General features: G+C 39.1%; 4 protein-coding genes and 1 pseudogene across 4 annotated transcripts; 2 read left to right on the top strand and 3 right to left on the bottom strand.

Moving 5' to 3' along the window:
• Positions 1-11,538: 11,538 nt before the first annotated feature.
• Positions 11,539-14,850, top strand: LOC105045452 (G2/mitotic-specific cyclin S13-7). The gene is made up of 10 exons (XM_010923729.3): positions 11,539-11,801; positions 12,482-12,590; positions 12,677-12,712; positions 12,800-12,860; positions 12,967-13,179; positions 13,275-13,400; positions 13,513-13,761; positions 13,852-14,010; positions 14,106-14,284; positions 14,370-14,850. Exons 1-10 carry the CDS (start codon positions 11,759-11,761, stop codon positions 14,524-14,526), a joined length of 1,332 nt encoding a protein of 443 aa, XP_010922031.1. The 5' UTR covers positions 11,539-11,758; the 3' UTR covers positions 14,527-14,850.
• Positions 14,851-18,642: 3,792 nt separating this feature from the next.
• Positions 18,643-48,401, bottom strand: LOC105045451 (UDP-glycosyltransferase 87A1). Its single transcript, XM_010923727.4, has 2 exons — positions 47,879-48,401; positions 18,643-19,761 (listed from the first exon to the last, which is right to left on the bottom strand). Exons 1-2 carry the CDS (start codon positions 48,399-48,401, stop codon positions 18,878-18,880), a joined length of 1,407 nt encoding a protein of 468 aa, XP_010922029.1. The 3' UTR covers positions 18,643-18,877.
• Positions 48,402-48,412: 11 nt separating this feature from the next.
• On the top strand, positions 48,413-51,981 carry LOC105045450 (cyclin-B1-1-like; annotated as a pseudogene).
• A 1,237-nt stretch (positions 51,982-53,218) lies between these two features.
• Positions 53,219-60,116, bottom strand: LOC105045449 (UDP-glycosyltransferase 87A2). Its single transcript, XM_010923726.4, has 2 exons — positions 59,412-60,116; positions 53,219-54,274 (listed from the first exon to the last, which is right to left on the bottom strand). The coding sequence occupies exons 1-2, from the start codon at positions 59,911-59,913 to the stop codon at positions 53,385-53,387; spliced, it is 1,392 nt and encodes a 463-aa protein (XP_010922028.1). The 5' UTR covers positions 59,914-60,116; the 3' UTR covers positions 53,219-53,384.
• A 2,234-nt stretch (positions 60,117-62,350) lies between these two features.
• LOC105045448 (tryptamine hydroxycinnamoyltransferase 1-like) lies at positions 62,351-63,811 on the bottom strand. The gene has a single exon (XM_010923725.3). The coding sequence runs from the start codon at positions 63,809-63,811 to the stop codon at positions 62,516-62,518; it is 1,296 nt and encodes a 431-aa protein (XP_010922027.1). The 3' UTR covers positions 62,351-62,515.
• Positions 63,812-72,089: the final 8,278 nt, after the last annotated feature.

The raw sequence follows: 72,089 nt of genomic DNA, 5'->3' as shown, positions 1-72,089 counted from the left end.
GGACAACCAACCCATATGGCACACAACGACCCATACTCGATAAACGTTGTCGTCCTTGGTAACAACGTATCATTTGATCACAAACAGGTTTAAGGACTAAGCGACAAATCCTCCTTTGTCGAGTCTAAATAGTCCTAAGGACTTCACCACAACACAGGAGTTCATTAGAAGATGAAACATTTGTGATGAAAAAAATATCCAAATAATTTTTATTTATTTATAATTCATGTACTAATACAAAAGGAGCACAACCGTCAACAGACTGACGATTGGCTTTGGGACACTATTCCCAACAAGTAGATCTCCTGAATCTCCAATCTTCTGAATAACTCAAGCTCATTTATCATCGTCAATGGTTGCCCAAGCAAATGGTTCTCCAACAAAAGAGAGATCAAGCAAGAAAATCCCATCTCTGTTATGCTATTTATATTGGTGGTTGATTCTTTGGATCACATCCTAAACAAACCAGTATCAGAAGGTTTAATTATTGGAATCAAACATCACAAAATAAGTGGGGCAAACGAGATGCATCCAGTTTGCTGATGATATCTAATTATCTATAAGCATTCTAAATCGCATATTCAAACACTAAAACTTTTCTTATACTCTTTTGAATTATTTATAGGTCTAAAGATAAACTTCTTCAAAACCAAAGTCCTGAGTTTAGGCTTGTCCAAGAAGGAGACTTTGGACTCAACTGAATTGCTAGGGTGTTAAACATATGATTTTTCAATAATATATTAGGGGATACCATTGCACTACAACACTCTTAAATTTCAAGAATGGAACTTCTTACTTGAAAAGGTTGAGAAAAGACTTACAGGCTAGAAGAAGAGAACTCTCTTGATTGTGGGGTGACTTGTGCTAATTAATTCTATTCTCAGATCTTTGCCAATACACTGGATAGCAGTATTGCATATCCTAGTGAAAATCATACAGAAAATAGAAAGGATGTGGATAGATTTCTTATGGAACAATATGAACACTAAAATTAAGGTTAAGTATTTAGTTAATTGGTCATAGGTGTGTAGACCAAGGATCTTTGGAGGTTTGGGCATAATAAACCTCTTCTACATCAATCAAGCGTTACTACTCAAATAGTGGTTTAAGTACTTCAATGATGGTGGCAGACCTTGGTGCAATTTTACTCGAAATATCTATTACTCCAAGAGCAAACCTAGAGACCCTCCCTCCAACCTGATCAAATTAGCCTCATCATTCTAGATAAGCATTGCCAAGTACTATGCCAACAATTTTCAACTCTTATAATGCATGATAGGAAACAGGCTTCATTTTGGCATAAGACTTGGATTGGTGAATTATCTCTCTCCTCAAGACTACCTAATTTATATTTTTTTTTGCAATCAGGAAGATGGGATTAATAGTCAACTTGAATAGAAAAAGAGAGCGGACTGACTACTTCAGACAACCCTTATGTACTATAGCCACTACCGAACTCAATATATTAAGGTCCATGACGAGCAGCATATAGCTTAGGCTAGAAAATGATAAAAGGATTTGAAAATGGCACTTAATCCATTCATTCAAGACCAAACATGCTATTTGTTTATAATGCATGGAGAAATCATATCATACTATGGCAAAATCATTTGGCAACTCCCAATTCAGAAAAGTTCAAGATTTTCAATTGGTTGTGTTATCATAATAGAATTCTTACTAAAAACAATATTGTCAAAAGAGGGATAAATAGCCCTAATACACATCGTTATATTCAATTCAACTAGAAGATTTAAATTATCTCGTGATGAAGTGTGAGTACTCCCAGTAAATCTGGATGACACTGCTCCAAAGCATAACAACTTAGCAACTTCTAGGAAGCATCCATGAATTATGGCATCAATAGAGAATAAATAAGCATCACAATACATCAAACACAGTGGTAGATACTCTCCTTGCAACTGACCTCTGCTACATCTGAAAGGAGAGAAATAACCAAATTTCTAGGTTTGAAGGGCATGTAAGTTGAGAGGTAGCAAAACGAATAATCTTTTTATTTATAGATTGGATTGTGAGCTTTGTCCAATAAGACCTATTTTAACTAGGCTCAAAACTTCAGAATATACAGTTGTCAGAAGCTATGGATTCATAAAAATTCAGTGACTATTAACTCCTATTTAAAACTCTCTATAAAAGAATATACTTTGAAAGGGTCGACCACAACAAATAGGTTAAAGTTTTCTCCACTCAAATGTGGCCTGTGTGATAAGAAGATATCTTTACATCACATCGCCTTTAGAAGGATTTGAGCAGGATCTTTATGACTGAAGCGACATCTTTATGCATGTCAAAAATGACGTTCATCTTGAGTCTAATGGTGGGCTAGCATCACTATGTTCTAAAGTTCTGTGTAGAACTTTATTATCAAAAGGCCACAGCTCTATGCTGCTTATTATGCACACTAATCTATTAATATATAATATAATATTCACAAGTATTTTACTTTCTTTGACTCCCCCCCTCCCAAAAAAAAGTTGGGAGGAAAGAGCCTATTTATATTGAGATCTGCATACTTATGCAAGCCAAGCACATTACTTCGCAAGCTATCTACTCTATTGGAAGCAAGAAAAAAAAGGATTCATGCTACTTATATTTTATATTCAAGAAAATACCAGTCACTTTGTCCAAAATTTTGTTGAAAATTTGGCCATGTTTTCATACAGGATTGTATCCAACCAAATATAGTAATCTTTTTTTAGTATCATTTTTTGAAGTAATTTTTCTACCAACAAAATGAAGTAAAAGTTAGTTTCCTCAATCATTTCTTTCGATAAATGATTTCTAAGAATCATTAAATTATCTTGTAATATAACATAACCAAATGAGCCCTTAAAGTGAGAGATCGTCTAGCCTCACCTCCAGGGAAGCAAGATCTTTGGGTTGGGTTAATTCAGATTTGACCTAACCCACTATCAATTGTTTATGTCACTAGGTAGGCCAATTTTTATGAGAATAGATTAGACCTACTCAATAGGTGGACCGAAAAGCCCTTGAAGTTGGTGGTGGCAAGGGTGGGGTGTTGTAAGAGCTCATGGCTAAGTAGGAAGAGGGTGGAGAGGAGGGTGAGGAGGAGGGATCATTGTATTGTGAGAGGGAGGCGATCAGTGCTCATAGCCACTGGATCGGGCTTGCCTTCGCTCAGTGGGCATGGGCGAAGCCAATGAGATGGAGAAAAAGTTAAGTAAAAATATATTTTATATTTTATAGTATATAATATATTATATGATAAATATTATATAAATATTGTGCTTGGGTCGGGTTGATATAAATCCGAGCCAGCCCATTTAATGGGTGGGTTTAAATTTCAAGCCTAGGCCCATCTAAAATGATCCGATCTCAGATGGGCCACTTGGTATTTGAGTTGGTCTAGTATTGAGCACCATGCATAAATGATGATCATAGAGTATACATATGATACGTTCCTATATGTATTGTACATAGATCTATATGGGGGTGGTAGCATACCACACATGCGAGCCCTCCAATCACCATCTATTTATGATTGCACTTGCTCCTAATGATGGGGCAAATTATTTTTATTTCTTCTTTAACTTTTCTAATCTTGATGAAAAGTGGGATCTGAAATCGAGTTTGAAGAAGTATGCAAATTAAATTTCTCATATTTTGTCAGCTCTTTCTAATTAAATGCATTCTTTTTTTTTTGGTAAGAACTGAATGCATTCTTTGAAATAAAAATTTGTGAACATAATTTTAAATGAGATCAAATTTAGGTTGAAAGCTTGACAATCCTTTCTAATTTGATTAATTTGGCACACTTTATATTCAACTTGAACCAATAAAGTTGACCTGGCCTATGCCAAACCATAAAGCCCAAATCATGTCAGGTTACAAGATTTTGATGTGGGGATATTGTACTCTTACTAGTTAGTAGACTATTGTTGCTCTCGAAGTTTTTAGGTTAGGACTTGTTGTATCAGACTTAATGATTTTGCTAATATGGCTTCAATTGCTTCACCTCTAATCCAATATAAATCATCAAATGTATGATATAAGATGCAAGAGAAAGAAAGGAAGATTTTTTTTGAAGAATAACAATAGTGGTCACACCTTGCCACTGTTGTATTGTATTATATTTATAGACATGATTATATAAGAATACAAATAAAAAGTTTGATCCAAATAATTTGGGTTTAGATTATAAAATTTTAAATTCAAATTCAAATTTAAATTACAGTAGAAATGATAATCATATTGATATATCTTATAATTGCATGAATCAAGTCTGCTATTAATAGATAATATTTAAAATTTAAATTTAAATTTAAAATACATCAAAAATAGCAAACATGTTAATATATCTTATGATTTACGCAGATATGAATCAAGTCTTCTATCATGCCCCCTCAAGCTAAATAGATGGGCCTGGACATTGAGCTTGACCTATAAATAACATAGACAATTAGGATGTAGGCCTTTAATGAAGTTGTCAGCCACTTGATCAATGGTCGAAATAAATCGGACATCCAGTTCTTTATGGGCCACCATTTTACGGACAAAGTGATAGTCTAGCTCAATATGCTTGGTGCGAGCATGAAAAATTAGATTGAAAGTAATGGAGATGACAAAAATATTATCACATCAAATAAGAGAAGTGGTCTACAGTGAATTCGAAGTTCACTAAAAGTAGATGGTAAATCCATATGATTTCAGCACCAGTATGAGCCAAGCTTCTATATTCAACCTCTATAGATGATCAAGCAATAGTAGATTGCTTCTAAGCAAATCAAGATATTGGATTAAATTCAAGATAAATACAATATTCACTTATTGAGTAATGATTAATAGGACAACCAGCTCAATCAGTATCATTATAAGTTTCAAGTTTAATGGGATGAGGTCGTAAGAACCACCCATAAGTGAGAGTTGCTTTTAGGTAATGCAGGATGCATTTGACAACAATCCAATGGTCTTCAGTTGGGGATTATATATGTTGAGCAACTTGATTTACTACAAACGAGAGATCTAGTTTGATAAGGATAAGATATTGTGAAGCACTGACAACACTACGATAGTGAGTTGGATCAGATAATAGGAGACTTATGGTGGGCCTAATTTGACTGAAGTAGCTAGAGAGCTAATAAGTTTGCATCAAAGCATATTAGTCCATTCAAAGATGTTAAGAGCATATTTAGTTTGAGATAGATAAAAGCCATGAGGAAGGCGATGGACCTCAATGCTAAGAAAATAAGCTAAGGATCCAAGATCTTTTATTTTAAAATAAAATTTTAACTTGATGATGAGCATGGAGATATGAGAGGGACTATTACTAGTGATAATGATATCATCAACATAAAAGAGAAGGAAAATAGAGTGGGAGCCCTCATGATGAATGAAGAGTGATGGATCATATGAAGAAATCTAACTCAAAGAGTTTTGAAGCAGATTTTCCATACCACACTTTAGGGGCTTGTTTCATATCATAGATAGACGTGTGCATGCAACAGACATGTGTAGGCCATTTTGGATCAACATAATGAGGTAGTTGTGCCATGTACACCTCTTCGTGAAGATCTCTATGAAGAAAGACACTTCAACATCGAGTTAGCGAAGAGGCCAATTGAAAATCGAGGGCTAAAGTCAACATGATACGAACGGTGTTATGCTTCACCATAGGATTGAAAATTTCAATGAAATCTACTCTTGATTGTTGATGAAAGTCTTTTTCAATAAGATGCACCTTGTAATTGTTGATGGAACCATTAGAATTTTACTTGAAATAATACACCCACTTATAATTTATAATATTTATGTTAGACTAAAATAGGACAAGAGACCACATACCAGCATATTGGAGAGTAATAAATTCAATGTCCATAGCAGCACCCCACTCAAAAATTTTAGATGCTTGTATATAGCATGATGGCTCTAATGGATAAGTAGCGGATGATGTAGTGAGAACAAGATATTTGATATTGAAGAAGGTTTTCTTTTTAACAATTCTATTTTGGAATTTTGTCACCATTAGATGAGTGCGGCCTGGATTTGAGGTTGGTCGGAATGGATCAAATTGGGACTGTTCTAGGTGGGTGGAATGGAGTGTTGGGAAGGTTGGTCAATAATTGTTGGTTGGATATAAAGAGCAATATGGGTTGGTAGCTGAGTGTGTTACTATTGTAGTATAGGCAGACTTGGACAGAGGTCCAACAAGATAAGAGATAGACTCTTTACTATTGGTAACACGTTCAAAATAGACTGGAGATTTGAAGTGAAGCTTAGGGGTTGAATAGTATTCTGGTGTGGCATTGCTAGCTAAGGTAATTGAAAATTGAATGTCACCCACCATATTTACAAGTCTGAAGATGATGAGGATAAGGTGGAGGAAAGAGGAGCTGCATTACGATATGGAAAGAATGACTCATCAAAGATGGTATGTCTGGATACAAAAATATGATCCAATTTAATATCAAGATACCGATATCCCTTTTGATTGGTACTGTAGTCAAAAAATATATAAGAGGATTAAAATTTCAGCTTATGAGATCGATAAAGACGAAGATAGGGATAGCATACACATCCAAAGTCTTTAAGATAGGTGTAGTTTGATGATTTTTGAAATAAAATTTTATAAGATGATATACAAGATATAGGAGAAATAGGTAGCTTATTAATAAGATATGTACTAGTTAAAAAGCTTCAAGCTAATACTTTGAGGATAAATTGATGTGGGCCAATAAGCTGGCGGTGGTTTTAGTAATATAATGATGTTTTTATTCGAAAATATTATTTTATTTAGATGTGTATAGATAGGTCAACTGAGAGATAATATCATAAGATTTAAGAAAATTAGTGAATGCATGTCTCATGTATTTGCCCCACCATTCGAATGTAGAATTTTGATTTTTATTTCAAAGAGATTTTTAACTTATTGTTTGAAGTGAATAAATATGGTGAACACATCAGGCTTGTATTTTAATAGAAATAACCATATATAACAACTATAATCATCAACAAAAATAAGATAGTATTTAAAATTTGAAATGAAGCAATAGTAGCAGGGTCTCATACATCACAATGTGTTAGTTCCAAAGGTTTAGAAGATAGGAAACTTGAAAGAGAAAAGAGAATTTTATGACTTTTTCTCAATTGACAAGATGCACAAATATTCTTGAAAGACTTTATTAGAGGAGAAACTTTGGATAAGACTAACTATTGTAGAGAAGAAGATGGACGCCCTAGCCAATGGCACCATACCTCATCTGAGATTGGATGCCCGATGAAGGATATTGGAGAGATCACCTTATTTGATGGTTGGATTAAGCGAAAGGTATAAAGTCTATTCTCAAGTGACCCACGATGAAGCATCCTCTCCATATCTTTGTCCTATACTACAAAGCCTTAGCATCAAATTTGAAGGAGCAATTATTATCATGAGCAAATTTTTGCACTGAAAGTAGATTGGCTGATGCATTTGGATAATAAAGGATATTATTTGATGTAAATGAGTGGAATGGAGTGGTGACATGAGAAGATCCCATGTGTTTAATAACCAAACCTTCATTATGTCTGACTTGCACACTATCCGAGTCTTGATATGGAGAGTTAACGGTTAAATTTTTGAGATCACCAGTGATGTGGTGAGTAGCTCCGATATTCATGTACTATGTAGAGTCATTTGTTGGATGTGGTGTAGCCATCATTACAACTAGACGGTGAGAAGGAAGTCGATCGTGAAAGGCAAGATCAAGATGATAATAGCACTCCAAAGCTATATATCCAGCTTTGTTACATATTTGACAAGTAGGCCATATAGTGCTTTGCTAAACTGGTGCTTCATGATTGTTGGCCTGATTGTTAGACCCTCTGTGATATTATTGAAATCAATTTGAGATGCCAAAAATACACGCTGTTGCTATTAATGGTTATTGGAGCATTACTGTTGCAGATTGTTGAATGGAGGATACCCATTATTCTATCTATTAGATCTATTGTGGTTTGTAGTAAATACAGTAGCATTGAATTATGTAAAATTTGATGGCTCGTCAAGACTTAACTCTTCTGTCAAAAGAAGATTATGTAGTTCTTCTACGGTAACTAGTGCATATTTTGCACGTGTTTTAATAACAATTTGAAGGTATGTAAGATTCTGAAAGATCTTTTAGAGTGTAAATGAGAATATTCATATCACTTATAGATTCTCCAATAGCAGCTAGTTAGTCCTTGATTTATTTAATTTTATATAAGTATTCTTGCATTGAGAGTGAACCTTTCTTGATTTCACCCAACTCTTGCTTTAGATGAATGATGTGAGATTGGATGATGGTCTTAAAGCATCTCTCAAGTACTTTCCATGCCTCTTTAGCAGATTTGACACCTATAGAGTATGGGATAGCAGTTTTTGAGAGGATAGCATTAATCCAAGATAGCACCATTGGATCTTTTTCATACCACTTATCAAAGGTAATATTCATTATTGTTTTATCATCTTCTAAGATGGTTTCTGGAGGAGCAGAAGTGCTCCCATTTATGATATCCATCAATTTATGACCTCTTAGGATAGGAAGAAAAAATGAACTTCATATAAAATAATTGTTGGAATCAAACTTAATAGGAATTAGATTGACAATGTTAGTGATTATCAGAGGAGCTGATGAAGTTTTTGATATAGTGGCTCAAGAAGATGATCCATGTATGATCTTGAGATATTTGATCCTAGAGATAGATGGCGATGAGTGTTTTATGGCTCTGATACTAAGAAAGAAAGGAAGATTCATTTGAAGAATGAGAAAAGTGATCGTACCTTGCCACTATTATATTGTATTGTATTTATAAACTTATGATTATATAAGAATACAAATATAAAGTTTGATCTAATTGATTTGGTTTTATAACAAAATTCAAAATTCAAATTCAAATTTAAATTACAACAGAAATGATAATTATGTTGGTGTATCTCATGAATGTAGGAATTAAGTCTACTATTAATAGCCGATGTTTAAAATTTAAATTCAGATTTAAAATGCACTGAAAATGACTGTCATGTTGGCATATCTTGTGATTTAGATAGATATGAATCAAGTCTGTTGTCAGCAAGATGCTTACCATTTGATAGTTTATGTTGTTCCCAAAAATACATAGAGAAATATAGTTCTCCTGACTATAGTTTGATGTGATTTTATAAACCATGTAGGACTCGTTTGGTCCGTGAAAAGAATTTTCTTTCTAGGAAGTGACTTCTCAGGAACTAACTTCCTGAAAAGTTAATATCTGAGAATAAGATTTTAATATATTTGATTAATTATGAAAAAATGACTAATTATAGAGTAGTTTATGTTTGGTTGGATATCTATTTTTCTAGAAAAACTATATAAAATACCTATTATACCCTTAGTAGATCTGAAACCATACCTTCTTACTCCTAAACTTTATATAAATATAAATATTATATTTATATAAATATAAAATATAATATTAATATGTTATAATATAACATTGACTATAATAATTTATTATGTTAACATAATATTAATATATATTAATATTATATTAATTTTTTAATATAATAAATTTATTAATATAGATATTAGATATAATATTATATTAATATAAATATTAATATACTAATATAAATATTATATTAATATTAATAAAAATATTATATTAATATAAATATTAAAATAATATTAAAATATAATAAATATTATAATATTAATATTAATATTATATTAATATAAATATTATGATAATATTAATATAATATTATATCACTATTCAATATTTCATTGTAACCATCTATTGATATTTTGTAAAATTTTAACCGTAGATTTTAAAAGCATATTTTAGGAAAGAGAAAAGTACCACCACTTCTTACCTCTTGGGAAGTGCCAAAACCCACATCTCCCATAGATTTTCACTTTCCATGAAATGTGGGAAGTAATTTTTCATGAGAAGAACTTTTTCTATTTTTTCTTCTCTTAAAAATTCAATCAAATAAGAGGCTCCTTCATTTTTCAAGAACTACTTTTCCCCCCTCTACTTTCCGTCAACCAAACGAGTTCGTAGTGTGTATATTTGTGCTTGTGTACATGTGCAAGATAGGTGTTTACAAGACCATGCGGTGAAACTTGATGAAAATAAAATTTAAGACTTCCAAAATCCATTAATGTGGAGAATATAATACCAGCTTGAAAAGTAATTTATATAGCTGACCTCAATTAGTTTGGGACTAGAACTTAGTTGAGCTAGGTTGCAGAGGGAACATGAAACTAAAAATGATTAGATTGGGAAACAACTTCAATGAATATTAACAATGTGTCATTATTGATTACACAAGCGCGCGCGCACACACACATACATACATACATACATACATACATGCATGCATACATGTAAGTGTGTATGTAAGTATGTTGTATGTATGTATGTATGTATGTATCAAAAATGATGCATTTATTTATGCAAAACCAAGCATAATAAAGAACAAATCTTCAAATCTTAAGAATAATTCAGAAAATAATTTGGGATTGATTTAGGAAATTTTCAGTAATTAGAGGAATCACTTGAGCACCCAACATGTTGTTTTAAAGTATTTGTGAAGGTTTCGCATGTGATTGTCTATACAGTTCGCACTAAAAACTACCTACAATTTAGTGCTCATGGCAATTATAATTATACTCGCACTTCCTTTTTCTTGTTTGTTGAGGATACTAGCTTACTATTTAAGATTGTAGAAGAACAGACATATAAGTTGTCATGTAAATTATCTACTTTTTTGCCAGCTTAGAGAGTAGCCAATCAAAGGGAATACCATGGATCTACATTCGACACGTATTTTGTGGCAATGCTACCAAGGTGATGAGCTATATGACTTGCTACAAATGTGTTAATTCCTATTAATAATATATTTTGTCAAATATAATACCCCATGTAATGCAATGTTTTATAAATTTCGTAATCATCTATTTGTCAGTAATCCTCTTGTACTTTACCTGAATGAAATTAAGATTAAGGGCTAGCTATCAGTAAGTTGTTAGTTATATTGCTTCATTTGGCAAATCCGCTAGCAAAAACCTCATGTGATGGATAGAGGCCTAGGTATCGTGGCTATTCTTCCACTCTTCCAGCCTCAATGGGTTAAAAGTTGTTCATGTTACAGATCGGCCAATATAGAAAATCATGTAGCTCCTTGTTTGAAATTGAAGTGGTCCAATGCCAAACTCCACATAGGGCTTATTTACACACACAAAAAAAAAAAAAAAAAAAAAAAAGAGCTCCACATAAGGCTTGGGTTGATCCAACCTGAGCGCACCCTAAACATCCGTCATTTCTGAGTTCATCGAACGGCATTAATTAATTCAAAATAGGAATGATGCTTTAATAACGCCACCGGCTGCTCAACGGCTATTTTTCCAAGAGCAATTCCCCTCTGCCCCATCTGAGCCGTAGGATTTCGCAGATCGGACCGTTGAGACTTCAAAAAAATTCGACCGTTGTTGGGGGGCACCCTCCCTGGTCCCCTCCGCCCTTTTAATGCGAGACCTACGAGCCGAGAGAAACAGAGAAGAGAGGCAAAGAGTGGAAGAAAGAGCGCAGAAGGGAAGAAAAGGAAGGAAGGAATAGAAAGGACTCGTCCTTATTCGTTCTCTCTCAGAGCTGAATCCAGGCGTTGGTGGTGAATCCGAGCGTAGAAGGGGAGGGGAAGTCGCCGACGGCTCGCCTCCGTTCGTTCCTCTCGTCGGTGTTCTTGAGTCCCTTTGCGAAGAACCAGTAAGGACAAGAATCCATGGCTACCAGGCATCAGGCTGTGGTTTCCCAGAAGCAGAGAGGTAAACCTACGGGAGAATTCTAATCTGTGAATCCTTTTCCGATGGGTTTCTTGAGGTTGCTACGATAAGAGATTGTTTCTTTTCTTCTTGGTTTCTTCTCTATTTTGGATATTCCTCTCTTTGTTTATCATCATCATCATCATCATCATCATCATCATCATTATTTCTGTGGATTTTTGTTGGGTTTCTTTATTTTGTCTTGATGGTATCTATTTCGAGGTTTCTTCCAGTTTCCAGAAATTTTTATCTTATAAAGATCCCTTTTTTCTTTGGAGATTCTATAAACATCTGTTCTCTGATTCTTTTGGTTTTTCTGGGTAAAAATGGACAGCGTCCCCATTTCTTTCGCTTAATTTGGCAAGGGGAAATGTTGGTTCTTTAAGTCTATTTACCATGTCTTCATCTGCGGTGCAGGCTCAGCGAGATAACTTCTTTTGATTTAATGATAAATTCCTAATTTTCCTTTAGTATTGTGAGATTTCTTTGCTTGCTTCGTTTTGGCTGTGAATTTTCTCCATCTTCTTGTCATTTGGGTGTCTATATTTTGCTTCCTCTTTCATGGATTCTTGCTCTATGTGTGGCCTTGGAAGGAAAAGATTTCTTGAATTCTTGCCTGTGATCTTCTTGTAGATATTCATTTGAGTGTCTTAAATCAACAACATATCTTCTAAAATTATCAGGTGCGATTGTTCCTGCGGGCAAGCAGAAAGCTGCTGCCGGCGCAGATGGGAAGAACCGACGAGCCCTTGGAGACATTGGTAATCTGGTCAATGTCCGAGTTGTTGAAGAGTAAGCACACCAGACCTTATTTTCTAACCCAGAATCCATATGTTTGATGCTTAAAATAACTTCCCGTTATATTTTCTTCTGTTCAGGAAGCCACTTCCCCCGGTCAATCGGCCCATTACCAGGTGGATTCATCTTCATCCCCATAGTTTGTGGTTCTAATCCTTTTTCTCTGTTTTTCAACTCATCCCATATCCTTTGCTTTATTTCAGGAGTTTTGGTGCTCAACTCCTTGCAAATGCCCAAGCTGCTGCCGGCGCCACTGCTGATAAGGTACATTGATCACCTCCATATTTTTTCCAATAATTTACTGTGTTGCTATCAGTGGTAGGATAAACTAAATGAATGATTTCCTGTATGTCTCATTATAATGTTGCAGAAACCTGTAGTTGTTCCTGCTGATGGAGCAGCAGTGGTTAAGGTTGCCACAAAAGCAACAAAGAAGGTTACTATTAAGCCAAAGCCTGACAGAGTCACTGAGATCAACCCTGCTGAGAAACCAAAGGAAGAATCTGAGAATAGTTGTTCGCGCAGCAGGACTTCAAGAAAGAAGGTCAATACGCTTACTAAAGTACTCACAGCGCGAAGCAAGGTATAATTTTTTTTTCCACTAGACTATAACATACCTGGTTTGATTTCTATGTGGTGAGTTATCTTAAATGTTCCTCCATATTCCACTAATGTTAGGCTGCCTGTGGAGTCACCCACAAACCTAAAGACCTGGTTCCTGATATTGATGCATCGGATGCAAACGATCAATTGGCTGTCGTGGATTATGTCGAAGATATCTACAAGTTCTATAAATTTGCCGAGGTACAACTTTCATATAAACTCTGCCAGTTTTATCTATAATTTCTCATTATCTATTAACCTCTGTATCACTGTCAATGCTTGCTGAAATTGTTTGTTTCAACTGTTGATGCAGAACTCTTTCCGGCCACATGACTACATGGACTCACAAGTGGAGATCAATGCGAAGATGAGAGCAATTCTGACTGACTGGCTGATAGAAGTGCATCACAAATTCGAACTACAGCCTGAGACTCTATACCTGACTTTCTACATTATTGATAGGTACCTTTCGATGGAAATAGTACTGAGGAGAGAACTGCAGCTTGTGGGAGTCTCTTCCATGCTCATTGCCTGCAAGTACGAGGAGATATGGGCTCCAGAGGTAATGTTATTTTTACAACCATATGCACCTATTTTATTTCTAACTTCTCCACCAATTGTTTTAATCAATAAGCTTGGGCATCTGGTGCAGGTCAATGATTTCATTTGCATATCAGATAGGGCCTATACCAGAGAGCAAATACTAGCCATGGAGAAAGGAATTCTGAACAAGCTAGAATGGAACTTGACTGTTCCCACGCCTTACGTATTTCTTGTGAGATTTTTGAAAGCTGCATTATGTGACAAAGAGGTAATAAATAATAGAAGGTTTTCTGGTAGTTTTCTATTGCCTGTTCCCTTCAGTAGTTCAATTGCAGTTCTAAGTTTCTTCTGATTAAATTGCAGGTGGAACACATGGTTTTCTTCTTTGCTGAGTTAGGTCTGATGCAGTACTCCATGATCACATTCTGCCCATCAATGTTTGCTGCTTCTGCTGTTTATGCGGCTAGATGCACTCTTAAGAAAAGCCCACTTTGGACCGAAACACTTGGGCGCCACACAGGGTTCTCTGAGCCACAGCTATTGTATGCTGTTCCCTGATCACTACTTACAATATATGCAAGGAAGTTAATCAATCTTACTGAAAAATTTTGGTTTTGGATGCTGCAGGGACTGTGCACAAATTTTAGTGAACTCTCACTCAGCGGCACCAGAGAGTAAGCTGAAGGTGGTGTACAAGAAGTACTCTAGTGAGCAATTTGGAGCTGTGGCTTTGCAACCTCCAGCAACAAAATTATTAGAAGAGTTGAATGCTTCAAAGAAATGATCTTGGAGAAGTGATGCTGGATTACCCACTGGTAATTAATATATATCTGTTTCTTTGTTTCCAGAGATATGGATCAGTGAGGAAAAGAAGGTGCTGAAATTGAATCATCCAAGTGATGATACAGAGGGATTTGTTTTGTCTGTTTTTGGTCCCTACTCTTCACTCTGGAGTAAAGTACTTTAGAAGGAGGCAAAACATTTTACATTCAGTTACTGCATTCTTTTAACGGTGTATATAGTTTGCCTATTGGTTGTTGAGACATCTGACTTTTATGAAGCAGCTTTTGTGGAAAACATAATGATATTTTTTATCCAAGCCATTTTTATGTCATTAAATCTCTCTCCTTGTACGAAGGATTTTTGTTTTTTTTTCTCCAAAACAATCTTATGATCGTTTTCGGAAAATCCCTAAAGATGGCACCAACGACTACCTGCACCTATTAAGTATCATCACCTAGTGACCATGTAGTTAGATTGATAGAACGAATAATTGGACACCTTCACCTTGGCACGTTCACACCACCCACTTCCAAATGATCTATAACAATAATCTAGTTTTCTTCACTTGCACGTTCAAACAATCGCTGGCACACCCATAGAATAGGTTTTATTCCTTACAATAATATCTCCGTTGCCAACCTTATCCTATGACACCAACATATACTGTCCTCAACAAATGAACCGCCATAATTTTTTTGTGCACCGCCTAATAACATTGGAGCACATAGCGCATTCAGATGGGACGGATATTTAATGCTACTCAATTTTTTTTTTCTAATTTTTTAGTGACTTCCTGATATCTTGTATAACTTCTCGTGAATATATATGATTTCCTATGAATATATATTGTTTAGGAAGTCATATGACTTTCTGTGAATATATATATATTTACAAAAAGTCATATATATTTATAAAAAATCGTATATAATTTTCTGTAGACATATATTACAGAATATATATAATTTTTTGTGAATATATATTGTTCAGAAAGTCATATGACTTCCTGTGAACATATGTGACTTTATGTGAACATATATATATATATATATATTCACAGGAAGTCGTATATGTTCATAGGAAGTTGTATATGATTTTCTATGGACATATATGTGAACATATATGATTTCTTGTGAATATATTTGAAAAAAATCATATATGTTCACAGAAAGTCATATATATTCATAAAAAATCATATATGTTCACAAGAAGTCATATATATTTACAGAAAATCATATAGAAGTCATATATATTTATAATAGGGATGGCAATGGGTAGGATTTGGGTCGGGTATTGTATGATCCATCTTCAAATCCGAACTTAATATTCTATACTTAAATCATATTGGATATCCGATCGGATAAGAAAAGAGATATCCATCCTCATACCCAATGGGTTTGGAGATACCCACGGATAATCCATTTTTCCATACTCAATTCATACCCACCCCATACCCAAAAAAAAAATAGACAACCAAAATAATTTTATGATTTTATGCATATTATCAATCAAAATAAAATTATTAATTCAACATAGAACATAATTTATAAGTCCAAATTTATAGAAATCAAACATAAAAATAGAATTACAATTCAACATAGAACATATAAATGATCAAAATAATTATATATATATATTATCAACTAAAACAGAATTACCAAAATAGAATTATAAATATATCTATTCGGGTATGAGTTTGGATATTATCCATACTTGTAGGTTCGGGTCGGGTTCGGATTTGGATTTGGGTAGAAAACAGCACTATCCATACCTTACCCATATCTATACTACAGTTTTCGGATTTTACCCAAACCTGAATCTAAACCCAATCAAATTCTATTTTTCAGGTTTGACTGGGTTTGGGTAAGGTGCATACCCATCGAATCGGATTGATTTTACCATCTCTAATTCACAAGAAATCATATATATTTACAGAAAATCATATATTCACAGAAAGTCATATATGTTCACAGAAAATTATATATATTCATAAGAAGTCATATATATACTCACAGAAAATCATATATATTCACAGAAAGTCATATGTTCACAAAAAATCATATATGACTTCTTGTGAACATATATGACTTCTTATGAATATATATATGTTCACAGAAAGTCATATATATTCACAAAAAGTTATATGATTTTCTGAGTAGTATATATTTACAGAAAGTCACTCACAAGAAGTCATACAAAATATCAGAAAGTCATAAAAGATATTTTCATCATTAAAAAATTAGGAAAAAAAAAGCTGGACAACATTAAATGCCCGTCATATCTGAATGCGCTTGCACTGTATATGGTGCACAAAGAATTACTCTGCAACTAAACTTGTTCATTGGGTGGGCTAGGCTCAGTCCAAGGTATAACCAAAATTAATCAGACTTGAGTCTGGTTGGGCTTGAGCCTAGTACTTACTCAAGCCTGAACCTGGCATTAAGCTCTGGATTGGGTCTCAGGCTCTTTAATTTTTTTATTTAAAAAAATGTCAAAAGAAAGTGGAGAGGGGGGGGGGAGATAGAGAGAGAGGAGGAGAAGGAGGTGGTAGAGGATGCTGAAGGTGACAGATTGAGGAGGAGGATTAGCTTAGGCCGAGCCAATCAAAACTCAGGTCCAGCCTATTTATCAAGCTGGCTCACATTTCAAGTCTAGTAGCATCACTTGCTAGGCAGACTTAAACTAGACGCATTTGAAATGCTTTAAGCTGCATCTGGTAGATGTCATTGTCCTTGGAGTGGAGCTTTGAGCGACTTGGGTAGGCTTTATGAATGTAAGGTGGATCTTGGAAGCAGATCACGTCATTATCGAGGGTGGACTTTACCACTATTGTAGGTTGGTTATGGGGGCGGGCCAGGACAGCTTAAGTCCATCAACTACTGTGCGATGCTTGGAGAGCACCAAAAGACTGTTCTTTTTTGGACATCTGGCACACCGATTGGAAGGCGAATAGTGCAGTAGATTAGATCGCTTTTTTTGTTACTGAGCTCTCTGACGAGATTTTGCCGATGGATACCCATAGTGCCTCTTTGTTTTTTCATGATACGATGTTTTCTGATTCTTGTGGTTATATTCATATTAGATTTGTATGGTTGACCCATCTTACCAAGAAAAAAGTGCTTTGGATTTGAACAGGCCAGGCGGGCAATCTGACCTGTGAACGGATTCAACTGCAACCTATTTGAGTATTCTAATGGTTCTCTTCTATGCTCATTTCTTTCTTAAGAAGGGTTCCCAGTAAGGGCCTGTGAAAGGTTTGGAAATGATGGCCAACCTATTCCTTCAAAATAAAAAGAAAGAAAGACATTGAAATATTTTCTAGGCTTATACTTTTACGTCTCTCTAAAATTACATGATAAAATCTTAGTTTATTCAATTTTTAAGAACTCCAAAGCACACGTATTAACAAGAAATGAGATAAATAATAGAATACTTGTTGTTTAATTGTATAACATATCTTATATGCCAATATCAATCAATCTCAATAAATATATATTTCTATGATTAAATCCCACAAAACAATATGTAAATAAAGTGAATTACAATAGCAAAAAAAATCTTTTTTTTTCATATGGGTTGCCTGGGACTCAAGCCCGGAATTAGTCCAATAGAGTAGATAACCTTTTTTTTTTGTTGGAATAGAGAAAAAAAGATCCCTCTTTAATCCGTGCTTGTTTTTTGTTGTTTTCATTGCATATGACTTTACCAATACATAATATAAAACTTGGGTCCTAAAAAGAAAGCATAATAATTTTGACTGCTCTGTTGATTCAACCATACAGTTATCGAGTAAACCTGAGGCAAAATGATAAATTACATCATTGTTGAACCATCAGACATTTGCATTGGTCAGGACCAAATGGCGATGCTTAGATTATTTCTTGGTTAAAATCCTATTATAGTTGGAACATTTTATCCTACGAAATTATGAAAAGAAACTGCACAGATGGAGAAGGACCCAAGATGTAAGCAAAATAAGCGACCTGACAAGTAACACTAGCTATCCATCAACGTCTGACTACTGTGCTATGTGAATCAAGCCATTCGGTTGAAAAAAAAAAGAAAGAAAGTGCAAATATATATATATATATAGCAAAATGTCCTTCAACCGGTTGTTAAATTAAGATGCAAGTAAGCGCGCAAGCGAAGTTCCATTCAGTACTCTGAAGTCCAAAGTAGAACAAGAATTTTCCCTTCCAAATCACCCGAGATAAGATAGTTGGGGATGTACCACATGAGACTTGAAACCCGAAATGTCCTCTTCCTTGAGAGGCCCTATTCATAGACTACAATTTTTTTTTTTTTTTTTTTTTTTAAGTTTGAGAAAACAAACTACAAGAAGTCAGACCGGCCATCTACACATTATGGCCAACTAACAAATCTCTGACAAAAGAATTGATATTAGCACATGATGATCCACCCTCTTCAATTGCTCTATGAGAAGCCTCTCGCAGTTCTGCAGCTCTTCTCCTGATCTCGCTGCTTTCAACTGTATCTTCCATCAACCTCTTAATAGTTTTAGCAATCTCCTCTCTCCCAACTACATTGTCTTTCCCCACCTTTTCCTTCAGACTCAGACCCACCTTCCACTCATCCACTATAAGCCTGCTATCAGGTGGTTGATCCCAAAATATAGGAAATGTAAGCATTGGCACCCCTGTGAATACACCTTCGAGAGTTGAATTCCAGCCACAGTGAGTCAAGAAGCCCCCAACTGAAGGGTGACACAACACCTTCAGTTGGTCACACCAAGGCACCACTAAGCCCATGACACCACTCATCTCCTGCATTCGAGAAGAGTCCCCACGAGCAACCCACAAGAACCTGGTCTCACTAGCACGCAAACCCATTGCAATCTCATCCAGCTGAGAGCTTGATACTGAGAGGAAGCTGCCCAATGAGACATATAGTACGGAGTTCTTTGGTTGGGAGTCTAACCAGTCAAAGTAGTCCTTGTCACTGCGATTGAGCAGTATGGGCTTCTTTTGTTTCTCTTCAAGTGTCATATAAGGAATGGAAGGGCCGACCGGGTACACGGGACAAGAAAGCTCTGATCGTAATGCATCTATGACACAAGGCTCAAGCTCATAGAATGAAGTGAAAAGAACACATTGTGCTTTCCTTACCCAATAGAAGGCTTCTAATGCCCGTTTCAGTGGAGTCCCCATGGAAGAGAAAGTTCTGAAATCAGCCAACCTCAGTGAAGAAAGACCCGGAATAAACTGCTCCAAAGGCTTATCTGCATTTATTGCAATACACAAAGCATTTTCAAGACCCAGGCGTTCACTTTAACTCAACTGGATATTAGGTAAGTAAATTCAATGAATTATATGCAAGTATGAATTACTTATGGCTGGACTAACTGACAACTGTACTGAGGTTGCCAGAGCAAAGCCTTCGCTTCTCGCAGATTCAAATAGAGCCTAAATTGCTAACAAGCTAGGCTTCAGTCTGCTGGTTGGCACTAGTATTGTGCCAGTAAGAGATTCCAACTTCAACTTGGAATGTGGCTCTCCAACTGCTATCATTATTTGGAGGAAAAAAAAGCCTAAATGCCATTGAATCAACTATGTTTTAGCTTCATTCGAAGAAGAAAATTTAAGCCAGACAAAGGATAACACACCTTAACCTATGGATATGGTGCAGCACTAGAAAGCTTATGCCAGAAAAATTTCTTTGGCAGATTGACCATGCTTCAACAAACAATGCACTTTTTAAGGCATGCTCAAAATTCATTCAGTACTGAAATAATAAGCATCTATATCATCTTTACTTGACTAGTGAAGATGAATCTTAAACATCGTCTACTCAATCTTGTATGCAGTCTACGGTCATCAAAATTTAGGAATGTTATCAGCCTGGCTCTAAATATGACACCAACCATATAGGCTGGTCCCAATTTCTTAGGCAACTTTGGATAAGAGATTTGGCACAAAAATTCAGAAAGTCTATTGGTGGGTAGCAGAACGACCTTAGTAGTTGCACAGCACAAGCTCAAAAGGGGATAAACTTTTCTTTTTCTCTGAAACAAAGCAGTCATATGCACTGCTTTTGTTGGTTACTTACCACAGTAGCTCATCTTGTTAATGAGTCTTTTGATCCAGGTGCCATGCAATCTACATTGTTTGCCAATGAGTTTTTGCAATGAAGCATCTTTGGAGGGCCACGATGCAGTATTGTCCTTGACAAGGGAATAATCAGGTAAGATTAGATAGTAAGTTGACAAAAAGTTTCCGAAGAAGAAAAAGATATGAAGTAGTTGAACATTGTAATTTGGGAGAACTAATAAGAATGAGGTTATCGAAGCAGAAAAGATATCAAGGAAAATGCTTTGGGCTATTCATGCAAAAAAGGTTCCTCGCACCCATTAGGTTTGGCTTGGCAACTTCATAAACAAAGCAACAAACACTACAAATTAATTACTGCAAGTTACACTATCATACCATGTAGCAGGATTACTTTTTGTGTGCAGGAAGCTCCATAGAATTTCTCAGATATCAGAATCAGCTAACGTGCTAAGCCTCTTGATACCATCAAAGATGCTTAAACCTTGCTTACCCGCACCACCCCACCCCCACCTCCCCCCCCCCCCCCCCACAACTAAACCCAAAATGGAAGCCAGAGAGTAACACCAAATTGATCATCAGGGGTCCTATTAGGGCAGGTCATCCATCCAGGTTTCACTAAGTTATGCAGACCCAGTAGGGTGGGTCTTATTCCATACTCAATCCTTTGAAGGTTGTCAAGTTTGAGTTCGGGAAACAAAAATACAATAAGATGCATCAATTCTTCAAGTTGAGTTTGAGTTCGAGTAATCAAAATATAGTAATACCCATTAATTCTTGAGGTCAGGTTCGAGTTCGGGCAATAAAAATATAATAAGATCTATTGATTTGGGTTTAGGATGATCAATGTGTAGTGGGTATAGGCTAGAGTAGGTTGAGTTAGAGTTTCTAGTAGCCACCAAGCATGGTCTGCTGTAATGCCTTGTACCGTCTAATATAGAACGTACCATACTATACCGATCTCGTACCAGTATATTGTCACATACCATACCGATACTTAGTACGCTACCTCATATTGTACCAAACTGCGTACCGATATTGTAATAGGATGGTATCGATACGGGGTCCGATACCAAGATGGCAAACTTTGTTACCAAGCAATACATCTTGAACAATTAATAAAGATTAAATTATTCATGCTTTAAGAAGCTTATAGATGAAGCACCAAATTATATGCTCCAAAAGTTAAATCTTGAACAGAAAGCACTTGATACATAACCGTGTATCATTGCTTTATTGGAACTTGAAAAGTCACACTTAATTTAAAAGCAAGTACAAACACCAAACATGTCCTAATATAAAATTCTTTGAGATTTTTGCTTTTTGCATATAGCCTTATAAAGATAATTTTTATTTACTCTTTTCGAGATGTGGTTTGCATATTTAACCCTTGACCCATTTCCATTTTCATATTTACCCTTGTTGTCATTGTTGCACCAAATGTTAGACAACACTGTTAAAATACTGTTAGATTTGTGAAATAACATTGTTACCCTCATGGAACTGGCCCTTTAAAAATATCATTGGCGCTTATTGGCTATGAGCTGACTTGAAACCCTAGTCATCAGGTTAGGTACAACCGTATGACTACTAAGACAATATCTAATAGTGCTATATGAAATGATTATTTTAATTTTATTGATTAGACAGGATTATTTCAAAAAGCTCATAATATTTGAAGAGTCCTCTTTGATAGAAATATTAAGAAAATACATGTACTTTATTTTTTTTTTATATATTTTCAAAATTTTACTATGTATTAAGAAAATCTCAATTAGTTATATACTTCCTAAATTAACTTTTGATGCACCTTTTCAAAAAATATATAATTTATGATTATCTTATATCTATGCTATAATTAAGGGTAGAGTAAAATGACCTAAAGATTAGTAATTAAACTAAAAATATATAAATAAAACTATGTGTATATGTATATATGTATGTAGTAAGATTTATAAATGTGAGAATTTAGACATTAGTAGGCAGATAAATAGCAGTGCAGATATATACATGCGCATATGCATGCTTATATATTTCAGGTTCTGTTTGTCAAATTTTGTGACCACAATAATCTTAGTTACTCTCTTCACCAATATTTGTATAAAAACACAATATATAATCTAAGTGTGCCTCTTTTTGTTTTTGTGCCTCTACCTTTTTTCTTAGACATTCCAAACCAACTGGTCTATATTTAAAAAAAAAAAAAAAAAATCCTCCACCTATCCCTTAGCCTTATCCCTAGTTCATTTGACTCTTTTTTTAATATTTGAAAAAAAAAATATTGATACATTTTCAAATCTTTCATGTTTTCTATCTCTCATCCCCAAATTTCTTAAATTCTTTTTCTTATTAGTCTTTAACATGAATTGCACATGTCTAGTTGCTAGTGATTAAACATATACATATATTGTATACATGCATATATACATAATATATGAATATATACATATGTATATATAGATGTATTTATTTATACATGTATAGATGTATGTAAACATGTATGTATGCATGTGTATGGTTATACTACACATGGGGTGTAAAGAATATACTTTATACCAGCCACCAAATTCAATATTAGCCGTCAAAAATAAAAATGTAAGGATGTTGCATGTGATTTAGAAGGCCTAGAATATATATATTTATATATATAAAATATCATATGATTTAAAGACCCTTAGTCTATGCATCAGATCACCATCAAAAATAGTTATAATGGAACATATTGTTTTGATTTTGGGATGACTTGATGATAGTCTAAGGGTTGAGAAAACATATGATATTTGTATATAGATATCTAGGCCTTCTAGATCACATCCAACATCTCATATTTTCATTTCTTGACCATCAACATTGAATTTTGCGGTAGGTGTAGAGTTCATTTTTACACCCTATATGTATTGTAACCGCATCCATATAAATTTTTCCAGAGGTGGATCCGAGATTTTTCCTTGGTTGTGGGGGGTGGTGGGCCAACAAAGGATGTACTTAAGATCCGTTGTGCAAACCGATCGACTAGAATGGATGTATGATGATCTTTGAGATTTATACTCAAATCATCATATTTGCATGGGGTGACTAATAATCTAATTTATATCATCTGTATACTGTAAATCTCAGTTCATGTTGCATTATTTCTTACATAGCAAATCTAGAGAGAATCATACAACCAAATGCATGAACAAAATAGTATAAGTTGACTTATAAAATTTATTTTTTTAGAAATTATTAAAATAATTATTATACATCATAGATTCTCCAATGGGAATGCATTAAGCTAACTACATCAAGTCTGAAATTGTCCTACTATTTAAGGGTATATAAAAATTACATATAATTTTAATGGAACATGAAGAAGCAAACAAAAAATAATTCATCTTTTTATCATTTAAACCTAAGAGGATGTCAATAATAAGTGTAGCTTTAACTGTGTAGATTGGGATCTTTGATGATCTAGAAGGGGGGAACATCATATTTAGAGCCTAAAGGTACCCATTAACTGTCCTCCTCTACATCCAGAAATTCCTGTCTTCTATCCTCCTTGCTTAAGCCGATTATCTGGATATTTAAACATAATTTTTTTATTAAAAATGGGTAGCTTAATATAAAATCTTAATAGATGTTATCCAATTTATGATTGCAGTAATGTCAATTCAGTGTTTGGTGACTAGGCAGCTACTGATGGTATTATAGACTCGATAGTTATTTCGAATAAATCTTGTACATCTCCTATTTCTCAGCAAAAGGAGTCTGGTGTTTTGGATAATAATGTAGGTTCTTCTATGAGAAAGAGCACCAGATTTACTGCAGATGGTACTGATAACTCTCATGTGTTGGACAGAGCTAGTAAGAGAAAGAAGGACATTAAGAAGGTAATGAAATTGCTAAGAAGTCAGAGAAAGCTTCAGCTAATGCTTCTCTTAGTTCTTTGCTGATCGCAGTTTTTGATAGGTTATCCAGGAAGGAACTTATAACCATGGCTGCTAAACGCAAATTGTCTATTTGTCAAAAGTTCTGCTGGTGGAAATGAAATCCAAGAAGTAGAAAGTGTAAAGCAGATGGTTCAGTAGGAGTTGTTAAAGAAAAATGAGAAGTAAGTGGAGGATAATAGCTCTTATCTTCTAATTTCATTTATTGATTTTTGTTTTAGAAAAGAAGCTTTTATACTGGAATGTTAGGGGTATCTGTGACCTTTCCAAGAGAAGCTTGTTAAAGAATGGCACTGAAGCAAATGACTGCATTTTGGCTTCTTTTAGGAAACTAAGGTCTCTTCTCCATCTATGTCAATTCTCAGATCTTTTGCTGGTTCTAGACTGAATTCTTGGTTATGGTTGGATGCGATGAGAGCTACCGGTGGTTCATCAACTGGTTGGTCAAATCAGTGGGTTAGTGGTGTGGAAAAAGTGCAAGGCCAGCATGCTATATTAGTTATGTTTATTTTTATTAATTCTAAGATTCAATGGTATTGTTCCATACAAGGTTTGCCATACCGTGCCGAACCGGTCGGTACATCTCGTATCGTATCGGATCAGCGGAGAACCGACACAATTCGGTCCGCAAATTTGGTACACCGGCAGTACAGAAGGAAAAAATAAGGAAAGTGAGAAAGAGAGAGAGAGAGAGGAGGAGAGGGAGGGAGGTGGAAGCCGTCGGAGGCAGGCGGAGGCCGGCTGCGGCTGTCGGAGGGCTTCCGAGCCCCGTATCGCCCGGCTTTCAAGAGAGTTAGAAAGAGAGAGAGAGCGCTCGGGGGGGGGAGGGACCTATCGGACGGACGACGCCTCCGTCGTGAGGCCCTCGATGGTCGGCGAACCGATGTCGATGGCCTGAGGGCGGTCGAGTGGGCGGAGCCCAGACGTCGATGGCCTGAGGGCGGACGAGCGGGCGGAGCCCCTCCGCGGCTCCGTCCTCTTCTTCTTTTTTGAAATAGGTGGTCGTCTGTTTTAGTTTTTTTTTTTTATTTTAAACTCATGAAGTCCGCAACCCAGTTGCCAACTTAAGGAATTTTTTAAAAAAAAAAGACAAAAATCGTGAAGCCGGCAAACTATTTGCCGGCTTCACTTTATGTTTTTTAAAAAAACTCGCGAAATAGGGGCGACGCCCCTGTTTCACCCCTGCGGCGCCGCGCGCGTGGATTGCGCCCTCCGGCGGCCACGGCGGCCAGCCGGAGACCGTCCTACGGCCCCGCCGGCTCCTTCCCATCCCTCTTTTTCTTTCTTCCTCCTTCTCTCTCTCTATTTCTCTCTCTTTCTCTCTTTTTCTTCTTCTGGTTCGGGTGCACTTGCCTTCGTCGGTTCGGTACGGTACGAAACCGTACCAAACCATACCGCCGGCCGGCTGATACAGCCGGTGGTACCGGTTCAGCATACCTTGGTTCCATATATATGGCCTTTAGGATTTAAATGAGAAATTGGTGCTCAGAAGAAATGAGAAATAGCAGAGCTTCTTTTGGTGGTCCATGGAATTGGATCGTGTGTGGGGATCTTAATATGACAAGGTATGCTTTGATAGAAGTTGTAATCCAGGTTGACCTAGAGTGTTATAGCCCAAAACCTAATTTCAGCCCACAAAAGCCCAAAAAAAAAAAAATAGAGGAATTCAAAATCGGGAAGAAGACTCCCGATAGGAGTCTCCTTCTCCGGTGAAATCCGGGCGAAATCAGGACTCCTAGGACCCCTCGGAGTCCTAGGGTTTCCTATAAGAATACCCCTTCTTCCTTGAGACCGGACATCGGCCTCTTCCCTCTCTCCTTCTCTCCGTTTTTCTCGAAATAGAGCCGCGGACACCACCTTGTCTTTGCCGTGACTGCTCTCCGACGAAGTCACCGGAGGTCAAGGTAAGCTTCCTTCCTTTTCCTCCCTTCCTTCCTCTTTCCCCCGTGCGTTTGTGCGCGGCTGCCGGCGACGAGCGTCGCCGATTTTCGATCGGGAAAAAGACTCTGTTTTTGGGCCTCTTTTTCGTGAATTTCCGGCGCCGGAGATCAAAATTGACCGCCGGCCATGTTTCCTCCGTGACCGGGGGAGTGGCCCCCGTCGGCCGCCGGCCTCCGCCGTGGCGGCCGCAGCCCGAACGGCCGATCAAGGCCGGAGGACCCCGTTCTCTGTTCCGGCGCGGGAAGGGCTGAGAAGAAGAAGAAGAAAAAGAAGAAAAGGAAAAGAAGAAGAAGAAAAATAAGAAAAGGAAAAGAAAAAGAAGAAAAAGAAGAAAAGGAAAAAGAAAAAGAAAAAGAAAAAAAAAAAGAGGGGGCGGAGAGAGAAACTCTCTCTCTCTCTCACTTTAGATTTTAGGATTTATGGAATTAATTAATTAAAAAAAAATTAAAAAAAATTAAAAAATTAATTAAATTAGCAATAAAAATAAAAATAAATAAATATAATTAGGGCATCCATGGATTAGTTCGAAAACCCTGGATGCTGTCGACGAATTGATCCTCGTGGGGATATTAGATTTTAATAATTTAGTTATTTTTAATTCGATGAAATTTTGATTTAAAATATGTATTTGACATATCAGGTTCAGAGAAGGATTTTCGAGATCCCTAGAATTTCTAGTTTGGACTTTCTTTTGAGGTAAGTAGTGTTTACTTTTACTGAATTTATCTGGTAAATTATAAATTAAATAAATTTATGCATGCTTGCGATTGTAATTATTTTTTGAAATAATTGTTGAAAATTATTTATGATTAAAGTTAATTGTAGAAATTATTTATGATTGAAGTTATTTGTTGAATAATTAGTATGATGATGAATGATCACAAAGAATGACATGGTTGATTTGACTCGAATATCATTATTTATATTATTTTAAAAATAATATATGAATTGAAAGACAATATGAAATTGACAACCTGACTGTGTTGAGGACCCCGCCAATGGGGGCATATACGTTGGCAATTGACTGTTCTGAGGATTTATGTCGCCAGTGAGACCAGCGACATGTCGCCAGATAGACCAGCGACAAAACCGCCAGCTAGACCAGCGGTTCCAAAGGACTTGGCTGCCAGATGATTCGCAGCCCACCTCAAGCAGATACGCGGTATTATGACCCTGCCACAGGGATAATGTGGTCATAGTCATGGTTGGTAAGAAGAACTTAAGAAAATTGATGAAAAGCATAATTGAAAATTATGATGAATTGACTTTTATATATGATTGACAGTATGAATATGATTCCATGAATTTTACATATTGATTTGTTATCAGTAAATTGATATGCATAGTATTATTTGTCTGATTTATTCAGTTAAAGGTATACACTGCTTACTGGGCTATTTAGCTCATGATAAGTTTTATGTTTTTCTTACAGATCCGGAAAATTAGCATGATGCGGGATTTCGGTTGGGAGAGTGATTAGAGATGGAGTTAGCTCATTGATTTAGGATTTTCTCAGAATTTATTCAAGACTTTTTAGTTTTGTTTTTAGTGCTGACTTTGTCAGACAGTTATTTTCTTTTGAACACTGAGTTTTGATTTGTTATTTGAACTAAGTTTTGATTATTAAATATTGAAAAATTTATTTAACTATTTGTGAAGATATCATGATGAGATGCCTTGCATGCTTATGGAAAAAGTATTCTATAAGTATGCGGCGGTTGCCATGACCCTCGATTCAGATCTCGGGTCGGGGGCGTGACAATTAATATGGTATCAGAGCATAAATAGATAGATAGAGACATGTAGAATAGAGTGAGCGAGTGATGGGTAGATATTAGAAAATTGAAAGGTTAGTTATGATGATTATGAGTTGACCTGTCTCAAGTAAAGTTATAACCTTATTAAGGATAAGTTATTATCTCAAATCTATCATAGGTCAATATGCCTCCACGACGAGCAAGGAATACGCAAGGAGCGGTAGGAGGGACATCAAATCCACTTGACGATAATACTCCCCAATTAAACAGTGGCACAACTCAGCAGGAGGGAATCCATGATCCTACAGAAAATACTCCGATAGTACAGGAGGAGCCGAACATGACTCAACTAATGCAAACTCTGATCGGAGTAGTTCAAATACAACAGCAGTTACTTCAACAACAACATGCACAGCCACGTCAGCAATTTCCACCAATACCTGGACATGGAGAACATCCGATGCAGAGAAACAATATCGTCGAATTTAAGAAGCTAGCTCCTCCAGCCTTCAAAGGGACCATCGAGCCACAAGAAGCAGATAACTGGATTATGGAAATGGAGAAGGCCTTTGCCGTGCAAGAATGCCACGATGAAGAGAAGATCCGCTATACAGCATATCTGTTACAAGGCGAGGCATACAACTGGTGGCGTATACTGGAACAAAAATATGAGCATGATGGGATACCACTCACTTGGGAGAGATTTCGAGATGAATTCTTCGACAAGTATTTTCTCCGAAGTGTCAGAATACAGAAAGAACAGGAGTTCATTCACCTGAGATAGGGTAACAGATCTGTTGCAGAATATGAAGCCAAATTCACGGAGTTAGCCAAATTTGTTTCGAGACTAGTTGAGATTGAGCAAGACAGAGTACACAAATTTGAAATGAGACTGAAGACAGAAATCAGGAAACAGGTTGTACCCTATGAGCTAACTACCTATGCCTCAGTTGTGAACAAAGCTCTAATAATTGAGAGAGAAGCAAATGAAGCTCATGCGGAGCGTGAACGGAATCAGAAGAAGAGAAATAGGTTTAGTGGAACTCAAGGACGAAATCAGAACAATAAGGTTCCAGCAAAGAAGCCAACAACTGATAAGAATCGTGAGAATGTGGCAGTCAGATGTTCGAGATGCGGCCGAAGAGAGCATGAGACTTCTAATTGCCCATGGAATACTGGTTCGTGTTTTAGATGTGGCCAAAAAGGACACAAGATTGCAGATTGCCCGCAGATGGACGAAAATAGATCAACACAAGCAAAGGACGGAGGTCAAAGGCCGAAAACTCAAGGAAGAATCTATGCACTCACACAACAGGATGCTCAGGCCTCCAATGCGGTGGTGACAGGTACCATTCCTGTATCTGGTATTCATGCTTCAGTTTTGTTTGATTCTGGTGCTACACACTCCTTTATATCCACAGCTTTTATTAGACAACATGATATAGTATATGAACATATGAAAATCAAATTATATGTTGTGACACCAGTAGGTGGTATTTTGAGTACCGAAAGTGTGTGCAAGTCATGTAGTATCAGAATAGGAGAAAAAGAACTACCGACAGATTTGATGGTCCTGGATATGCATGATTTCGATGTCATTCTAGGAATGGATTGGCTGGCTACTTATCATGCCTCTGTGGATTGTCATGGAAAGAGAGTGAACTTTCACATACCAGGAGAATTAACTTTTAGTTTTGATGAAAGTACAAGAACCACCCCTCCACGTATTATTTCATTTGTGCAAGCTAGACAGATGCTAAGAAAGGGATGTAGAGGTTACCTAGTATCAATAAAGAATAAAGAACATGATGAATTGAAGTTGCAGGATATTCCTATCATAAATGAATTTTTGGATGTATTCATTGATGATTTAGTCGGACTACCACCAGATAGAGAAATTGAATTTATCATTGAGTTGGCACCCAATACCAGTCCGATTTCTAAAGCTCCTTACAGAATGGCCCCTATGGAGTTAAAGGAGTTAAAAGATCAATTACAAGATTTATTGGATAAAGGTTTTATAAGGCCTAGTGTATCTCCTTGGGGAGCTCCAGTCTTATTTGTGAAGAAGAAAGATGGCAGTATGAGACTTTGTATTGACTATAGAGAGTTGAATAAAAATACTATCAGAAATAAGTATCCTCTACCTCGAATCGATGATTTGTTTGATCAGTTGCAAGGTGCACAAGTCTTTTCTAAAATTGATCTTCGGTCAGGATATCATCAGTTAAAAATTAAAACAGAGGACATACCAAAGACGGCATTTAGAACTCGTTATGGACATTATGAATTTTTAGTGATGCCTTTTGGGTTAACCAATGCTCCAGCAGCCTTTATGGATTTAATGAACAGAATATTCAGATCTTATCTTGATAAATTTGTTGTCGTATTTATTGATGATATCTTGATATATTCTAGAAGTAAATTGGAGCATGAAGAACATTTACGGTGTGTACTACAAATATTGAGGAAAGAAAAGCTTTATGCCAAATTTAAGAAGTGTGAATTTTGATTGGACAAAATATCCTTTTTAGGACACATCGTATTTAAAGATGGAATTTCTGTGGATCCAGCAAAAGTGGAAGCTGTAATGCAGTGGAACAGACCTACAAATATTTCTGAGATTCGAAGTTTTCTGGGAATGGCAGGATATTACAGACGATTTGTAGAAGGATTTTCCCGCATAGCTACACCTTTGACTCGTCTTACTCAAAAAGGTGTTAAATTCGAGTGGACTGAAGTTTGTAAACAGAGTTTTCAAGAATTAAAACAACGATTAGTGTCAGCCCCTATCCTTACTATACCAACAGGAGATGAAGGTTTCACAATATATAGTGATGCATCTAAAAAGGGACTCGGCTGTGTATTAATGCAACATGGTAAGTGTCACAGGGCTGATTCTCGCCCAAAATTTTTGCAAGAATGCAAGCCTTGTGCGGCACTAGACCCACGTCTAGTTCAGCCTCTCAGTACTCTCCTCCCAGAAGGGACATGATATCAAGGCACATAAGGGAAATATCACAGATTTCCTTTATTCCAATTCCTAAATATACACTGGATAATGGAGACCCGCCCACAGTCTCTCGGAAATCCCAACGTACCCACTCCTGCTCTACTAATCAGCAAGCAGGGTATACATAGGCGGTGGACAACTTCCCCCAACCGCTGGGAACCAACTCGGAACCGTTCCCATCTGTTTGGAGGGCAACCGCTCCAAGGAGTTGGGAGCCAACTACTGTCAACTCCCCCGAACTGCTGCTGGACAGCAACTGACCAAGGCAACCGAAGGCAACTATCGGGCCAACTCCGAATCCTGTCCAGCGGCGTGTCAAGACCTAGGCTGCACGCGCCCAAGGTCAGGCTCGGGTGCCACCCTGCGCACCCTTGCAAACTCATGCGCGCACGCGTCCGGCCGTGCGCGCCCATGCGTGGGTCGATGCCACGCGCGCCCATGCGCGGGCTCTGCTGTGCCGTTGGCTTGCGCGTCCTGCTGCCGCGCGCAACCTATGCCGCACGCCTCCGGCACCATGCGCATCCCACAACGCATCCTGCTGCCGCGCGCGCCCTGTGCTGCGCGCGCCCTGTGCCGCATGCCTCTGGCACTGCGCATCCCAGCGTGCGCCCTGTGCCGCATGCCTCTGGCACCATGCGCATCCCACAGCGCATCCTGCTGCCGCGCGCGCCCTGTGCTGCGCGCGCCCTGTGCCGCATGCCTCTGGCACTGCGCATCCCAGCGTGCGCCCTGTGCCGCATGCCTCTGGCACCATGCGCATCCCACAGCGCATCCTGCTGCCGCGCGCGCCCTGTGCTGCGCGCGCCCTGTGCCGCATGCCTCTGGCACTGCGCATCCCAGCGTGCGCCCTGTGCTGCATGCCTCTGGCACCATGCGCATCCCACAGCGCATCCTGCTGCCGCGCGCGCCCTGTGCTGCGCGCGCCCTGTGCCGCATGCCTCTGGCACTGCGCATCCCACAGCGCATCCTGCTGCCGCGCGTGCTGTGCTGCGCGCGCCCTGTGCCGCACGCCCAGTTCTTGCCGCGCACCCCCTGCTGCACGGCGCGCTCGAACATGGCGCCAGTACGCTGCCCATGCGCACCCCAGCGCACGCCCGTCCATGGTGCCGCGCGCTGCTGCATTTTGGCACCCGTCTGCCGGTGCCAATACTCGGCCTGGCCATACGAGCACCAGGCCATGCCTTATCCTTGCTGAGCTCCACCAAGCCTCTGCGCACTTGGGATTGGCACGGTAAAGGCATCAACCCATGCCATCCCAGGAAGCCAGCTAATGGGGCCGTGACAAACCTCCGCCACCCGAAGATCCCGACGTCCTCGGAGGGAGGTGTGACAAGTAGGTTTGGATCGCCTCTCCAAACTGCCACAAGGATGTCTCCTTCTCCCAACTAGCCTCGTTCTCTTTGTCTTGCTGGCACACCAAGCAAGACCGGACATAAGCCTCAATGTCCTCTTCCATCTTCGCCCATACAAATGTACGGGACAAGAGAGCAATTATGCGCTCCCTTCCCGGGTGTCCCGCCCATTGGGACTCCCTCATGAGTTGCCTTCTCAAGCCCCCGCCATCAGGGACATATAGTCTATTGCTTTTGCCCACCAATAGACTATCTACAACCCAATATCTTCGGGTCACACCATCCCGAACCTGTTGAAGCAGTTTTTTGGTATTCTTTATCCGACTGCACCACCACCTGAATCCTGTCGGTGAAGTCTGCTTCCACAGAAGAAATAGCAGCAGCCATTTCTACAATGCCTTTCCTACTCAATGCATCAACAACCTGGTTATCCCTCCCAGGTTTATGCTCCCCTTCCAAGTCATAGTCAGCCAACTCCTTAGGTGACATACTGTAGGAAGCTTTCGCAGGAGGTCTTGTGCCAGGCACAAGATCCATCTTGTGATCCGCAGCACGTCGAGGCAGCAGCCCCTTTGGCAACTCTGAAGGTAATACATCACCGAATTCCTGCAGAAGTTCAGCCACCTCCTTTGGCACCGTTGCTGTCTCATCAGGGCCCACATCAATGAGAGCAGCAAGGTAAGTTACTTGGTCCCGCTTCCATCCACGGGCCAACTGCATGGCGGAGACCATCTCCACCTTTGGTTTGCAAACACCAGCATCCGAAAGCATGCTGCACCCTGTAACAAAACAAGGTCTCTTCTCATCATGGATCATCAGTCCATTCAAGTGTGGCCATATCGCCACTTTGGCAGCGACAAAAAAGTCATTGCCAAGGATCAAATTGTAGTCGTCCAGCGGAACCACCATTAGGTTCATGCGACCATCCCATCCGCCAATGGTCACTTGGACGTCAAAGGCCATGCCCCTCACGGCCTGGGCTTGGGAATTGACTGCCTTGATACGGCTCGAGTGTTTCCCCACACTCAAGCCTAGAGTGGGTACTATCCTTTCAGCCACAAAACTGTGCGTGGCACCACTGTCCACCATGGCTGAAAGCTGATGTCCATTGACTTCCATGTGAACGAACATCAGTTTGGGGCGTTCCTTGGCTTTCTCCGCTTGCATTGCACCAAGCAATTGCAATGGTGCAACTTGGTGTGTAGCCTCTGAATCAGCATCATCACAAGCATCTTGAGCAATAATGGCACTTATCTTGCTCTTGTTGGGACAATTGCGAGCAAGATGAGGGCCATTGCAGATGAAGCAACCGGGATGGGGATTGGCTTGATCCCTCCTTTGGTGGGAACCCTCCACCTTAGCCTTCCCTTTATCTGCAGCATCCATGGTCCGCTTCTCGCCAACATCCTTTGGCCTCTTCTTGTGATTCAAAAACCCATTGCTGGGCTTACTGATTCGCAAATCCACCAAGGCATCAGCAGCAGCCAATGCGGCGGGCAAGTCCTTAATGCCTTGCCGTCGCAACTCCAATTGCGCCCACGGTTGAAGGCCAGACAGGAAATTGAATAGCCTGTCTGCCTCGGACATATCCCTTATGTCCAACATAAGAGAGCTGTACTCCTTCACATACTCTCTTACTGATCCGGTCTGCCTCAACTTCTTTAGGGAGTCCCTTGCAACCCACGCCGTATTGCAAGGGAGGAATTGCTCCTTCAATTCCTGTTTCAGCACCTCCCAAGTGTCAATTTGTGGCCTGGCAACATCTTCCATTCTGGTTCGCCACCAGAGTTTGGCATCCCCCACCAAGTACATACTGGTGATGGAGACTTTCTCCTCTTCAGGAGCATGCGCAGCCTTGAAGTATTGCTCCATGTCCCACAAGAAATTCTCCAAATCTTTGGCACTCCGCATGCCATTGAAAGGCTTTGGATCAGGGACTTTCATCCTGACGGGCGCATCTCCCCGTGAAGGGTTTTGCAGCACCGTCTTGAGGAGTCGGACATCAAATTTCATCTCCTCCAATTGTTGCTGCACCATTGCCAAGGCTTCCTGCAGCGGAACCAATGTGGCCAGCGAGTTCTCCACTTGCGACCACAAAGGTTCAGCGGCTTCAATTTGAGGCACACCGAGCATCGCTTCCAACCGGGACAATCTCTCACGGATAGCATCCATGTTACCACCCGTTCGCATGAGCGCCACCCCCACGCTCAAATGTTTTGGCTCTCAAATGGCCAAAATCCCTTCACTCGAGCAAACCTGCTCTGATACCAACTGTCACAGGGCTGATTCTCGTCCAAAATTTTTGCAAGAATGCAAGCCTTGTGCGGCACTAGACCCACGTCTAGTTCAGCCTCTCAGTACTCTCCTCCCAGAAGGGACATGATATCAAGGCACATAAGGGAAATATCACAGATTTCCTTTATTCCAATTCCCAAATATACACTGGATAATGGAGACCCGCCCACAGTCTCTCGGAAATCCCAACGTACCCACTCCTGCTCTACTAATCAGCAAGCAGGGTATACATAGGCGGTGGACAACTTCCCCCAACCGCTGGGAACCAACTCGGAACCGTTCCCATCTGTTTGGAGGGCAACCGCTCCAAGGAGTTGGGAGCCAACTACTGTCAACTCCCCCGAACTGCTGCTGGACAGCAACTGACCAAGGCAACCGAAGGCAACTATCGGGCCAACTCCGAATCCTGTCCAGCGGCGTGTCAAGACCTAGGCTGCACGCGCCCAAGGTCAGGCTCGGGTGCCACCCTGCGCACCCTTGCAAACTCATGCGCGCACGCGTCCGGCCGTGCGCGCCCATGCGTGGGTCGATGCCACGCGCGCCCATGCGCGGGCTCTGCTGTGCCGTTGGCTTGCGCGTCCTGCTGCCGCGCGCAACCTATGCCGCACGCCTCCGGCACCATGCGCATCCCACAACGCATCCTGCTGCCGCGCGCGCCCTGTGCTGCGCGCGCCCTGTGCCGCATGCCTCTGGCACTGCGCATCCCAGCGTGCGCCCTGTGCCGCATGCCTCTGGCACCATGCGCATCCCACAGCGCATCCTGCTGCCGCGCGCGCCCTGTGCTGCGCGCGCCCTGTGCCGCATGCCTCTGGCACTGTGCATCCCAGCGTGCGCCCTGTGCCGCATGCCTCTGGCACCATGCGCATCCCACAGCGCATCCTGCTGCCGCGCGCGCCCTGTGCTGCGCGCGCCCTGTGCCGCATGCCTCTGGCACTGCGCATCCCAGCGTGCGCCCTGTGCTGCATGCCTCTGGCACCATGCGCATCCCACAGCGCATCCTGCTGCCGCGCGCGCCCTGTGCTGCGCGCGCCCTGTGCCGCATGCCTCTGGCACTGCGCATCCCACAGCGCATCCTGCTGCCGCGCGTGCTGTGCTGCGCGCGCCCTGTGCCGCACGCCCAGTTCTTGCCGCGCACCCCCTGCTGCACGGCGCGCTCGAACATGGCGCCAGTACGCTGCCCATGCGCACCCCAGCGCACGCCCGTCCATGGTGCCGCGCGCTGCTGCATTTTGGCACCCGTCTGCCGGTGCCAATACTCGGCCTGGCCATACGAGCACCAGGCCATGCCTTATCCTTGCTGAGCTCCACCAAGCCTCTGCGCACTTGGGATTGGCACGGTAAAGGCATCAACCCATGCCATCCCAGGAAGCCAGCTAATGGGGCCGTGACAGTAAGATAGTAGCCTATGCCTCAAGACAATTGAAACCATATGAACAGAATTATCCGACACATGATTTAGAATTAGCTGCAGTGATTTTTGCCCTAAAAATTTAGAGACATCACTTATACGGTGCGCAGTGTGAAGTGTTTACTGATCATAAGAGTTTGAAGTACATTTTTACACAGAAAGAATTAAACATGAGACAGAGAAGATGGTTAGAACTATTAAAGGATTATGATTTAACAATCCATTATCATCCGGGAAAAGCTAATATTGTTGCTGATGCCCTTAGTAGAAAATCTGTGGGAAATATGGCGGTTTTAATCACACACCAAAGTCAATTATTGGAGGATATAAGGAAACTGGAATTAGACATCCGAATATATGACTCAACAGTACGGTTAGCCAACATGAGGGTTCAGCCAACACTCATAGAAAGAATTACAGTTGCCCAGAATAATGATCCACAACTAATGAAAATAAGAGATTCAGTGGAAGCTGGTGTTCAATTTGAATTCAAGATACATGAAGACGGTTCATTAAGGTTCGAAAACAGGATTTGCGTACCCAATGATTCAGCACTCAAGCATGAAATACTTCAGGAGGCACATCAGACCGGTTATACAGTTCATCCAGGAGGTACCAAGATGTATAGAGACTTAAAAGAAATGTACTGGTGGAATAATATGAAAAGAGAGATCGCTCAATTCGTGGCTCAATGTTTGGTGTGTCAACAAGTTAAAGCTGAACATCAGAGACCGGCGGGACTACTTCAACCTCTTGATATTCCAGTTTGGAAGTGGGAACATATCACTATGGATTTTGTAACTGGACTACCGAAGACTCCCAGTAAAAATGATGCAGCCTGGGTGATTGTGGACCGATTGACAAAGTCTGCACACTTTCTTCCAATTAGAGTTGGTTTTACCTTGGAAAGACTAGCAAAGTTATATATGAAAGAAATTGTAAGACTACATGGAATTCCAGTGACCATCGTATCGGATCGAGACACCAGATTTGTATCACAGTTCTGGAAGAGCTTACACAAGGCATTAGGAACAAAATTGAACTTCAGTACAGCTTTTCATCCACAGACTGATGGTTAGTCAGAGAGAACTATTCAGATCTTAGAAGATATGTTGAGAACCTGTATTTTGGATATGAAGAGTTCATGGGATGAGCATCTACCTTTGATTGAGTTCACTTACAATAACAGTTATCAGGCTAGCATTGGTATGGCACCTTACGAAGCTTTATATGGTAGAAGATGTCGATCACCGATTCACTGGGATGATGTCGGTGAGCGGAGAATATTAGGTCCCGAACTTGTTCAACAAGCAGTCGAGAAGATTCAATTAATTAAAGATCGACTTCGGGCAGCACAAAGCAGACAGAAAAGCTATGCAGATAACAGGAGACGGAAATTAAAATTTCAAGTTGGTGACCATGTGTTTCTCAAAGTATCTCCTTCAAAAGGAATCTCAAGATTTGGCATTCGTGGCAAATTGAATCCTAGATATGTGGGTCCGTTTGAGATTTTGAAAAGAATTGGTGAGGTGGCTTATCGACTTGCCTTACCCCCTTCACTTGCAGGAGTACATAATGTTTTTCATGTTTCTATGTTAAAGAAATATTTACCAGATCCAAGTCACATTGTGGAACTTGAACCAGTACAAGCCAGGAAGGATCTAACATATGAAGAATACCCGATACGGATCGTAGACCGTAAAGAACAGGTGCTGAGACGTCGCAACATTCCTTATGTCAAGGTACAGTGGAGTCGACGTTCAGAAAGAGAAGCTACTTGGGAGCTAGAGGAAGAAATGAAGCAAAAATATCCCCAGCTCTTCGAGACTACAGGTATGAAAAATTTCGAGGACGAAATTTTTTTTAGGGGTGAAGAATGTTATAGCCCAAAACCTAATTTCAGCCCACAAAAGCCCAAAACGAAAAAAAAAAAAAAAAAAAAAAACAGAAGAATTCAAAACCGGGAAGAAGACTCCTGATAGGAGTCTCCTTCTCCGGCGAAATCCGGACGAAATCAGGACTCCTAGGATCCCTCGGAGTCCTAGGGTTCCCTATAAGAATACCCCTTCTTCCTTGAGACCGGACATCGGCCTCTTCCCTCTCTCCTCTCCGTTTTTTCCGAAATAGAGCCGCGGACACCACCTTGTCTTCGCCGTGACTGCTCTCCGACGAAGTCACCGGAGGTCAAGGTAAGCTTCCTTCCTTTTCCTCCCTTCCTTCCTCTTTCCCCCGTGCGTTTGTGCGCGGCTGCCGGCGACGAGCGTCGCCGATTTTCGATCGGAAAAAAGACTCTGTTTTTGGGCCTCTTTTTCGTGAATTTTCGGCGCCGGCGATCAAAATTGACCGCCGGCCATGTTTCCTCCGTGATCGGGGGAGTGGCCCCTGTCGGCCGCAGGCCTCCGCCGTGGCGGCCGCAGCCCGAACGGCCGATCAAGGCCGGAGGACCCCGTCCTCTGTTCCGGCGCGGGAAGGGCTGAGAAGAAGAAGAAGAAAAAGAAGAAAAGGAAAAGAAGAAGAAGAAAAAGAAGAAAAGGAAAAGAAGAAGAAAAAGAAGAAAAGGAAAAAGAAAAAGGAAAAAAAAAAAGAGGGGGCGGAGAGAGAAACTCTCTCTCTCTCACACTTTAGATTTTAGGATTTATGGAATTAATTAATTAAAAAAAAATTAAAAAAATTAAAAAAATAATTAAATTAGCAATAAAAATAAAAATAAATAAATATAATTAGGGCATCCATGGATTAGTTCGAAAACCCTGGATGCTGTCAACGAATTGATCCTCGTGGGGATATTAGATTTTAATAATTTAGTTATTTTTAATTCGATGAAATTTTGATTTAAAATATGATATTTGACATATCAGGTTCAGAGAAGGATTTTCGAGATCCCTAGAATTTCTAGTTTGGACTTTCTTTTGAGGTAAGTAGTGTTTACTTTTACTGAATTTATCTGGTAAATTATGAATTAAATAAATTTATGCATGCTTGCGATTGTAATTATTTATTGAAATAATTGTTGAAAATTGTTTATGATTAAAGTTAATTGTAGAAATTATTTATGATTGAAGTTATTTGTTGAATAATTAGTATGATGATGAATGATCACAAAGAATGACATGGTTGATTTGACTCGAATATCATTATTTATATTATTTTAAAAATAATATATGAATTGGAAGATAATATAAAATTGACAACCTGACTGTGTTGAGGACCCCGCCAATGGGGGCATATACGTTGGCAACTGACTGTTCTGAGGATTTATGTCGCCAGTGAGACCAGCGACATGTCGTCAGATAGACCAGCGACAAAACCGCCAGCTAGATCAGCTGTTCCAAAGGACTTGGCTGCCAGATGATTCGCAGCCCACCGCAAGCAGATACGCGGTATTATGACCCTGCCACAAGGATAATGTGGTCATAGTCATGGTTGGTAAGAAGAACTTAAGAAAATTGATGAAAAGCATAATTAGAAATTATGATAAATTGACTTTTATATATGATTGACAGTATGAATATGATTTCATGAATTTTACATATTGATTTGTTATCAGTAAATTGATATGCATAGTATTATTTGCCTGATTTATTCAGTTAAAGGTATATACTGCTTACTGGGCTATTTAGCTCATGATAAGTTTTATGTTTTTCTTACAGATCCGGAAAATTAGCATGATGCGGGATTTCGGTTGGGAGAGCGATTAGAGATGGAGTTAGCTCATTGATTTAGGATTTTCTCAGAATTTATTCAAGACTTTTTAGTTTTGTTTTTAGTGCTAACTTTGTCAGACAGTTATTTTCTTTTGAGCACTGAGTTTTGATTTGTTATTTGAACTAAGTTTTGATTATTAAATATTGAAAAATTTATTTAACTATTTGTGAAGATATCATGATGAGATGTCTTGCATGCTTATGGAAAAAGTATTCTATAAGTATGCGGCGGTTGCCATGACCCTCGATTCAAATCTCGGGTCGGGGGTGTGACAACCTAGAGATATGGAATTATTCAATATGTTTGTTCAAGAGGCACAGCTTACTGATTTATGTTTATGTAAAAGAAACTTAATAGAAGGAAGGTTCCTATTTTTGCTAAGATCAACAGGGTTCTTTATTTCTGGTGAATGGAATCAATTGGCTTTACCTAATCCTATTATTGACCATGTACCTCTTCATTTTTCTTTGGGTGAGTTGATTGGTAGAAGTAAATTATTTGGATTTGAGATAGTAAAGCTTTCTAATCATGATTTGATATCACTATTGGTGAAATGGAGGTCCAACATCTAGTTTTTTTTCAAAGTTCTATGTCCTGGTTGTCTTATCCATTTCCTGTGAGAAAATGGAATCGGGACGGGCTTGAGAGTCCGAAACCCATCTACGTAGGGAGAGAAGAAGAAAGAGGAAAGAAGGAAAGAAAGGAGAGATGAAGAAAAGAAAAAAAATGAAAGAAAAAAAAAAGAAAAATGAAATAAAGAAAGGAGGGGAGAAGAAAAGAATGACAAGGAAGGAATAAAAGGAAGGCAGAGGAAAAGAAAGAAAAGAAGGAAGAAAGAAAAGAAGGAAAAAAGAAAGAAAAAAAGGAAAGAAGAAGGGAAGCAAGATAGAGGATATCCAGTGGGATGCATAATCGGGACTATTGTAGGGGCAGGATAGCAGGGCATCTCGTTCCATAGAGAAACCAGAACACCTTTGTCCCACAAGATTTAAAATATTGGTTGCTTCTAATGCTTTTGATCCTATTTGGTTGGTTGCTAAGAAGTTAACATTAAGAAGAAGTTGAAAAGTGGAAGTTTGAAAGGTTCTATAGTGTCAAAAAAAGGAAAGAAGAATTGCAAGGGATCATTTGTAGAATTGATTTTTTGAAGGAATAAAGAGTGCTCACAATTGAAGAAGCTAAAGAAGGAGTGCAGCTAAGGAATATCTTTCAAAGGTTTGTACAGACAAAGATGTATTATGGAAACAAAGATCCTAAGTGGTTGAAGGTGCTTCTCTCATCAAATATTCTAGACCTATTAGCTTAATGAATAGCATTCATTTGACAATCTCTAAAAATTTAGCTATAGGCTTCCAGAGGTGCTCGGTGGAATTATTGATATATCTCAATCAGATTATGTTGAAGGTAGAAATATTCTTGAGGGTTTTGGTGCTGTACACAAGATTGCATCATGGTGTATGAGATGTAAGAAGGAAGAAATCCTTTCAAAGTTGGATTTTGGAAAAGCCTACGATAACGTGGATTCAAATTTTCTTTCAAATTTCTGGAACTGGATTTAATCAGAAATGGATCTCTTGGATTAAATCCTTGTTTTGCATTGAAAGTACCATTGTTTTGCTAAATGGTATTCAAAGTAAATGGATTAAAATTGAATGGGGTTTGAGGCAACACAATTTTCTATCTCCATTTTTATTTATTCTTATTGCTGATGTGCTGTGTAAGCTTTTGAAATCAGTTGCATTTCTGGCATCATCGAATGATTGGGACCATCTCAGGATGTGAAGGTCAGTTCTTTGCAGTTTGCAAATGGTACATTAGTTTTTCACTCTGCTAAGATTGAGAATCTAGGTAATTTAAAGCTCATATTATATCTTTCTGAACCTGTCCAAGAGTTGAAGATTAATTATTCTAGATCCTCTTCGATATATATAGGTGATACCGCCGAAATGGATCCATTAGTTGTCTCAGCTCTGAATTGCAAGCTCTCTTCTTTTCCACCGACCAATTTACATCTTCCTCTAGGGTTGGGTGGGTTGTCCAGAAGAGATTGGAATTTATGGAAAAGTTCAAGAAAAGGTTAGCCGGTGGTCTTCTAAAACTTTATCTATCGGAGGCAAGTCAACACTGCTAAATATTTCACTTTTTAATTTGCCCACATATTTTATGTCAGTTTTTAGATGTTTGATTGGGTTTGTTGGGACAATACAACTGACCCTTGACTCCAACTATGCATCGGCCGAATGAACATATTACGCTGACTTACAATCGATTGACCGATCGAGAGTCGGCTATTACCGACCAACAATAGATGACTTAATAAGCCTCCAACCGAAGACCATCAACATATCAGAGTTACTAGTCGATGGACATTCGGATCTTCTACCGACTTGTCAGTATTACTGACATACAGTCGGCTTATCTGTTCAATACACCATAACCGTTGTGAACGGTTATGAACTACGTGTCACGGCAATTAGTGAGAATTAACGACCTACTAACTCCAAAATAATGACTCGATAATTTAATACCATAAAAAGTGGGACCATGTGCTCGACGGTTACATCAGAATCATCTATAAAAGAGGGGTAAGTGAGCAGCACCGGTAAGGACAATTCTGAGCCAAGACTCTGTTACTCATTTTATCTATTGTTCACCAACTTCTCTCTGACTTAAGCATTGGAGGGTCCCCACCAGACATAACTCCAGTCTGTGAGGACTTGATTTTGCAGGTACTCTTCACCGGCGATAGGCGATAAGAAGTTGGCCGCAACAGATTGATGCACAAGGTAGGAGGAAGCGACTACAATCCACTATGCCGAAAACTAAAGCCCAGCGTTCGACTGGATCGGCGAGGTACTCTTTCTGCTGGGAAGATGCTCCTCCCCCATCTCCGGTAGCAGAGCCTAGTTCCTTGCATCCTGTGGCCACCACGGATCTGTAGATTGCTGCACTCGTGCAACAAATGAATGTTTTGACGAAGGCAGTCAAAAGTCTCCAGCAGCAACAAACCCAGCAGCAGCCGCAGTGGAGCAACCGGTGCTACAGTCGGTGCATCTAGACATAGCCGCCGTTCTCTGCAGCGATCACCTTCCTCATCCTCGAAGCGACCGTCTCGACATTCCCATCGAGACGGACAACCGCATCCTCGGCACTCTCACTGTGCCACCCATCATTCGCGACGTTCTTCCTCGCCTTCCCATCTACATAGTGTTAGGAAGGAAAAACGATTGCGGACACCTTTTGTCTCTCCTTCAAGTTCTTCAGGGGGTTCCACCCTCAAAGTTTTCCAGCAACGGTGGCTAGACGACTATGAACGCAAGTTTCGAAAAATTGACCGCCGACTTACCCTACTTCAGGTGGAAGGTCGGAAGTCCTCTAGTAACTACGATTTCCACACTGCCTAGCCTCTCTCTCAGTATATCTTGGATGAGCCGATTCCGTCTCGGTTCAAGATACCGCAAGTGGAGCTATACGACGGTTCCATCGACCCAATCGACCATCCGGAGAGCTATAAGGCTCTCATGATGATTCAGGAGATAACAGACGTCCTCTTATGCATTGACTTTCCGACAACTCTTCGAAAAGCTGCTCGGGCCTGATATTCCGAGCTTCAATCGAAAAATATTGATTCCTTCGAGCAATTTGAGCATTATTTCGTGGCCCACTTCAGCACTAGTCGAAGGCCGTCACGAACATCGGACAGTCTTTTCTCAGTCAAACAAGGTAAGACAGAGACATTGAGAGACTTTGTGGCTCGTTTCAACGCAGCCATGCTTGAGATCAGGGACCTTAATGAAGATATGGCTATATCAGTCGTGAAGAGGGGTCTGAGGGAATTCAGATTTGCTTACTCTTTAGACAAAACTCTCCTCCGGACCTGTGCTGAACTTCTAGAGCACGCGTATAAGTATATGCACGCAGACGAAGCTGCTTCTGATCGATGCCAGACGGAGAAAAAATGTCAGAAGAAAAAACAAAAGAGTGGAGCTCCAACCGAATCAAGTCAGCCACCTCTCAATAAGCGAGTTTCACCCCGACGACGGAGTCCGAAGTCGAGCTATGGCGGGTATGACTTCTATACCCCTTTCTCTGCTCCTCGTACGCAGATCCTCACGAAGATCGAAGAAGCAGAATATTTACGACATCTCCCATCGATGAAGGCACCACCAAAGAGCCGAGATAGGAAGAAGTACTGTCGGTTTCATCGTGACCATGGTCACGATACCGAACAGTGTATCCAGCTTAAAGACGAGATAGAAGCCATGATCCGATGAGGTTACCTTGAAAAATTCTAAAGGGATCAACCGACTCAACCTCCTGCTGACCGCAACCTCAGCCGCAACTTGAGGAGACTAACAACAATCGGCCGATTGCAGAAGTGATCAACATGATCTCCGGATCGACCATTGATCGGATAGTTTGACGCACCTGCTCCAGATCGTGCCACCTCACCGTCATCCGTGTAAACACCTCCGATCCAGTGACATTAGGACACGTAGCCAAAATCTACTAGTCAGAATCATATCGTCCGACGCCGAATTATCTTCCTAAAATGACATCCGATATAGATGTCTGGTACCGAATTGTCCTATCGACGTAACAGTCCAATAATGATTTCGCAGCCGCTGAAATGATAAAAAGGCCGAAGAACCCTCGTACTCAAGTGACTAACAATCAAGTCGGGGCTCGAGGTTACATGTGACAACTTTCTTCGTCCAATGTGACAGACCACATGATAAAATACACGTCAAGCCACCTTGGACTTAAGAGTGGAGGGCAACTGTTAGGACAATACAACCGACTCCCAACTCCGACTATACATCGGCCGAATGAACATATTACGCCGACTTACAATCGATTGACCGATCGAGAGTCGGCTATTACCGACTAACAACAGATAACTTAATAAGTCTCCAACCGAAGACCATCAGCATATCAGAGTTACCAGCCGATGGACATTCGGATCTTCTACCGACTTATCAGTATTATCGACATATAGTTGGCTTGTCTATTCAACACACCCTAACTGTTATGAACGATTATCAATTACGTGTCACAGCAATTAGTGGGAATTAACGATCTACTAACTCCACAATAATGATCCGATAATTTAGTGCCATAAAAAGGGAGACCACGTACTCGACGATTACATCAGAATCATCTATAAAAGGGGGTAAGTGAGCAGCACCGGTAAGAACAATTTTGAGCTAAGACTCTGCTGCTCATTTTATTTACTGTTCATCAATTCTTCTCTGACTTAAGCATCGGAGGGTCTCCGTCAGACACAACTCTAATCTGTGAGGACTTGATTTTGCAGGTGCTCTTCACCGGCGACAGGCGATAAGAAGTTGGCCGCAACATGGTTATTAAGAAGATTGATCGTATTAGGACATCATTTCTAAAACTATCTACCATAGGCAGGTTGACACTCTTAAATGTTTTATACTTTAATTTGCCCACATATTTTATGTGAGTTTTTTGGATGTTTGATTGGGTTATTAAGAAGATTGATGGCATTAGGAGATATCATTTCTAAAACTTTATCAGTTGGAGGTGAGGTTGACAGTCTAAAATATTATATATTTTAATTTGCCCACATATTTTATGTCAGTTTTTTAGATGTCTAATTAAGTTATTAAGGGGATGTTTGGTTGGAGGGAGTTGGAGCTTGGAATGTGAGAATAGGTGACTCCAACCGTTTGGTTGGGGGAAGTCTTATTCCGATTTTGATTTTTGGATGGAATGAGGTGGCCCAATCTCCTTAAAACCCAATCTCGACTCTCCCTTAAGGATTCAAACCTCCATTCCGATTCTGATTTCGATCATGAACCAAATATTTCAGAGCATATGGCCATTTTGATTCATATTCCAATCCATTCCGATTCTGATTTGATTCTGGTTGCGACCCTTAAGAAGATTGATGATATTAAGAGATCATTCTTTTGGAAAGATTAGGATATGATAAATGGTGGCCATTACTTAGTTGGAAGAAAGTTTGAAAAAGAAATTCACAGTGTGATCTTGAGGTTAAAGATATGAAAGATTTTAGGTGGATTTAGTTTGCGACTAGAATTAGAATCAAAATGGATTGAAATGAAAATCGAAATGGTCATATCTATTGATGTGCTTGGCTCATGACTGGAATCAAAATCAGAATGGAGTTTGAATCTTAGGAGAAAGTAGGGATTGAGTTTTGGAAGATTGGGGCATTCCCATTCTTCTTCGAAGTCGAAATGGGAATGGGACTCCCCCAACCAAACAATTGGAATGGTAGCCACTCATTCCTATTCCCATTCCAGAGTTCAACTCCCCCCAACCAAACATGCCTCTAATGTCTTTGCTATCAAAATGGTGGTGAAAAGAAGTTAATAGTGAGGCAACATCCGGAAATCACCAATCATGAAGCGGTATTATGATCATAGAAGGTTTTCTGATATCAGATCTGGTATATCTAGCTTTTGGAAGGTGTTTTGAGAATCAAGGAATGTTTCATTATTTTGTGTAAATCATCTTTTCTATTGGGCGCAATGACGTAAGCTTTTCGCAAGTCTGATGGCTTGGTAATATTCCTCTTTCCGATGTATTTCCCACTTTGGTAAGGGTAATATTGGGTTTTACTTCATGATAATTATTCTTGGGTGATTCCTCTAAGACTCGTCCAAAGTTGATAAAGTTTTACGATAAGATCTTACTATAAATAGGTTGAAAGAGGACCATCTCCATCTAAGCTTATCTTTTGCTGAAGAAGGACAAATCATGAGAAGAACTACCATTGTGGTATTTGGAAGATGTGCATTTGGCTGATAATCTCAAGAGGAGATCACGACCTTCTCGACCTTGTTGTCTTCTTTGTTATAATGTTGAAGAGATTGGCTCTTATTTACTCCTCTTGAGTTCTTATTCTAAATAGCTTTGGGAGTATCTCAGAAGAACGATCAAATGGAGGGGATGTGCTCCGACCCTCTCTTTCTTTCTGGGATTTCTGGAGAGTCGAAAGGATCAACAAAAATAGCAGATGGTGTTAGGATAAATCGGTAGCAGTCATCGGGTGAAAATTGTGGAAGGGAAGGAATGCGAAAATTAACAACTATGAGGCCTAAGTTTTCAATTGCTAGATTCTGAAGTATGATTGTTCCTTTATTATTGATGCAAAATCTCATTCTGAGGTTGCATATTTCAAATCTCTTTTATTAAAAAATATTAACCGATTTTATATTTCTGATTTCATCATCTTATTATAATAGTATAATATATATATATATAGAGAGAGAGAGAGTCAAATTAGAAATAAATCGATCGGATTTGGACTTAGATGCAGTCAGATAAAAACTTTATAATAAGAGCCCTATATCAATGATCAAAACCGTCGAATTTTGTGATCTACTAATTTAAAATTATTTATAAAAAAAAATTATATGATTTAGAGATTTTTAGTCTATATATTGAGTAGTCAAAAATTGAATAATCTAAATAAAATTGAATTAGATGTATTTTTTGATCACTTGATGCATAGATTAGGATCTTTAAATCTTATAATTTTTAGGATGTAAGCAATTTTGAGATAGTAAATCATATCTAATGATTTAGATTATCAATATAATTTTTTTTTTATTTATTTTTTATCCGGTCATATTCAACTCCAAATTCAACCGACCTTATCCGAAACTGTCCGTGTGTGTGTCTGTCTATATATATATATATATATATATATATATATATATATATATATATATATATATATGTTGGTTGGTCTGAATGCCATACAGTGGAGCGCATGAAATGGCTCGCGCGAGTCTCACCGTACAATCGGCAGACCGGATACGTGTTGGATTCGTGTCACATCACTAAGCATCCCGAAAAAATACAGAGCGGGGGAATTGCTAACGGGCCTTACCGCTTTCGTCCACCGACAGTCGCCGGTCTCCTGCGAAGGGAAGCCGGTCGAAGTGGTAGAGGATCGAGAACAACGACGCCGCCATGGTGAAGAGCGAGATCACCGGAATATTCCTCCGGTTCCCCACCGCCACCGCCCATGGGAGGTACGTGTCGGCCACGATGGCCGTCGCCGGTGGCTGGAGCCGGTCGAGGAGCCGCTCGACGGGGTCCTCCATCTTGGTATAGACGGCGTCCATGAAGCCGCTGAAGTCGGCCGCGCGGCCATTCTCAGAGGGGATCACGTTGGGAATGGTTCGGAGCTGGACGCCCGGCGGCGGCGGTGGCGGCGGCGGCGGCGAGGGGGAAGAGTCGAGGAGGCCGAGCCACTCCTCCGTGACGACGAAGGTGACGGCGACGCCGCGGGCGGCGAGGAGGCGGCAGAGGGTCATCATGGGGTTGATGTGGCCGCGCCCCGGGTACGGCATCGCCACCACGTGGCAGCATCTTGATACTCCGTTTGCATCCAGAGTTGGGGGAGGCATGATCAGACGGTCGAGGTTGGTTGCAGGCGGGTGGAGCTCTTCTCTCCAAGGCTGTCTTCTGGTCTTCTCCTCTTGCTCCCGGGTGAGAGGGGATTTGATTTGATCAGGGGTGAGCAAACTGGTGACAGAATAGATGCTGTCACCCCAGGTGAGTAAGACCACACACGTTTTATTTAATCAGCAAGCCATGGCCTTACATGGTTCTTCTTATTGGAAAGTTTAAATACACGGTACCACACGTTGTTGGGGAGGGGAAAGATATTAAATGCATGGTAAAACGTGTGTTAAGGAGACAAAATAGAGACAAAAACTAAAAAGTCTATGATTCTCTGTGGATGTGGTCCAACAAGTGATCGTGAAAAAAAAAAAAAAAACATTCAAGGATACCTTTTGTCTGATTATATACCTATTTTTTTATAAAAATTATATAAAATATTTATTATATTTTTAATAAAGAAAGTATCTTATGCCATTCTGTTTACGTCTTTAATCTCATTTTTGAAGAAAAATCTCCATTTTCTTTTTATGAAAAAATCAAAAACATATGTCCGGCGTAGGATTTTCTTTCATATAAAATATGAAAAATTTATTCATATAAAAATATCACTTTTCAACCTCTCTTTCCAAGAACTCTTAATCAAATCAGACGAGTTTCTTTCATTTTGTCATATCTTTCTCGGCTTCAATTTCCATCATCCAAACAAGTCCCATGACGTCTCACCAAAAAAAAAACAAGTCCCGTGAGCCAGAGAGGCTGGTGGGTAGCCACAGGGTGGAAAAAGAGTGGAATTTTTGGCAGAACGGCAAGTTCCCGCTGGACCACGACCGGGTATTTCTTTTGCACCAAGCGCACATAAAGTTTCTGTGTGATAAGATGGGGTCCTCTCTTGTCCGTAATGCACAGTGGACCGAACTCTATAGGCCACCCAATACTGTTTTATCCCTTCTTTATCTCTTTGGAACCACATCCCAGCAAGAGGCAATATCAGATGGATTGGAGTTTACAGTACCAAATAGAAAAAGGACTTTGGTGATGGTCCATCATCTCTTCAGAGCATTTATCTTCCCTTCAACCGGCATGATTTCTTCTTTTCATGACGGTATGCTCGATTCTATGGAAAGAGAGAAACAGATGGAGTTTTCTTCGCTAATCTAGGAACTGGTTAGCCATTTCCAGGCAGGCATTTTCTCCTTAAATTTGTATCCTTCCTATCCTATGATCAAGATGCAGTCTCTTAATCAAACAATGCTCTTATGTTGTATTAAATAAGACTAATGAGCAGGACATAACAACCAATGCTGATGTTTGGATAAAATTTCTTGGGATTAGGAGTGAGATGAATCTCCCATTGACGACGTTTTCTACCTCAATCCACCTGCAACCAGGCATCTTGACTTGACCACCCTTTTCTCTCTCATTATTAGGCGACATTTTGCTGTCAACATATACTGACGTATGTCACCGCAGATCCAACAACCATCCAGCAGAACGCTCCAAACTAGATGAGCGGCATCAGAATTGAGTTGATAAAGTCCTCTGCCTCCTTCAGTCGTCCAGCACAGCTAAGAAGATCTACTACACACACCATAATGCCGATACTTTGGATTAATCCCAAACCTATCATTCATCCTCCTGAAATATTCCAGCCTGACATGGCATACCGGGCATGACCTGCAATTGTGGCGGGGCAGGAGACCACGCTCCTCTGAGGCATTCGATCGAACATCTCCCTTGCAGCGATGCTGTCACCCCAGCAGGAGTAGGCCAAGACCAGAATGCAAACCACCAACTCATGAGGACCGTAGGAGTGGTGGAGGGAGGAAAAAAAGCACGAAGAAGGCATCGCACAGCGCCCCACCACCAAAGTTAACTTGTTCATCTCTTGTTAATTACCTCAGGATTGGTGTAGAGTCGAATGAATTGGAAGCAATCGAATTTGCTTCCGAATCTTCGAATGAAGCGTAGTTTCCCTCTATTAGAGATGAGGTTACATGGTTTTTGTAACTTAGTTTTAGACATTTGCTTCAACATGGCAGTACCAAATTCAACCGAAGACCAGCCTGACGTACATCATGTTAATGAAGACAAACAAACATACCATTTTATTATCAAATTCAACGCACTCGTCATGCATGTATAACACTTCCACAGCACGAGTCAAACATTAATAACTCATACTTCATGCGACAAACCAGCCTACGACACAATTGTTCAAAATATTGACGTGACAAACTGCAAAGATAACAATGAGCACAAACTTCCTCGGTGGCTGAACGTTGAGAGTGAGACATCTGCCTCAGAGGCAATTCACCCCAGACACTGAGGCAGATGTCTCACTCTCAACAGAGAGCAAGTCTGACTGACTGGCGGATCGAAGTGCATCACAAATTCCAGCTACAGCCTGAGACCCTATACCAGACTTTCTACATTATTTATCGGTACCTTTCCATGCATGGAATAGTCCTGAGGAGAGAACTGCAGCTTGTGGGAGTCTATGCCATGCTCATTGCCTGCAAGTATGAAGAGATATGGGCTCCAGAGGTATTAATGTTATATTTACGTACAACTGTACGCACCTTTTTCACTTCTAACTTCTCCATCAATTGTTTAATCAATAAGCTGGGCATCTGATGCAGGTCAATGATTTCATTTGCATATCAGAGAGGGCCTATACCAGAGAGCAAATACTAGCCATGGAGAAAGGGATTCTAAATAAGCTGGAATGGAACTTAACTGTCCCCACGCCTTATGTATTTCTTGTGGGATTTTGAAGGCTGCGTTATGTGACGGAGGTAATAATAGAACATGGTTTTCTTCTTCGCTGAGTTAGGTCTGATGCAGTACTCCATGATCACGTTCTGCCCATCAATGGTTGCTGCTTCTGCTGTTTATGCAGCTAGATGCACTCTTAAGATTGACTGCTTCCCTACACATATTTGTGAGTAATGATCAGGTAACAGCATACAATAGCTGTGGCCCAGAGAACCCTGTGTGGCGCCTGATTGTTTCGGTCCAAGGGGGACTCAGTGGCACCGGAGAGTAAGCTGAAGGTTGTGTACAAGAAGTATTCAAGCAAGCAATTTGGAGCTATGCCTATTGATTGTTGAGACATCTGATTTTTATGAAGCAGCTTTTGTGGAAACAAAATGATACATTTTATCCAAGCCATTTTTATGTCATCAAATCTCTCTCTTTGTTCTAAGTTTTTTTTTTTTTTTTTTTGAAAATAATCTTATGACAGGCAAGATGACAGCCTTCCTGATCATCCTTGGAAAATCCCTAAAGATGGCACAAGTTCGATGTCTACCAATAGCGACCTTATAGTTTAGATTTGATGGAACGAACAAAGGACACCTCCACCTTGGCACATTGACACCACCCACTTCCAAAGGATACTGGCATATCTTGGTTCATATACATGAGAAATCTATAACAATAATCTAGCTTTTTCACTTGCACGTTCCAAGTATCGCTGGCACACCCATAGAATAGATTTTCCATATAGACATATCTCTGTTACCAATCTTCTCCTATTGACACCAACATATCCTGTCCTCTAGAGCAAATGATCCGTAATTGCAACTCGACTTGTTCATCGGCGGGCCAGGCTCATGTCAAGGCCTGAGCCCGGTACTCACTCAGGCTCTGGGTTGGGTCTCGGGCTTCTTTAATTTTCTTGTTTCTTCTTTTTAAATATGGAATATGGAAAGGAAGAGGGGAGAAAGGGGAGAAAGGAGAGAGGGGGAGGGAGAGAGAGAGAGAGAGAGAGAGAGAGAGAGAGAGAGGAGGAGGAGGAGGAGGAGGATGGAGGAGAAGAAGGACAGAGGAAGAGGAAGAGATGGGAGGACCGGGTTTAAAATTCAGACTCAGATCTATTTGACATGCTTCGGGCTTGAGAAGGCCAGATGGCCCATCCGGTCTGTGATCACGTCGGATGGCATCTACCTTGGGTATTCGAATGGGTTCTTGTAGTTTCCTTTTTCTCCAGAAAGATTCACATTAAGGGCTTGTGAAAGGTTTCGAAATGATGACTTGACCTCTTCCTTCAAAATAAAAGAAAGAGAAATGATGACTCAATTTGATGCAATTAACGAGTAAATCTGAAGCAAAATGGTTAATCACAACATTGTCGGACCATCAGACATTTGCATTGGTCAGGACCAATGACAATGCTTAGATTTTATCCTATGAAATTATGAAAAGAATTTGTACAAATAGAGATGGAATGAGCCTTGCACACTGCGTAATGTGCAGACCCAATGTGCAGGCAAAATAGCAAAATAAGTAACCTTATAAGTATCACAAGCTATACTTTTACATATCACTAGCTATACTTTTATATGTGGCTACCATGCTATATGCAACAAAAAATCAAGAGAATGCGCATGCGCGCACACATATAGGGTTAGTTTAAAATCACATATATAGAGCAAATCAAAATTTCACAATCAAAATTCTACATTAATGATCTAAATCATTGGATGTGATCTATTATCTTAAAACTACTTATACATTTAAAATCATATAATACAAAAAATCTTAATCTATGCATTAAATAGTCAAAAATTAAATAACCTAAATAAAATTAAATTAGATATATTTTTTGATCATAGATTAAAAATCTTAAAATTATATAATTTTTAATGTATAAATAATTTTGAGATAGTAGATTACATTTAATGATTTGAATCATCAATATAGAATCTCCATTATTTCATTTTAATCTGATCAGATTTGAGCCCAAATTCAATTTATCTTACAACCAATTTTTGTTTAATTAAGATGCAAGTAAGCAAAATTTCATTGAAGTCCAAAGTAAAACAAGATTTTTCCCTTCCAAATTACCCAAGTTAAGATACTTGGAGATATACCACATGAGACTTGAAACCCAAAGTGTTCTCTTTCTAGAGGGGCCCTATTCATAGACTACAACATTTTTTTTAAATTTGAGAAAACAAACCACAGGAAGTCAGACCGGCCATCTACACATTATGGCCAACCAACAGATCTCTGACAAAGGAATTGATATGAGTACATGATGATCCACCCTCTTCAATTGCTCTATGAGAAGCCTCTCGCAGTTCTGCAGCTCTTCTCCTGATCTCCCTGCTTTCAACTGTATCTTCCATCAACCTCTTAATAGTTTTAGCAATCTCCTCTCTCCCAACTACATTGTCTTTCCCCATCTTTTCCTTCAGACTCAGACCCACCTTCCACTCATCCACTATAAGCCTGCTATCAGGTGGCTGATCCCAAGATATAGGAAACGTAAGCATTGGCACCCCTGCGAATACACCTTCGAGAGTAGAATTCCAGCCACAGTGAGTCAAGAAGCTTCCAACTGCAGGGTGACACAACACCTTCAGTTGGTCACACCAAGGCACCACTAGGCCCAAGGCACCACTCATCTCCTGCACTCGAGAAGAATCCCCACGAGCAACCCACAAGAACCTCGTCTCACTAGCACGCAAACCCATTGCAATCTCATCCAGCTGAGAGCTTGATACCGAGAGGAAGCTGCCCAATGAGACATACAGTACAGAGTTCTTTGGTTGGGAGTCTAACCAGTCGAAGCAGTCCTTGTCACTTCCATTGAGCAGCACGGGCTTCTTTGGTTTCTCTTTGAGTGTCATATAAGGAATGGAAGGGCCGACCGGGTACACGGGACAAGAAAGCTCTGCTCGTAATGCATCTATAACACAAGCCTCAAGCTCAAAGAACGAAGTGAAAAGAACACATCGTGCTTTCCTTACCCAAGAGAAGGCGTCCAATGCTCGTCCTAGTGGCCTCCCGATGGAACAGACAGATCTGAAATCAGCCAACCTCATCGAAGAAAGACCTGGAACAAACTGCTCCAAAGGCTCATCCGCATCTATTGCATATACATAAAGCATTTTCAAGACCCAAGCATTCACTTTAACTCAATTCGATATTACATAAGTAAATTTAATGAATTATATGCAAGTACAAATTAGTTATGGCTGGACTAACTGACTATACTGAGGTTGCCAGAGCAAAGCCTTCACTTCCCGCAGATTCAAATAGAGCCTAAATTGCTAACAAGCTAGGCTTCAGTCTGCTGGTTGGTACCTCTACCCAGTGTTGGACCAGTAAGAGGTTCCAACTTCAACTTGAAACGTGGCTCTCCCACCGCTATCATTATTTGGAGAAAAAAGAAAAGCCTAGATGCCATTGAATCAACTTTTAGTTTCCTTTGAAGAAGAAAGTTTAAGCCAGACAAAGGCTAACACACCTTAGCCTATGGATAGGGTGCTGCACTAGAGAGCTTGTGTCAGAAAATAGTCATTAGCAGATTAACCACTCTTCAACAAACAATGCATTTCAGCACTGAAATCATAAGAAGCTATATCATGTTTACTTGACCACCAAAGATGAATCTTTAACATTGTCTACTCTATCTTGTTTACAGACTATGGCATGTTTCATCAAAATTTAGTTAGGAATGTGATCTGACAAGCTCTAAACATGACACCAACCATATAGGCTGGTTCCAATTTCTTAGGCAACTTTGGATGAGAGATTTGGCACAAAACTTAGAAACTCTATGGGTGGTAGCAGAAATACCTTGTAGTTGTACAGCATAAGCTCAAAAGGAAAGGAACCTTTCTTTTTCTCTGAAACAAAGCAGTCATATGCACTGCCTTAGCTGGTTACTTACCACATCAACTCATATTGTCAATGATTCTTTTGATCTAGATGCCATGCATTCTACATTGTTTGCCAACAAGTTCTGCAATGAAGCATCTTTGGAGGGCCATGAAGAATCCCATAAAGCATTGTCATTGACAAGGGATCAATCAAGATTAGATAGAAACTTGACAAAAAGTTTTTGAAGAAGAAAAAGAGCAGGTGGAACAAATGCATATCACCACCTTCTTTTACAAGCGTAGGCAGGGATCAGACCTAGGCCTCTAGTATCCACACAAAGATAGATATTTGTTTTAAACAATGTTCTACTTGACAAAGTTTTTTTCATATAATTCTACCTGACATAATTGAAGAGAAGATAATCATAAATCTGTAGGCACATTGGAGAGACCCCTCCCCCCACTCCACTACTTCAATACTAGAATGTATCTTAGCAACAAACATGAAGATAGCTGAAGTCAAGGTTTCAATAACACCAGAATTTCACTGAACAGGGAAGCCAGAGATAACACTAAACTGATCACCAGGTGGATCAGGTCAGGTAATCCAGGTTCGCTAGGTTATGCAGACCCAATAGAGTGGGTCTTATTCCATACTCGATCCTTTGAAGATTGCTCGAATTGAGTTTGGGAAATAAAAACACAATAAGATGCATCAATTTTGGAAGTTGAGTTTGAGTTCGAGTAATCAAAATATGATGACCCATTAATTCTTGAGGTCAGGTTCGAGTTCGGATGATAAAAATGTAATATGACCTATGATTTGGGTTTAGGGTGATCAATGTGAATTGGGTTTTGGCCAGAGTAGGTTGGGTCAGAGTTTCCAGTAACTATCAAGCAATATATCTCAAACAATCAATCCAGTTAAAATTATTCATGCTTTAAGGAGCTTCTTGATGAAAAATCAAAGCATATGCTCCAAAGGTACAATCATGAATAGAAAGCACTTGATACATAATCGTGTGACAATGTTTTATTGGAAGTTGAAAAGTAACATTTAATGTGAAATCAAGTGCAAACACCAAACATGTCCTAATATAAAACTCTTTGAGATTTTTTTTTCCCATTTTGCATATATAGCCTTGTAAAGATACCTAATTTTTATTTACTCTTATCAAGTTGTGATTTGCATATTTAACCCTTGATCCATTTCTTGTCATCATTATTACCCCAAATGTTAGACAACAATGTTAAGCTGTCATTAGATTTGTGAAATGACATTTTTTACATCCCTAGGACTGGCCCTTTGAAATATCATATGCAATTATTGACTGCGAGCGGACTCGAAATGCTAGTCGTCAGGTTGTACAACCATCAAACTACTAGGACAATATCTAACACTGCTATATGTTAAGGATTAATTTTAATTTTACTGATTAGATGGGATTATTTCAAAGAGCTCATACTATTTGAACAGTCCTCTTTGATAGAAATATTAAGAAAATACATGCATTTTTTTATATTTTTTCAATTTTTTTTACTATATTGTTAAGAGTATTTCAATTAGTTATATACTTCCTAAATTATTTATCAATTTTTCATGCACTTTTTTCAAAAAAATATATGATTTATGATTATTTGATATCTATGTTATAATTAAAAGGTAGTGTAAAATGACCAAAAGATTAGTAATTAAACTAAAAATATATAAATAAACTATATGTGAATATGTATATATTTATGTATATATGTATCTATTAAGATTCATAAATGTGAGATTTTAGACAATAGTAGTGAATAAGTAGCAGTGCATCTATATATGCGTGTATGTATGCATGCTTATATATTTTAGATTCCATCAGTCAAATTTTGTGACCACAATAATCTTAGTTCTCCTCTTCACGAATATTTGCATAGAAACATGATATATTATCTAAGTGTGCCTCTTTTTGTTTTTGTGTACAATAATCTTAGTTCCCCTCTTCACGAATATTTGTATAAAAACACGATATATTATCTAAGTGCGCCTCTATTTGTTTGTGTGCCTCTACCTTTTTCCTTAGACATTCCAAACCAATTGGTCTATATTTAAAAAAAATTCTTGACCTATCCCTTATCATTATCCTTAGTTCATTCAACTCTTTTTTTAACATTTTAAAAAAAATATATATCGATACATTTTCTAATCTTTCGTGTTTTATCTTTCTTATCCCCAAATTTCTTAAATTCCTTTTCTCATCAGTCTTTAACTTTAATTGCACATGTCCAGTTGCTAGTGGTTATACCATGGAATGTTGTACCATGTCGAACCGGCCGGTACACCCTATACCGAGCCGGACTGGCATGGTTCGGCCGATTCAAACGGTATACTGGCGGAGGAGGGAGGGAAAGAGAGAAAAAGTGAGAGAGAGAGAGAGAGAGAGGAGGAGAAGGAGGGAGGTCGGAGCCACTGGAGGCCGGCGGTGGCCCACTGCGGCCACCGGAGGGCTGCGAAAGCATCCACGGCTCGTCGGTTCGTCCGATAGGACTTTAAAACGAGCAAGAAAGAGAGAGAAGAGGGAAGATCATCGAAGATGAGAGCGGGTGCCATCACGGTCGCAGATGTAGGCTTCGTCGAGGCCGGAGGACGGGGGTGGCGGAAGCGGTGCGGGCGTGTCACGATTTTGGAACAGGGGCTGTCGTCACTATTCACGCGATCCTCTTTTTTAGAAACGAAGATCAACAGTGAAGCCGGCAAACCATTTGCCCGCTTCACTGTTTAAATTTTTTTTTAAAAAAATTAAAATCAATGAAGCCGGCAAGCCATTTGCCGGCTTCACTTAAGTTGCGATTTTTAAAAAAAATCATGAATAAGGGCATCGCTCCTGTTTCATGTCCACGACACCGTGCGTGTAAACTGCGCTGTCCGACGGCCATGGCAGCCAGCCGGAGGCCATCCGGTGGCCCGGCTCCCTCCTTCCCCTCTCCTTTTCTTTCTTCTTCCCCCCCTCTCTCTCTCTCTCTCTTTCTCTCTTTTTCTTCTCCCGATTCGGATCCGGTGCCTTTGTTAGTTTGCTGCCGGTTCGGTATAGTACGGAACGATATCGAACCGTACCGTCGGCTAGCCGAAACAGTTGTCGATACCGAGACGGCGAACCTTGGGTTATACATATACATATACTATATACATTTCATATATACATAATATATAGATATATACATATGTATATATGTTATATATGTATACATGCACGTATGTATGGGTATGGTTACAATAAACATGGGGTGTAAAGAAAAGACTTTAGACCTGCCACCAAACTCAATATTTGTGGTTAAAAAATAAAAATGTAAATCTGTTGCATGTGATTTAGAAGGCCTAAAATATCTAAACATAAAATATCATATGATTTAAAGACCCCTCTAGCCTATGCACCAGATCACCTGAAAAAATAGTTAAAATGGAACATATATTGTTTTGATTTTTGGATGACTTGATGCATGGTCTAGGGGTTGAGAAAATATACGATTTTTGTATATAGATATTTGAGGCCTCCTAGATCATATCCAGTGGCGTATATTTTCATTTCTTGACCATTAATATTGAATTTTGTGGTAGGTGTAGAGTTCAACTTTTACACTCTTCGTGTATTATCACAGCATCCATATGATTTTTTCTAGAGGTGGACCCGACATTTTTCCTTGGGGGTGGGTGTGGAACAGAGGATGTTCTTTAGGTCCGTTGTGCAAGCCAGTCCACTAGAATGGGTGTATGATGATCTCTGAGACTTATACTCAAATTATCATCTTTGCATGAGGAGACTGATAATCTAATTTGCATCATCTGTATAATGTAATCTCATAGTTCATTGTTTCTTTTGCATTGCAAATCTAGACAGCATCATACATGCATAAATAAAATGGTATAAGTCGACTTATAAAATTTTAAATTTTTAGAAATTATTGAAATAAGCATTATACATCCCTCGCTTGTATCAAAAAAAAAAAAAAAAGCATTATACATTATATATTCTCTAACATCTAACTACAGCAAGTCCAAAATTGTTCCACTATATAAGGGTATATAAAAAATTACACATTATTTTGATGGAACATGAGGAAACAAACAAAAAATAGTGCATCCTTTTATCATTAAAACCTAAGAGGATGTCAATAATGAGTGTATTTGGAACCAATGAGCCATAATATATTTTTATAAAAATGTTCAATAAAATGTGTGGATTGGGATCTTTGATGATCTAAAAGGGGGGGATATTTTATTTGGAGCTTAAATCGGGTTCGGGTTTGCGGACTGGTCGGTCCGAATGCAACAATGTTCTCACCGTACAATCCACGGACCGGATTCGTGTCACATGACATAGAATTCCGAAAATAGAGAGCGGGGGAATTGTGAACGGGACTCACCGCTTTCGTCCACCGGCAGCGGCCGGTCTCCGGCGAAGGGAAGGCGGTCGAAGTGGTAGAGGACGGAGAAGAACGACGCCGCCATGGTGAAGAGCGAGATCACCGGAATATTCCTCCGGTTCCCCAGCGCCACCGCCCATGGGAGGTAGGTGTCGGCCACGATGGCCGTCGCCGGTGGCTGGAGCTGGTCGAGGAGCCGCTCGACGGGGTCCTCCATCTTGGTATAGACGGCGTCGATGAAGCCGCTGAAGTCGGCGGCGCGGCCATTCTCGGAGGGGATAACGTTGGGGATGGTGCGGAGCTGGACGCCCGGCGGCAGTGGTGGCGCGGGGGAGGAGTCGAGGAGGCCGAGCCACTCCTCCGTGACGACGAACGTGACGGCGATGCCACGGGCGGCGAGGAGGCGGCAGAGGGTCATCATGGGATTGATGTGGCCGCGCCCCGGGTACGGCATCGCCACCACATGGCAGCTTCGGTTTGCATCCAGAGTCGGGGGTGACATGATCGGACGGTCGTGGTTGGTTGCAGGCGGGTGGAGCTCTTCTCGTCTCCGGCACTTGCTCCTGAGTGAGAGGGGATATGCTTTGATCAGGGGGTGAGCAAATTGGTGACGGAATGGATGTTGTCACCCCGGGTGAGTGAGACGACCCGGGTTTTATTCAATCAGCACGCCATGAGACACACAGGTTGGTGGGTGGCCAGAAGATAGAAAAACAGTTGGTGGCTTTTGTCCTTTTATCTGGATCATTGGATGGCAAGTTTCTAATTGACGACGAGAGACCATTTCTTGTGCATCAAGCAAATATAGTTTCTACGTGATAAGATCGGTTGGTGGCTTTTGTCCTTTTAGCCGGATCATTGGATGGCAAGTTTCTAATTGATGACAGGAGACCATTTCCTGTGCATCAAGCTAATATAGTTTCTACGTGATAAGATTGGGTTCGCTGTCCTTTGTCCGTTGTGCATATGGTGGATCCACTTCTATAGGTCACCTAATATGTTTCAGCGTATTGAAAGTTTCTTCACCATTTTATTGCGATATCTATTTGTTATATCTCTTAAAAGATAAATAGCATGATAAATTGGATTGTATCTTTTATTATCAAGTATATAAAAGATTGGATCTGATATGATGTTTGCCCACAAACCCACAGAATATTTGCATTCTGATTTTTTTGATTGTATCCATATTAGAATGGTGTGATCGTCCATCATTATGATCTATCGATCATCTCTTCAAAATGTTTACTCATAATTTTTTCTCTTCATAATTATATACTGGATTCTGTGAAAAAAGAGATAGACGGAGCTTTCCTTCACTAATCCAAGAACTGCTTTGCCATTTTCAGACAAGCATTGTTCTTTAAATTTGTATCCTTTTTATCCCATGATCAAGATGCATTGGTGTCCCTTTTATGTACCATCTCTTAATCAAAGTATAATTGTTGATACAGAATGTCTGGCTGAAGATCACCTGGGTCAGATGTATTGTAGGAAGTAATGAAAGCCTAAATAAGTGGATTGGAACATCAAAATGGAGACTTAAACTTCAACAGCCACAACTGTCGATCTAGAAAGAGTCACGGGACCTATAATAGATCATCAAAAAGCTCATTTCGAGCCTTATGATTCATCCCAATTTTCAAGTCCAAAATCCATCACCTTAATGGATTTTAGGATCGCTTATGTTTAAAAATCTGTTTTTGATTCAATTTCATATTTTTAGTTTTATTTAATTTTCAACTACTCATGTTAGGGTTGAGATACTATAAATATATACCTTTATTTCATATTTGTTCGGTATTATTATCAATAAAATTGCAGGTTATTTTCTCCCATTGGAGTCTGAGGGTTCTTCTTTGTTTTTTTGAAGATTTTTATTTTGTGTGAATCCTTGTTTATTGGCCAACGCTGTGTCAATTGCCTATATATTATGTTAAATAAGACTAATGCGCAGGGCATAACATGCAATGCCAAGGCTTGGATAAAATTTCGTGGGATTAGGGGTGAGATGAATCTGCCATCGACTGTTTTCTAGCTCAATCCACCTGCAACCAGGCATCTTGACTTGACCACCCTTTTCTCTCTCATTATTAGGCGACATTTTGCGGTGAACATGTACTGACGCATATCACCGCAGTTCCAACAACCACCCAGCAGAACACTCCAAACTTGATGAGCGGCACCAGAATTGAGTTGATAAAGTCCTCTGCCTCCTTAAGTCGTCCAGCACGGCTAAGAAGATCTACTACACACCCATAATGCTGATACTTTGGATTAATCCCAAACCTATCATTCATCCTACTGAAATATTCCAGCCTGACATGGCGTACCAACGGACCACAAATTAACCTTTCCGGCATCTGATTGAAGAGCTGATGGGCATCGGCGACGGTCACCTTACCGCGCATGACCAGCCATTGTGGCGGGGCAGGAGACCAGGCTCCTTTCAGGCATTCGATCGAACACCTCCCTTGCGGCGATGCTATTACCCCAGGAGTAGTCGCCAGAGACCAGAATATAGACCACCAAAAGGACCGTAGGAGGGTGGAGGGAGGGAGGGAAAATAGCAGGAAGAAGGCATCGCAACTCCAAGTCAACAGCTTTATGACTTTTTGAGTCACTTGTTTTTGAGTTAATCAAGCATTTTCCTTTCCTTATTACCTCCTCATATAAAAATAATATAATATAGTATACTGCAGCAAAACTATATATATATATATAGAGAGAGAGATCATGCTTCATTTGAATGGAGCGTAGTTTCTCACTCTTAGAGATAAGGTTACATAGTTTTGTAGCCTAGTGTTTGAGATTTCCTTCAACATGGCAGTACGAAATTCAACCAAAGATCACTAGCCTGACGTACATCATGTGAATAAAGACACCCAAAATACCATTTTATTATCAAATTCAACGCACTTGTCATGCATGCATATATAACACTTCCACAGCACGAGTCAAACACTAATAACTCGTACTTCATGCGACAAACCGATACAATTGTTCAAAATATAGACGTGACAAACAGCAAAGATAACAATGAGCACAAACTTCCTCGGTGGCAGAACGTTGGCAGGATGCCAAAGTTATTAGAAACAGAAAATCTAATCCAGAGAGTGAGATATCTGCCTCAGTGTCTGCGCATGCTCCTCAAGCAAGGAAACAAAGACATCTATGCCTCCACCCTGATCCACCCCAGGGAGGAACATCACCATACCCTCGACAGGGATCCAAGAAGGTAAGAAAGCTTGCAGTTTCCCCCCACCACCAATATCCACATCCTGGAACTTAAAACCCAGCCAGCTATTCGCTTCCACGATGGGCGATAACATGTTCCCATGCAATTCATAAACGAGGACAAGATCCTCGTCCTCGTACATCGCCCCAAAGTCTATAAATGACTGTATAAAGCGACGGTTAATACTAACGGCTGCTTCATGAATTAATCTGGCAGCCTCTGCAAGACCTCCTTCAATTAGCTGCTTCACACTAGCCTTCGCATATGCATCGAGAACCAAATTACCGAAAAATTCACTTGGAACTGCTGGCTTCAACCTGGGCCTACAATTCACCGCAACATTTGTCACGGTGTACTCACTGTCATCCAGCCCCCGGGCAATTGTTATCTTCCTCCAGACGTGGCCAAGTAAAGTCTCAAAGGTTGTATGCTTCTCTTTCATGTTAGCCTTCAGCTTTCCAGTGATGTACTCCGAAGAGTAGCGCAGCAATATGTTGGTTATCCTGGCAGGATCAACATCAACTCGATGCACTGTGAAACCATCTTGATTTGGCTGGATTGGCTCGAAATCAGTGCCCCAGTGCTGGAACTCAGGCTTTGGTGGGCACTGGGGCTTGAGCCAAGATTGATCGTAGACAGGAAGGCGGTCGATGGGCATGCCTCGAACTGTCTGTCCCCATGCGATGAAGAAGGTGCTCATGGACTGGCCGTCGGCCACCTTATGGTGCGCGGTCACTGCGATCACCAGCCCGCCGCACTTGAAACGGTTGAGCTGCACTTGGAGCAAGTGTTTGGCTTCTTTTCTCGGAGGGTGCAACAGCTCGAAGTCTGGCGATGGCTCTAGTGGCAAGTGGTCTGATAGACTCGAGGCCACCGTTGCTTCTACCACCAGTGCACCTCCACCACGGCCGCCTATTAGGAGGCATGGACGGTTGCGGTGGCTGTAGCCAAACCGACCGGTGAGTGTCGGGAAGTGGACTAGGGTCTTTGACAAGGCTTCGGTTAGTGCAGAGTTTGTGGGGGTGGGAGGGGTGAAGGCGAAGAGGACGGCAACATGGATGTTGATGGCAAAGCGGTCGAAGATGGTGAAGGGTACTTCGGAGGGCTCGGCATTAGGGTTGCCTTGGGCAATGATGGTTGAGCTATGGACATGAACCTCCATTTGGTTCACTAGCTTTGCTGCTGCATGGTCTAGTGTTGGTGGGTGGAGAGATGAATTTATATTGAGATGGAGGCGTTGCAGGTCTCAGAGATGACTATCGCTCTTGAGATGACTGTAGCTCTTGATAACACGTGGATAAGCGGGTTTAAAACTTTAGGTGGTTACGAGAGAATCCAAAAGGTGGTAGGTTGGATTTGAATAGTCTCTGAGCCACCTGTAACGTTTGAATTTGCAATCACGACCCACCGCTTTTAAATAGAAGAACTTCACTCGAATCCTAAAGGGATCAATTTGCTTTTTACACGATTATTTCTATTTTCTAGACAATTATATTGATTAATAATTAAATATAAAATATCTTTTGAGATCAAGGGGTCGGAATAAATTTTCAATAAGCAGATATTAAATATAAAATGATGATTAATCCAATGGATGGATCTCAATTCCCCTCCCCCCCCTCTCTCTCTCTCCCCGACAATCTAACAAGATGTAACACGCTAACTCTTCACCTGATTCATCAACTATCTTGATCCAATCTGTTCAGCCAATTGAACTAAATTTTTTACTGATCTTTTTTTCCTTCCCGGATACAGAAAGAGCCAGAGGCCCAAAACAAAAACACAAAAAAAATGAAACAAAAACACAAACTAAAAATGGAAAAACTAATGATGAAAAATTGAACTCTAGCCTTATCAACCTAGACTAGATCTCTCATTCCTTAAGACAATGCAACAGCCAAAGTGAATTTAGAAGACATATCAGGATCTGCCGAAGTATCAGTGGCTGAATTGCTTCTCTAAAAGTATGGTTAATTACAAAGAATTTTAGTAATGAGAAGAACTTCACTCGAATCCTAAGGAGATTAAATTGCTTTTTACATGCTTCTTTCTATTTTCTGGATATTTATATTGATTAATAATTAAATATAAACTACCTTTTGAAAATCAAAGGACAGGAATAAATTTTCAATAAGCGGATATTAAATATAAAACGATGAATAATCCAGTGGATGGATTGATCTCAATTTCCCCTCCCCCTCTCTCTTTGACAATCAAATAAGACGTAACATACCAACACTTCACCATATTCATCAACTATCTTGATCTAATCCGTCCAACCTATTGAACAAAATTCTTTGCTAATTTTTTTTTCCAGATACAGAAGGAGCCAAAAGCCCAAAACAAAAACACAAACTAAAATTAGAAAAACTATTGATAAAAAATTGAACTCTAGCTTTATCAACCCAGACCAAAGATCTTATTCTATAAGACAATGCAACAACCAAAGTGAATTTGGAAGAAATATCACGATTTGCCAAAGTATCAGCGGTTGATTTGCTTCTCTTAAAGCACGATTAGTCATAAAATAATTTAGTAATGAGGAGAACTTCATTCAAATCCTCCGGAGATCAAATTGTTTTTTACATGCTTATTTCTATTTTCTAAATGCTTATATTGATTAATAATTAAATATAAATTAACTTTTGAAATCAAAGGATAGGAATAAATTTTCAATAAGCAGATAGTAAATATAAATTGATGATTAATCCAATGGAATAGATCTCAATTTCTTCTCCCCTTCCTCTCTCCAACAACCTAACAAGGCATAGCACACCAACCCCTCACTTTATTCATCAACTATCTTGATCCAATCCATTCAGCCCATTGAACCAAATTCTCTGCCGATGTTTTTTGTTTTTTTTCACCCGATATAGAAAGAGCTAAAGGCCCAAAATAAAATCACAAACAAAATGAAACAAAAACACAAAAATATAGAAAACTAATGATGAAAAAAAATTGAACTCTAGCGGCCTTATCAACCCAGACCAGAACTCTGATTCCTTAGGACAATGCAATAGCCAAATTGAATTTAGAAGAAATATCAACATCTGTCAAAGTATCAGCGGCTGATTCGCCCCTTTGAAGGTATGGTTAGTCACGAAGAATTTAGTAATGGCAAAGACTGCTCAGAGAGCTTTACTGAAAAAAAAAAAAAAGAAGAAAAGAAAGAGTACCAACCGCACAAAGGGACAAGAAGCCGAAGTCCATATACCTACTTTGCACGAAGGGATGATAATCCTACGATAGCACTCCTTGAAACGCATACGGTGACAATGCCAAGATTCCGTTCTAGAATGAACTTCCTTCGTGTATTATGGACGATATATATGCACGATGTCCGTCAAATCCACCGAGCAGTATGTCATCACTTTGACCATAGATCATGCATGCCATCAAACATGTGGAAAAGACGAAAACAGCCCGTCCAGTTGTCTTCGTTGGGACAAAGTGCCCGCGAAAACAGAAGGCCCAAGACATTCTTTAACACGGTTGGCTAAATATTGGTTTGCTTGGTTTTTAATTACCAGAAGTGCGAGAATGGAAATCCACAAGGGAGCTTAACCTTCTAGTCTCTCCGCTATGAAGCAAACCTCAGCAAGTATGTATTATATAAGATATTTTACTTATTATTATAATAATATATATTATAGATATATGTATAATTATAATCATATATCTAATTATTATAATATAAAATTATATTATGGTGATATAATTGCTATAGTAATATTTTTATCATACTCCAAAGATAATTCAATAATAACATTATACCTTATTATAATTATAAAAAATAATATAATTGTTATCCTGGAATGAAAAAATAAGTATTTCAACTTTTTTTTAAGAGGTAATCTAATCTAAGTATTTGCAGGGCTAACATGTTTGTTTCAACATCAAACAAATAAGTAGTTGTAACTATAATTTTTAATAAGACAAACTGTTATCCCTCCGACACGAGATCACGAGTCAGAGGTCATGGCAACCATCATATACTCATAGAAAACTCTTCTTATAAACATGCAAGGCATCTTATCATACCATCACAAAGCAACAGCGGAATAATTAGTCAATAATTTAAATTCAAAACTTAATAATCTAAATTTTAACTTTAATGTTTCAATAACTTCTACAATATTTCATAAATTTTACATCAAATTTAATAAGACTTTCACAATCTAAAATAAAAGTATCAAGTTTTGCTTCTAATCGCTCTTCCAAACATATCTCATATCATTTTAGTTTCTCAAGATCTATAAAAATAGTAAAATAAGAGGTAATGAGCTAGATAATCCAGTAAACAATGATCACTTCAGTTAGTTTAAATCAGATAATAAAGTAAATAGTTATTTATAGAAAATAAGCACATAGAGTTCATCAATTCAAAATTATTTTCAATTATACAACATAATTCATAACATATTTATTTTTTTCAAAAATTTGAATTTTTTTTTAAGAATTCAGTTTTTTTAATTCATTCTCAAGTTCTTCTTATCAATCATAAATTATGACCATATTTTTTATGTGGCAGGATTATAGCACCACATATCATCTTACGGTGAGCTGCGAATCATCTGGCAATAAAATCCTTCGGAATCGCTGGTCTGCTGGCAACATAAATCCTCAGAGCAAATCAATTGCCAACGTATTAGCCCCTATTGGTAGGATCCTTTACATAGTCAGATTATTAATTCATATCATTCTTGAATCAAAATTCTTTATAAATCATGTTTCTTATTCTAGTTCGATAGGAATATATATAATCATATAGTATCAAAATCAATCATTATCATGCATAATAAAATTATTGTGTTCAATCATGCTTCATCATAATATTTTAAAATAAGATATTTTCAATAACCGAATATCATTCATCAACTTCATGCATCATTTCATAAATCATATCAAAAAAATATATTATAATTTATTAATAAATCTAAAAAAATAAAATATTACTTATCTTATATGCATTCCAGTAAATCTACATAATTCTAAATTTTTTTTTCTAAAATCTTCGATTCGTAGATCATATCACAGTATCCTATTATCAGATATTCATAATCCCTATACAAGATCAAGTCTAATAATCAGAAAGAATACGATACCATATTCAATGATCTAGATTAGTCTGGTCATCTAATTTCTTCCATTCAAGATCCAATTAGAATATAGGTGATTCAGAGAATAACTATTTAGATCAAATCAGATTCAAAGTGATAGGTCGGAAATCTTTTATTGAGTTCATAAATCAAGTAGGGAGAGAAAGTCGAAGAAGAGAGAATTAGTAAGGTATAATTTAAATTGATCAGGTATAATCCAACTCTTGATTGGTCCAATCAAGATGATCTAATCAAGTCATGATTAAACCAGTATACAGATGATTCAAAATAAAATCATGGATGATCAAATTCTAAGGGTGGGTGCCGATACAATGCCTAATGACTATGGATCAGGACCCCTTCACTAGGGCCATTCAAATTCATCATCAATCTTCTCAAAGTTCTAGAAAACTCTGGGAGAGAGAAACAATCTAGAGAGAAAAAATTTTAGAGAGAGAAAATAGAGAGAAAATGGAGAGAGAAAAGTAGAGAGAGAAAGAGAGGGAAGAGAGGAGAGAGGAAAGAAAGAAAATTCTTTTTCTTTCTTTTCTTTCCTTTTCTTTCTTTTTTTCTTTTTTCTTCTTTTTTTTTTCTTTTCTCTTTCTTCCTCGTTCTTCTTCTTCCTTCATTTTGGGTAGAACGAGAACCTGTCGTTCCCCTTTAATTTTGAAATAGAAGAGCTTCTCTCCCAAGATGGTGGTGGCTGGGGATGTAGGCTGGAGCGATATGGATGGGGGATCATTGAACGGCGGTCAGTGGTGATGATTGTCATCGGGAAGAAATCGAGAAAAGCAAGCAAAAAATCAAAAAAATAGGAGATTTGATCGAGCCCCTATTTCAACCAAATCTGACAATTGTCGGTCAGAGTCCCAATGCCCACGAGTTGAGGAAGAAGAGGAGAAAGATAGAGAGATCTTACCCTTTTTTCGACGAGCTATGGTCTACGATTCTGGCGAACTCTATAAAAATCTCAAAAACAGGAAAGAAGGAATTTTGGCTCTCTTCCGGCAATGAACAGTGGCCAGAGGGGTAGGGTCTGAAAGGAAGGCTTAGCTTCCTTTTTAAAAAGGGCCGGGGGAGGAGTCCGAGCCCTCCCCAGCTTCCTTCTTTGTTTGGATACCATGCGGAAGAGGACTCTCATTGGGAGTCTAATTTCCTTCATGCAGCATGTGCATAGCATGTTCTGTCCATTTTCTTTGCCGTCACTCTGAGATTGGTGCAAGATATTACAAGTAGCAAGAAATAAGTTTTACAACTAAAATTCCAACTGCAGCACCTACACTTGCAATCTATATGTGAATTGCGGGTAAACAAAAAGACCCTTAGAGATCTCCCAATATATAGAAAATCTTAGAAAGTGTCTATCAGATGATAGCATCCCAAAAATAGCTCTTTAGAAAATAAATGATTCACTTTTCCAAACAAAAGAAAATAAATGACTGAAATGAATTTCACTTGTCAAATAGTGTTTTAGCTGCAAAAAGTTGAAATAGAGCATTGCACCATCAACTTCTAACATTAAAAAAAAGATTCAAAAAGGATTGCAACATAAGACGGCATTTGGCTGTTGGTAGCAGGATGGCTAAATGTGGCGCAGCTTCCTTTATCTCTAAGTCTTAAATCTTTATCTCTTGCTGCTTGCTAGTCATTTATCTTGCCATTATTGGTGAGATTAAAAAAATAATGATTGGATGAAAAAGGTGGGATTTAAATTGATAAAGGCCATATTATTACAGGGATAAGAATGGCTTAATGCTCTTTTTTTGTTAAAAGTATTTCTCTTAAGAAAATAAGAAATTATTAGACCATGCAACCATGCATACTAATTAACCTTTTTTATTACTAAATTAATAATTATTATTTTGAACATACAATATATGATTTAGTAGCTACTGTTGCTGCTGAGGATTGATCTGCCTCAGGTCAATGAGCTAGAGAGTTGAGGGATATGACTCAGGGATTTGGATAGCTGGCTGGAGATCTTAATGCAATTGGTGAGGGCTACATCTTCATTTTAACTCTAAAAAACAATCTGAAACACCATAAGTCAAAAAAGTCCTCTTGTTTGGGGTTTTTCAGTGGTGGATTCTCTGATGCCTAAGTTGGTCTATTTCAATAGAAAAGAGGAGGTTCCAAGTGGAAGAATGTAGCAAAAGAGAGAGGAAGAGGGAAATCCACTAAAAGAAATTAGAATATTAACGACGGCAAAGACGTCGTTGCTAATAATCCTATTTATCGACAACTTATTACGATGAAAATTGGACCTATTGTAATAAGTGTAAAGACTTATTAGCGACGGCCATTTTGTGATTAGCGATGGTTGTCCGTCGCTAATAAGTTAAATTATTATTAGCGATGGCTTTAGTGACGTAATTTAGCCGTCGCCAATAATATGCCTTAAAATCTTCCTCAGGTCCTAATGGGCTCGTTTTGTTGCCCGTCGCCTCTCCTTTCTCACTACAACAAAACAAGATATTAGCAACGAAAAAAATTCATTGCTAATAACCGATTTTTATCGCTAATAGTTATTGACGACAAAATTATCGTTCATAATATTTGTTACAAATAATAACGTCGTTAATAACTTTTTATGAGAAATTTTTTTTTTATCGTAAATAATCAATATTACAGACGAAAAATTTTTATCATTAAAATGAATATTTTTTTCAAAAACTATTTATGATGAAATATTTTAGTTATAAAAAAGATTATTTGCAATGAAATCTTATGTCACTAATAAAAAAATAATTATTTATGATAAATTTTTTTGTTGCTATTAATTTAATTAAAATTTTTTATAAAAATCAAAGTTAAAAAAAGTATTAGCGATATAAATTTTTCACCATAAATATATCAATTTTTGATGTAAATTTTTATCATTAATAAATAATAAATTAATAAGGATAAAAATATTTTTATCACTATTAATTTAATTAAAAATTTTTATAAAAATTAAATTTAAAAAAATATTAACAACATAAATTTTTCATCACAAATATAATTATTTATGATAAAAATATTTTTGTAGCTATTAATTTAATTAAAAATTTTTATAAAAATCAAATTTAAAAAAATATTAGTGACATAAATTTTACATCGCAAATATTTCAATTTTTGATATAAATTTTTATCAATAATAAATTTTTAATTATTTATGATGAAATAGTTTCATCGTTATTAATTTAATATAAAATTTTAATATTTTTTAATTTATTAAAAAAATTATTTATGACTAATTTTTCATCGTTAATATGATTTTTGGCGATCAATATTTCATCAAAAATAATTCCATCACTAATAATTTACACATATTTTTTAAAATAATTTATAAATATATATTTAATTTATATTTATAATATTTTTTATAAATTAAAAATAAAAAATTAAAATAAAAAATTTACACAATAAATTTATAAATAAATTTTATCATTTTATTATATTAAATTAAAATTTTAAGAAGTCTAAAATAAAAATAAAAAGCTACATAAAGAGACCGTCAAGTGTCGGCATCTGTAGAAGGAGAATGGACTGGGGAAGGAGAGCGCTCGGAAGAGCTTGGACCGACCTACTGCTGTCTCATCTGCTGCATCATCTACTCCATCTGCGCCATCCGCTCTATCATCTGGATCTGAAGCAGCTAATGCTCATTGATGCATGCAGCCAACTCATCAGTGTCGAAGTATCGCAGCTGACCCCATCCCCACCCCATTTCACCCCCAGCCACCCCCTGACCCCGTCTCCATCGGCCGACCCCCTCCCCAGCCCTGTGGTGCTGTCGGTTGCCCACGACCCCCTCCCCATCCCTATCTCGCCCCCAATTGCCCCCCGACCCCATCTCCACCCCCATTTCACCCCCGACTGCCCTCCGACCCCATCTCCACCAGTCGACTCTCTCCTGAAAGAATAGTGCCCTACAAGCCAATCGCATGGGGATGTGAAAAAAATTTTCTTTATTTTCTTCCTACTCATTTGCATGACATTAGTTATTTTATTCATGAAGTATTATATTTTATTATTTATCACATCATACTTTTATAATTATAATAAACTCCATAGATTAGGACAATGCTTTTAGAGCCATGATGAGATCATGTCAGTGAGATCTAAAATCTTGATTGTCCCAATCTAAAATATTTCTAATCGTTGGATCATCGAGTCGGAGATCGATGATACCGATAAGACTGGTACATCCTATATATGCTCGATGGAGAGGGTAGTTGATCTCACAATCACTTGTGTAGTGATACTAATACAAAGATGTAGGTACTCATTAGAGAATGAGTTCACTGAACTGACCCGCAGAAAGAACATCTGATGAAGCCTTGCAGTATATCAACAGAT

Source organism: Elaeis guineensis, chromosome 5 (genome assembly GCF_000442705.2).
Source record: "Elaeis guineensis isolate ETL-2024a chromosome 5, EG11, whole genome shotgun sequence".
Lineage (NCBI taxonomy): Eukaryota > Viridiplantae > Streptophyta > Magnoliopsida > Arecales > Arecaceae > Elaeis > Elaeis guineensis.
The sequence above is the reverse complement of the archived record's forward strand: the minus strand, read 5'-3'. Positions and strand labels throughout refer to the sequence as shown.

Bases quoted from the DNA above. Each gene is read 5' to 3' on its own strand.
- LOC105045452 (XM_010923729.3), top strand. From the start codon at position 11,759: ATGGCTACCAGGCATCAGGCTGTGGTTTCCCAGAAGCAGAGAG. The intron at 11,802-12,481 runs GTAAACCTACGG...TAAAATTATCAG, and splicing joins GGTTTCCCAGAAGCAGAGAG to GTGCGATTGTTCCTGCGGGC. The intron at 14,011-14,105 runs GTAATAAATAAT...ATTAAATTGCAG, and splicing joins CTGCATTATGTGACAAAGAG to GTGGAACACATGGTTTTCTT.
- LOC105045451 (XM_010923727.4), bottom strand. From the start codon at position 48,401: ATGCCTCCCCCAACTCTGGATGCAAACGGAGTATCAAGATGCTGCCAC. The intron at 19,762-47,878 runs GTAAGGCCCGTT...CAATAAATGCAG, and splicing joins ACTGTCGGTGGACGAAAGCG to ATAAGCCTTTGGAGCAGTTT.
- LOC105045449 (XM_010923726.4), bottom strand. From the start codon at position 59,913: ATGTCACCCCCGACTCTGGATGCAAACCGAAGCTGCCATGTGGTGGCG. The intron at 54,275-59,411 runs GTGAGTCCCGTT...TATATGCAATAG, and splicing joins GCTGCCGGTGGACGAAAGCG to ATGCGGATGAGCCTTTGGAG.
- LOC105045448 (XM_010923725.3), bottom strand. From the start codon at position 63,811: ATGGAGGTTCATGTCCATAGCTCAACCATCATTGCCCAAGGCAACCCT.